This window comes from Macaca fascicularis, chromosome 10, assembly GCF_037993035.2.
Source record: "Macaca fascicularis isolate 582-1 chromosome 10, T2T-MFA8v1.1".
In the NCBI taxonomy this organism is placed as follows: Eukaryota; Metazoa; Chordata; class Mammalia; order Primates; family Cercopithecidae; genus Macaca; species Macaca fascicularis.
The window spans coordinates 41,696,583-41,765,404 of NC_088384.1; the positions used below are offsets into that span (position 1 = coordinate 41,696,583).

A 68,822-nucleotide genomic window follows, 5' to 3' on the forward strand; every position below is an offset into this window, starting at 1 on the left:
GGTGTTTCTTCCATCTAAATTTTTTTTTCTATTTCTGTGAGTAATGTCTTTTTTGTGTGTGTGTGTGTGTGAGATGGAGTCTCACTCTGTCACCTAGACTGGAGTACAGTGATGCGATCTTGGCTCACTGCAACATCCACCTCCTGGGTTCAAGCAATTCTCTGCCTCAGCCTTCTGAGTAGCTGGGATTACAGGCACCCGCCACAAAGCCTAGCTAACTTTTTTTGTATTTTTAGTAGAGATGGGGTTTCACCAGGTTGGCCAGGCTGGTCTTGAACTCTTGACCTCATGATCCACCGACCTCGGCCTCCCAAAGTTTTAGGATTACAGGCATAAGCCACCGCCCCTGGCCTGTTATTTTGATAGAGATGGCATGAAATGTACAGATTGCTTTGGATTGTATGAACATTTTTAAAAATACTGATTCTTCCAATCTGTGAACATAAAAACATCTTTCCAATTTTGGGGTCCTCTTTCATTTCTTTTATCAGTGTTTTACAGTTTTAATTATTGAGAACTTTTATTTCTTTGGTAAATTTCCACATATTTTGTTTTATTTGTGGCTACTGCAAATAGTATTACATTTTTTAATTCTTTTTCAATTTGTTGACTGTTGGCATATAGAAATCCTACTGATTTATGTGTGTTGATTTTGTATTCTGCAAATTTACTCAAGTTATTACTTATGATAGTTTTTTGGTGAATATATTAGGCCATCCTCACATTGCTATAAAAATAATTGGTGACTGGTTAATTTATAAAGGAAATTGGTTTAACTGGCTCATGGTTGTACAGGCTGTACAGAAAACATAGCACTGGTGATTGCTTCTGGTGAAGCCTCTGACAACTGACAATCAAGGTGGAAAATAAATCCAGTGCTTGCACATCCCATGGTAAGTGTGAGGGCAGGGGCGCAGTGCTACACACTTGTCAATAACCAGCTCTCATGAAAACTTACTATTGTGAGAATGGCAACAAAGGAAATGATGTCAAACTGTTCATGGAAATCCTGCCCTTATGATTCAATCACCTCCCCACTAGGCCCACTTCCAACATTGAGGATTACATTTCAATATAAGATTTTGGTGGGAACACACACCCAAACCATATCATTTTGCCCCTGGTCATTCCAAATCTTATATCCTTCTCATATTTCAAAATAAAATCATGACTTCCCAATAATCCCCAAAATCTTAACTCATTTCAGCCTTAACTCAAAAGTCAAAAGTCTCATCTAAAACAAAGCTAGTTTCTTCCTCCTATAAGCCTGTAAAATAAAAGACAAGTTAGGTACTTCCAAGATACAAATGGGGCAGAGACATTGGGTAAATACTCCTATTCTCAAAGGAAGAAATCAGCAAAAAGAAAGGGGCCACAGGACCCATGAAAATCTGAAACCCAGAAGGGCAGTTATTGAATTGTAAGGCTCTAAAATAATTATTTTTGACTCTGTGTCCCATTTCCAGGGCACACTAATGCCTTGGGAAGTTCAACCTTGTGACTTTGCATGGTTCAGTCCCCACAGCTGCTCTCATGGGCTGATATTGTGTGCTTCTGGCTGGTATTGTGTGCCTCTGGCTTTTCCAGGTGCAAGGTGCAAGCTGTAGCTATATCTACCATTCTGGGCTCTGGAGGACAGTGATCCTCTCCTCACAGATCTACTAGGCCATACCCCAGTGGGGAGCCTGCATGGGGACTGTCACCCCACATTTCTTTTCTCCATTGTTTTAGTAGAGGTTCTCCATGAGGGCTCCACCCCTACAGCATGCTTCTGCCTGCACACCATGGCTTTTTCATACGTCCTTTGAAATAAAGGTGGAGGCTCCCAAGTCTCAACTGTTGCATTTTGTATTCTCCCAGGCCTAAGACCTCATGGAAGCTACCAAGGCTTATGGCTTGCACCCTCTGAAGTAGTGACTGGAGTTGCCCTGGGTCAATTTGACCTATACCTGAAGCTGAAGCAGTGGCCAGGATGCAGGGAGCCATGTTCCAAGGTTACCCAAGACAGCAGGTCCTGGGTCTGATCACAGAAACTATTCTCTTCTTTTAGGCCTCAGGGCCTGTGATGGAGGGCTGCCTTTTAAATTTCTAAAATGCCTTCAATTCCTCTTTCCCATTGTCTTGGCTATCAACACTTGCTTTTTTTAGGTTATACAAATATCTCTAACAAGTGGTTGCTCCACAGCCTTCTTGAGTTCCTCTTTTATATAAACTTTTTATTTTTCAGCCACATGACTAGGCTGCAAAGTTTTCAAGCTTTTACACTATGCTTCCCCTGTAAGTATAAGTTACAACTTTTTTTTTTTTTTTTTGCTAGAACATGTGAGCATAGGTTTTTAGAAGCAGCCAGGCCACATCTCAAATGATTTGCTGCTTAGACATTTTTCCAACAGAAACCCTAAATCATCAATTTCAAATTCAAACTTTTATATATCCCTAGGGCATGACAGAAATTCAGCCAACTGCTTTGCTAAGATGACATGCATGACCTTTGCTTCATTCCTAATAAGTTTCTAATTTTCATCTGAGATCTCCTCAGCTCAACCTTCTCTGTCCAGATCAATATCAGCATTTTGGTCACAGCCATTCAACCAGTCTCTAAGAAAATCTCAACTTTCCCTCATTTTTCTGTCTTCTTCTGAGTCCTACAAACTCTTCCAACCTCTGCCTGTTTACTCAATTACAAAGCTGATGCCACATTTTCAGGTATTCTTATAACAATTTTCTACTCCTTGGTGCCAATTTTCTGTATTAAGCTATTTTTGCATAACTGTAAATAACTGAGACTGGGTAAGTTATTTTTTTAAAAGGAGGTTTAAGTGGTTTATGATTCTACAGGCTGTAGAGAAGACATAGCACTTGCATGCACTTCTGTGGAGGCCTCTGCAAGTGTACAGTCATGGCAGAAGTCGAAGCAGAATCTTGCACATCACAGGGCAAAAAACAGGAGCAAAAAACAGAGGGGCAAGTTGTTACACACTTTTAAGTAACCAGATCTTATAGGAACTCACTCACTCTCATGAGGATAGTACCAAATGGGATGGCGCTAAGCCATTTATGAGTAATCCAGCCTGATAGTTAAATCACCTTTCACCAGACCCACCTCCAACATTGAGAATTACATTTAAATATGAAATTTGGGAGGGAACACACATTCAAACCCTATCAGAGGAGTCTTTATGCTTTTTCAAATGTAAGATTATATATTGGGAAAAAAAGATAATTTCACTACTTTTCCAATTGAGATGCCTTTTATTGCTTTCTCTTGTCTGATTGCTCCAGATAGGATTTTCAGAATTATTTTGAATAACAGTGGTAAAAGTGGACATTCTCGTCATCTTCCAGATTTTAGAGGAAAGGCTTTTAGTTTTTCCCCACTTAGTCTGATACTAGCTGTGGGTCTGTCGTATATGACCTTTATTATGTTGAGGTATATTCATTCCATACCCAGTTTTCAAAGGGTTTTTGCTATTAAAGATATAAAATTTTATCAAATAATTTTTTAGCATAATTGAAATGATTATATGGATTTTATCCCTTTTTTTTTTTTTTTTTTTTTTTTTTTTTTTTTTTTTTTTGAGATGAAGTCTCCCTCTGTCACCCAGGCTGGAGTGCAATGGCATGATCTCAACTCATTGCAACCTCTGCCTCCCAGGTTTGAGTGATTCTACTGCTTCAGCCTCCTGAGTAGCTGGGATTACAGGCACCCACCACCATGCCTGGTTAATTTTTGTATTTTTAGTAGAGACAGGGTTTCGCCATGTTGGCCAGACTGGTTTCAAACTCCTGACCTCAGGTGATACAACCACCTCGGCTTCCCAAAGTGCTGGGATTACAGGCATGAGCCACTGTGCCTGGCCCCTTCATTCTGTTTATGTGATGTGTCACATTGATTGATTTGTATATTGAACCATCCTTGCATTCTTGGGATAAATCACACTTGGTCATTATGAATTACCTATTTATGTATTGTTTAATTAAGTTTGCTAGTTTTTTTGCAAATTTTTGAACCAATGTTCTCAGATATGGGCCTGTAGTTTGCTTTTTTAATGTGTCTTTGTCTGATTTTGATATCAGGGTAATACTAGCCTCAAAGAATGAGTTTGGAAATGTCCTTTCCTTCTCTATTTTTCAGTCTGGTCCTACAGACTTTTTAAATTAAGGCTTTAATTTTGTTAATTGTTATTCATCTGTTCAGGTTTTAGATTTTTTCCTAGTTCAAATTTGGTAAGTTGTGTGTGTCTAAGAATTAATTTCTTCTAGGTTTTCTATTTTGTTGGCATACAATTGCTGATAGTAGCCACTAATGATCCTTTGATTTTCTGAAGCATTACTTGTAATGTCTCCTTTTTCACCTCTGATTTTACTAATTTGTATCTTCTCTGTTTTTCAGTTAGCCTGTTTAAATATTTGTCAATTGTTTTGATTTTCAAAAAAATCAACTTTTTGTTTCATTAATCTTTTGCATTGTTGTCGTCATTTTAACTTTATTTACTTCATCTCTAATCTTTATTATTTCTTTTTTTCTAATTTTGGGTTTGGTTTGGGCTTTTTATTCTAATTAATTAAGATGTATTGTTAGGTTATTTATTTGAAGCTTTTCTGTTTTTTATGTAGGCACTTACAGTTATAAATTTTCCTTTTATAATAGTACCTCTTTTACTATATTCCATAGGTTTTGCTATGCTATGTTTCCATTATTATTTGTTTCAAGAAATTTTTCTATTTTCTTCTTTTTTATCCACCTACTAATCATTCAGGAGCATATTGTTTAATGTCCATGTGTTTGTATAGTTTCTGAAATTCCTTTTTTAATTAATTGATTTCTAGTTTTATTCCCTGTAGTCAGAGAAAATGCTTGATATTACTTCAATTTTTTGGAATGTTTTTAGACTTGTTACTTAACATTTGGTCTATCCTTGAGAATAACTTGCGTGCTGAGGAGAAGAATATGTATTCTTCAGCTGCTACATGAAATTTTCTGTAAATATCTATTAGGTTCATTTGTTATATACTGCAGATTAAGTCTGATGTTTCTTTATTGATTTTCTGTCTGGAAGGTCTATCCAATGACTAAAGTAGGGTGTTGAGGTGTCCAGCCATTATTGTATTGAGGTCTCTTTCTTTAGCTCTTACAATATTTGCTTCATTTATCTAGGTGCTTTAGTATTGGGTTTATATATATTTTTAATTATTATATCGTCTTGATGAATTGATCTCTTTACTATTACATAATGACCTTTTTAATCTCTTCCTACAGTCTTTTGTTGAAATCTATTTTTGTCTGGTATAAATATAGTTATTTCTGCTCTTTTTTGGTTTCTATTGGCATGGAATAACTTTTTCCATCCTTTTATTTTCAGTCTAAATGTATCTTTATAGTTAAAGTATTTTTTTTTTGTAGGTCAGAGATTATTGTCCTGCTTCTCTATCCATTCATCCACTATTTTTCTTTTGACTGGAGTATTTAGTTCATTTACATTCAAAGTTATTATTGATAAGCTCTTTTTTTTATACTTTAAGTTCTAGGGTACGTGTGTACAATGTGCATATGTATGTATATATGTGTATACCTGTGCCATGTTGTTACATATGTATACGTGTGCCATGTTGGTGTGCTGCACCCATTAACTCGTCATTTACATTAAGTATATCTCCTAATGCTATCCCTCCCTCCTCCCCCCTCCCCACAATAGGCCCTGGTGTGTGATGTTCCCCTTCCTGTGTCCAAGTCTCATACTCCTGCCATTTTGTTATTTGTTTTCTGATTGATTTTTGTCGTCCCTTCCTTCTTTCCTTTCTTTCTATCTTCCTTTTAGTGAAGGTGATTTCTCTTGTATTATAATCTAATTTCTTGCTTTTTACTTTTTATACATCTGTGGTACACTTTTTGATTTCAAATTACCATGAGGCTTGAAAATAATTTAATACATTATTTTAGACTGTGGACAATTTAACACTGATTGCATAAACAAAGAAACAAGCAAATCAACTAATAAAAACTCTATACTTTATGGCCATTCTTTTAAACTTTTTGTCATTTCTCTTCATTCCCTATTTTACTGTCTATGTCTTGGAAATATGTTGTAGTTATTATTTTTTATTGGTTTATTGTTTACTCTTTCTATGTGAGATTTTTGCACCCCATAACTACCAAGTTATAATATTCTGTGTTTTTCCATGTGCTATTGCTAGTGAGTTCTGTACCTTCAGATGATTTCTTATTGCTCAGTAACTTTTCTTCTTTTAGGTTAAGAAATGCCTTTAGCATTTCTTGTAGGACAGGTCTGGTGTTAATGAAATCCCTCAGTTTTTGTTTGTTGGGAAAAGTTCTTATTTCTCCGTCAAGTTTAAAGGACGTTTTTGCCAGATACATTATTCTGAAGTAAAAGTCTTTTTTTTTTTTCCTTCGGCTTTTGTAGTATGTCAACCTGTAAATTTTCCCTGAAAAGTCTGCTGTCAGATGTATTGGAGTTCCATTGAATGTTATTTGTGTCTCTTCTCTCGCTGCTTTTAGAACCATTTCTTTATCCTTAACCTTTGAGAGTTCAGTTAAGTGCCTTGAGGTGGTCTTCTTTGGGTTAAATCTGCTTGATGTTCTGTAACTTTCTTTTACTTGAATGTTGATATCAAATGTTGAGGAATTATTTAATAAATATTATTTATTTAAATATATGTTCAACTCTTATCTCTTTTTCTACCTCCTCGTTAAGGCCAATAACTCTTAGATTTGCTACTTTAAGGCTGTTTTTTAGATTCCATAGGCATGCTTTATTTTTTATTCTTTTTTTGTCTCCTCTGACTTTGTATTTTTAAATAGTCTGGCTTCAAGTTCACTAAATCTATCTTCTCTTTGATCAATTCTTTTAAGTAATTCTGATCCATTCTTCACTATGACAATAGCATTTTAACTTCAGAATTTCAGCTTTATTCTTTTTATTTCAATCTCATTGTTAAATTTATCTGATAGAATTTTGAATTCCTTCTCTGTGTTATATTGCATTTCTTTGAATTATCTCAACCAGCTATTTTGGATTTCCTGTATGAAAGGTCACATATCTTTGTTTTTCTAGGATTGGTCCCTGGTGCCTTATTCAGCTTGTTTGGTGAGGTCATGTTTTCCTGGTTGGTCTTGATGCTTGTAGATATTCATCTATGTCTGGGCATTGAAGAGTTCAGTCTTTATTGTAGTCTTCACAGCTTGGGCTTATGTGTGCCCATTATTTTTGGGAACACTTTCCAGGTATTCAAAGAGACTTGGGTCCCAAGCCCAATAACACAGCAGTTTATGCAAACACATAGAGGTACTGCCTTGGTGGCCTTGGATTAGCATCAAGAAAAATTCTCTTGGCCAGGTGTGGTGGCCCATGCCTGTAATCCCAGCACTTTGGGAGGCCAAGGCGGGTGGATCATCTGGGGCCGGCAGTTTGAGACCAGCCTGACCAACATGGAGAATCCCCATCTCTACCAAAGATACAAAATTCGTCAGGCGTTGTGGTGCATACCTGTAATCCCAGCTACTAGGGAGGCTGAGGCAGGAGAGTTGCTTGAACCTGGGAGGTGGAGGTTGCGGTGAGCCTAGATCGCACCATTGCACTCCAGCCTGGGCAACAAAAGTGAAATTCCATTTCAAACAAAAACAAAAACAAACAAGAAAACAAGAAAAATTCTCTTGATTCACCAAGTAGAGACTCTTGTTGTCTTCCCTTACTTACTCTCAAACCAGCAGAGTCTCTCTTTCAGTGCTGAGTCATGGGGAGCTGGGGTTGGGGTAACATAAGCACCCCTGTGGCCACTACCACTGAGACTGTGCTGGTTCACACCTGAAGTAGGCACAGAACTTGGTCTCGCCCAAGGCCCACTGTAACGACTACTTGGCTACCATATCAGTTTACTCAAAGCCCTAGGACTCTGTGATAAGTAGATGGCAAAACCAGCCAGGTTTGTGTCTCTGCCTATAGGGCGGCAAGTTTCCCTAGCCATGAGTGGGTCCGTAGATGCTATCTGGGGGCCAGAGATTAAAGCATAGAATCTTCACAATTTACCTGCTCTTCTATTTTACTGTAGCTAACCTGGCACTTAGGGCATAAGACAAAGTACTTTCTACTCTTCCTTCCCCTGTCTGCAGGTAGAGGAGCCTCCTCCATGACTGCCAACATCACTGGCTCATGGTGGGGGTTCTGCCAAATCATCATCAGTTTCTCACTTAAAGTCCAAGGACTCTTTGGTTAGCTTGGGATAAATTCTGCAATGCCTGGGACTCAACCTTTGGCCCATGGTGAGTGCAGAAATGCTGACCAAGCCCCTAGGCCTGGACTCAGGGACTCTAAGAATCTGCTTGGTGCTCTACCCCAATGTAGCTGAGCTGGTATATCAGGTGCAGCACAGAGTTCCCTTTACTTTTCTCGCTGCTTTTCTCAAACAGAAGAAGTCTTTCACTGTAGCTACCACAGCTGGAAATGTGCTGGGTCACACCTGAAGTTGGCAGTTCTCAGAGCCCAGTGCCCACAGTGTATTGCCTAGGTATCACTGTTTTTATTCTGGGTACAGGAGTTCTTTAATTAGCAGGTGAGGAATTCTGCCAAGTCTTTAGTGACATGGTAGCACTGACTTTAATGTTAAGTCCCCCAGTCGCTGTGCTCTCCCTCTCCCAAATTCACAGGTTTCTCTGTGTTGTGTGGTTGCTGCTGGGTGGGGGGTGGGGGAGTGGTGTTGTGAGCACTCCCTTAGCTGCTCTGGCTGTTGTCTCAGGAGGCCACATTCTCCCCACCCTCCACATTCCACTGGCTCCGAGCCCAGCTTGGAGTATGACTTGCCTAATAATTGAAGTCTTTGTGGCCTAGACTGCCCCTTCATTTCTCTTAAGGTCTAATAGCACATCAAGTCATGACGGCAAGGCTTGTAAAGACTCAAGCTCCCAACACTGAGATGGAAGATTATCCTCCTGCTAGGGCCAGTCCAAGTGCTCCCTCTTTTGGCACATGTCAGCTGAGTACAGTCTGGTTCTGCTTTTTACTGTGACAGGGTAGTACTGAGTTTATTGCAAAGCCTCACAACCTGTGCTCTCCCTCTCCCAATCACCCAGTCTCTCACCATGTGGCCACTACTGGTGGTTGAAAAAGAGGTGGCATCCATGCTTCTAGACTGTCATTTGTTTGTCTTCTCCAATGTCTCTTTCAGTGACATGAAGTTAATGCCAGGTACTGGGATTGTTCGCCCAATTTTTGGTCCCTTTGACCACTGCTTCTTGAATGTAGTGAGTTGTGAGAATTTGGTGTTTTTGTGTGGGGGACGAGGGTGTAGGCTTCTATTCTGGCCCTTACTCTGTCTCTACCTTAAATTTTTTAGATTCAAGGAGTACGTTTTTAGGTTTTTTACATGGATATATTGCATGATGCTGAGTTATGTGGAATATTGTTGATCCCATCACCAAGGAAGTGAGCATATATTTTGGGATATAAATGATCCCATCACCAAGGAAGTGAGCATAGCACCCACAGTTTCTCAACCCCTGCCCTCCTCCTTCTTTCCTTCATCTAGTAGTTCTCAGTGTCTATTGCTGACAACTTTATATTCATGAGTACCCCATGTTCAGATCCCACTTACAGGCAAGAACACGTAGTATTTGGTTTTCTGTTCCTGTATTAATTTCCTTAGGATAATGGCCTACAGACGTATCCATGGTGCTGCACAGGACATGATTGTATTCTTTTTAATGTGTGCATAGTATCTTATGGTGTATGTGTGGCACATATTTCAATCCAGTTTATTGATTCACACACAAGTTAATTCCATGTCTTCCCTATTGTGAATAGCAATATAATGAATATACAAGTGCGTGTGGGGTTTCTTTTTGTAGAATTTTTAATTTTCGTTTGGATATATACTCAGTAGTGGAATTGCTGGTTGAATGGTACTTCTGTTTTAAATTCTTTGAAAAATCTCCAAACTGCTTTCCACAGTGGCTGAACTAATTTACATTCTCACCAACAGTGTGTAAGCATTGCATTTTCTCTGAAGTCTAACCAGAATTTACTTTTTTACTTTTTAATAGTAGCTATTCTGACTAATATGAGATGGCATCTCACATTGATTTGCATTTCTCTGATGATTAGTGTTGTTGAACATGAGGAAAACAACCCCATGAAAACTTTGACAAGGGGCATAAGCAGACACTTCTCAAAAGAAGATGGGTCAGGCGCGGTGGCTCACGCCTGTAATCCCAGCACTTTGGGAGGCCAAGACAGGCGGATCACAAGGTCTGGAGATCAAGCGTATCCTGGCCAACACGGTGAAACCCTGTCTCTACTAAAAATACAAAAAATTAGCCGGGCGATGTGGCAAGCGCCTGTAGTCCCAGCTACTCAGGAGGCTGAGGCAGGAGAATGGCGTGAACCCGGGAGGCGGAGCTTGCAGTGAGCCGAGATCGCGCCACTGCACTCCAGCCTGGACAACAGAGCTAGACTCGTCTCAAAAATATAAAAATAAAAGACATACAAGTGGGATTCTCATTCTATCACAATAAGCTGCCTTTCCTTTGAAAAATACAAAATCAAACCATTTTTCAAATTGGTTTGATTTGAAATATACAATTCTTTAATTGTAGGGATTGACAGTATTTTTCTCCCTCTCTATCTCCTTTCCTCCTTTGTGATTTTTTTTCTGATCATCATGAATCCACTCAGCAGGGTAACCTCCATTCTTAATCTGTGTGAATTGTGCTGATGAGTTAGCCAGCTCTCTTAAAATCACCGACAAAAGAGTTTTAAATTTCCTAGTTAGTATTACATTTTTAACGTGCCACAGGATACTCAGAACAAGGACTTCTGTTCCAGGCATTATAAATTATGATGATTAGATATCTGGATTTCTATAAGCTTTGAAATTAAGAGGTAAAAATCTAAAATAAATTGGACTTCATACTCTTTACACATTTATTGGGTTTGTTAATTATTCCATAGGAAAAGAGACACAAGACTTTTGTAGAATTCAATTCTGTTTTACCATATTTAGGGTTACAGGAAGGGAATTATATTGATGTAATTGACACACTAAATTAATCTGAGTCATCACATGTGATATTTCTAGGTTTTCAATGGTAATGACTTTCTCTTCAATATGTCCATGCCTAGCTTGGGTTTCTGGGGGAGACATGAGTAGCTAGTACTACCCATCTAAAACTTAATGTCCATTAGCTGGAATAACGGTGTAATAGGATAGTCTTCAAGATAATGCCCTCAATTTCTTTCCTGCCTGCATGTACATGCTGCTCTTTACATTGACAGGTGGAGTCTAGTCTCCCATTCCTTGAATCGGTGCTGCTCACAATGACTTGCATTACCAATAGGATGGAGCAGAAGTCATATTCTAGGACCTCCAAGGTGAGGTCATAAGAAGCTGTGTAGTATTTGCCTGTGTGTCTTGGGACCAACTACCATGTCGTGAAGACTCCAGGTAACATGGAGAGGCCAGACAAGCATCAAACACAGCAGCCAATATGCACTGCCAGCCAGGCGAGTAACCCATCCAGGCTCTTTAGCCTAGCTGAGCTTTCAGGGGACTCCAGGTAACATGGAGAGGTCAGATAGGCACCACACACAGCAGCCAATATGCACTGCCAGCCAGGTGAATAAACCGTCTAGGCTCCTTAGCCTAGCTGAGCTTTCAGGGGACTTCAGCAGCAGCCAACCAACTGCTGTAGAACTTTTGTAGCACCTGTCAACCCACAAAACCATGAGAAATAATGTTATTTAAAATTACTAACAATTACTAAACAAATAATAACAATAAACAATATTAAACAATAAATAATTCCTTAAGTTTTAGAATGGCTTACTATTCAGCAAGAGATAGCTAGAACAAGCACTAAATATTGTACAATACTGAATAAGGGTAAGTTTAGTTGTATGATATACTGTTATATTTTAAAGCCATTGACATTTCTGGACAGAGTGCTAACCGAGCAGTGATTAAATGGTTCCCAAGAGAAGTTGTCTGTCGAATCTCAACAACACCATTTACCAATGGAAGTTATATTTTGTTTTTGGAAAATATACTTTTTAATGTTCATTTAAAAAATATACTAACAATTGTTTAGAAAGGTATATGCTATTTTGAAAAAAATTTGAGAGAACCAGAAAAGTGTAAACTGTAAGCCTCTAATCACATTTATATACTGTTTGACCCATAAATCCAAAGTCTGATGGTAAATATGTTTATGTAACACTGATATCTGGATAAATAAACAAACAGTTTTATTTTTAAATGATAGGCCTTATAATTGGTGTGATGTTGAGAAGGCTACAATGAATGGGCTCATCACCATAATAATAATTTCTCTTTGATACTTGTTTAGAACACTGACAACCAGAGAGTCTAAAAGCGGGTTACTTAGCAGGAATAAAATCAGAGTGACACTTATGTTGCAGCAGCAGGATTGGAATTCTTGCTGTTGGGGTTGGTGGTAGCAAACTCAGTTATGGGTGACTTCTGCTTCATGCTTAGATGGTGTTTTGGAACATTTCCTGTTTAGAACTTTCTAACACTTCCTGACTAGAGCTGTTTACAATAGAAACAAACCCCTCCGATTTTGAATTTAGCCAATTTATTGTTATAAGTTTGTATATATATAGAAACATAGTTTGTTCATATGTTTCTACTTTTTAGAGTGTGGCTTTCATATAGACAGAAATTATATCTTATACCTCTTTTTCTTCAGCAGCTGTGTGCCTGGCACCTAGGTGAATTGTCAGTCTTGTTGAATAAGTAAAGTAAAATTATACCAGAAGTAAATTGTTAAATTTATCAGTTTTACTCAGAAAACATAAAGCTAAGTAAGATGTATGAATCAGTTCACTCACTTATTCAACAAACATTTATTAAGTGACTACAGTATGCTTTGAGCTAGGAATATGACAGTAAACAAATCTCATCTTGTCTCAAACTTCAGTGGATCCAGAAGTCTCTAGAAGCTTAATTCTTGCTCAATCAACAATTTCTTTTTGCTGAAGACTTGACAAGAAGGTTTGAGAAGGCAAGAGTGTGTGAACTCAGCAGATGTTTGTGATGCACCTACTGAGTGTCAGGAGCTGTAGTGTCACAGGGTCTACCTGTGTCTCCTAGGAAAGGTGAAAACTAAGGACAATATTTTAAACAACAAATAATGCCATGTATGCCACGTGATGGAGAGGGAAAGTGCTGGGTCCCAAGAGTATAACAGGCACTGAGCCTAGCGTGGGGTCCAGGAGTCTCTGGCATGGTGCCCTCCTAGGTCTTGGTTGTCCCTTGTTATTACTCCTGCTGTCTTCTTCAGCTACATCTGTTTCTCTGCATTTCCTCATTTTTCAGTGTGTGGAATGCAGTTATCTCTGAACAGGAATAGGCAACCATACACCTGTTACACTGTGCTTGATGCTCTACATTGATGTACACTGGGCCCAGATTTCCCTGGTGGACTGCTTGGGCCATTCTTTCTTATCATCTGGTTCTGAAGACTTTGTTCACAGAGGTGCATTTGCCAGACAGGGACGTCTGGGGATCTGGGTTCCTCTGATGAGGCCACTCTCACCTGCTTATCTTCCCTGACATACCTAACAGATGAAGCTCAGGTGGGCGATGCACTTCAGGCCACAGTGTGGACCATGTACAATTCTTCAAGCTCCAGCTTCAACTCTCCTTCTTATTGTTCTCTTAGGACAGTATATTTAGATGAAAGTAAATGAAAATAATGTTATTAGGGTATAAGATTAAAATTAATCCCATCTGTAAAAAAGGAAGTAGATAATTTGTGAACTGTAATACTTTATTTTTAGTGAGAAATCACCTTAAAACTTGGAACCTGGATACAAGATAATTACTTCATTCCGAAAATGTTTAGTAGCAAACTATATGCCAGGACTGTGCTAGGTACTAGAGATACATGATTGAATACATAGTATAAGATGCCTTGGAGTGTCAGGTAGTTTCATATAAATGGCTCACACGGTATATAGACAATGTGGTAAAAAGAGACTTCTGAGATGCACAGAGGACAAACAATAAAGGGTCTTGGAATGGTGGATAAATGTGTTTGGACATTTAACTCAGGGCTGTTGAAGGTTTTGAAGGTCAGTGGCCTCAGAGTTTTGGCATTTTCAGGCCCTGCTAAGTACTTTGCTTCTAGCTGGTTGTTGGCCACAATTACTGATCATCAGTCGGCTCTGTCTGATTCAGCAATCCCACCACTGGCTATCTACACAAAGGAAAAGAAATCAATGTATCACAAAGATACTTGTACTTGTTGTTTGTTGCAACACTCTTCACAGTAGCATGGATATAAAATCAACCTAAATGTCCATCAACAGGTGATTGGAGGACAAAATGTAGAAAATATACACAATGAAATACTATTTGGGCATAAAAAAGAATAAAATCATAACCTTTGCAGACACATGGATGGAACTGGAGGCCATTATTGTAAGTGAAGCAAGCCAGACACGGAGTAAATATCACATTTTATCACTCATAAGTGGGTGCTAAAAGATGTGTAGGTATTGATGTAGAGAGTGGAATAATAATGGAGACTCAGCAGAGTAAGGGGATGGACGGGGTGAATAGTGAGAGGTTACTTAATGGGTACAATGTGCATTATTCCGGTGATGGATCCCTAAAAGCCCTGACTTCACTATACCATCCATGCTTACAGCAAAATGACACTTGTAACCCATACATTTATACAAAAAATCTTAGACCTCTCTCTCTTCTCTCATAAGCCTCAGAGCTCAGAGATCCCCTTGGATCTCCTCAGCCTGCTGAGTTTTGACTTTCCTACCTAAGGTGATTTGGGGCAGAGACAAGGGGGTGTTTCAGGAAGATGCTCTCAGGCAGGCTGCTTCTGAAGAAACCTTGGAAGCTCTTCTGGTGGCCTTTATCTATTCACTGCTTAAAACAAGGAATAAAACATCTGTGGCTAAAATTTAAAAAACTATGTTTCCCGCCCACCCTTCAGACCTGACAGAAGAGATTTTTAGAGTTTTAAGGGAACAACTTTTTCTGGACCCAAAAGGGCACAGTCGTGCAAAGGCCAATGTCACGTAAGTACCTGTTCCCCATCTGTAACATAACTTTCAGATACTGTTCCCACAGCTGGAATCAGTGCAACGTTTTGACTAAGGTATTGGAAAAGCCTATGAGCTCCTTATCATTTGAACATATGAGTAATGCAAAATTTAGACAGAATTTTATTTGAAAGAATTATTTACACAATTTTTAGTTAACTGATTTATATTGTGGTTATTTCAAACAATAAAAATCAGGTTGTTGTGTTTTAAGCTAGAAATATTTACAATAGCACATGATCTTGATTATTTCACATGATGAATTGAAGATTAAAGCAAAATAATTCATCTTAGGGAACTTTGTGACAGTTTCTGTTTCACTTTGCCTGATAATGACTTCAAACTGTTGTGCATATAGAGAGAACTCCTGATTAAAAAGACTTATTTTGCCTATTGCACTATGTTGCTTATTGTAACTTTTTAAGATCTAGAGGAACATACATTTAGTATCAGTTGGCCAAGTAAATGTTATGGAATCAGCTTCTGTGTTATGTGCTGAGCGTTGAAGGAACAGTGAAGACAAGGCTGCTGCCCTCACAGAGTCTGGGGGAGAAAATCTGATGGAGTGTGTCAGGGAACACACTGGGAACATCCCAGGGCACCAAAAGCACACACAGATGGAACACCTGCTTCAGACCGGGGGAGAGTCAGACAAGGAGAGGATGGAACACCTGCCTGAGACCGGGGGAGGGCCAGACAAGAAGAGGTATCAGGAGAAACGAGGAAAGTGGGAGAAAACCTGATGGAGTGTGGCAGGGAATATGCTGGGAGCATCCCAGGACGCCAAAGGCGCACACAGATGGAACACCTGCCTCAGACTGGGGCAGGGTCAGATAGGGAGAGGTGTCAGGAAAAACAAGGAAAGTTTGATCTGCAGGAATAGAAACACATTTGAGAAATCCACGGGGAATGAAAAGAGAATGGCTGAGCAGCAGTAGATTGTCAAGAAGGAAACCAAGAAGGAGCAGTCAAAGAGGTTGATGGAGAACCAGGAGAAAGAAGATGTCACTGAAGCCGAGGGAAGGAAAGTATTTCAACACTTCTGGAAAATAAAAATGACATGCTCTGTCTTAATCTTGCTGTTTTATGAGTCATATAGCCACATTCCAGGTTCTGAGAAGTCTAACACTAAATATGTTTCTTTTAGTTTGCTTAACCCAGCATTTGCCAGAATAATCTGGGCTCAGTGTGAGTGTGTGTGTGTGTGTGCCTGTGTGTTCCACTAATATCTCACTGGGGCTAGTGCTCTATACAATATAATTTTTAAAACACTGGTTTTATCCATCTTATGTTCAGCTGCAGCAATACTTACAAAGGTCAACTTTGATCATGTGTTTAAGTTACTAAAGAAAACAAAACAAACTAATGAATAAAACTCACCCTGCAGTGACTCCTCATACCCTTACGATGGAGCCCACCTGGCTTGGCCTGGGTGCCTGTGCTGACCTGGCCTTGCTGTCTTCTGACTTCTGCTTTACCTCCTCTTTCCTCCTGGAGAAGGTAAAGGTGCTCTGAGTTTTGGCCTGTCTGGAACATGTGTCCTTCTCCTAAAAGGGACCATGTTTTCCTGAGTCCACTTTAATCTCTTTTAAGGGTATAGAACTTTCCTTAAAGCTTTTGGTCAGGTCTCACTCTCTCTGCCGTCTTCCTGCCACTTCTACAATGTACATACTTTACTGATACATTAATTATGTTCTACCAACCCAGGGTTTTTATTTATATGTCATTTTATATCATCATCTTTTTTTTCTTAGAGTTTAGTTCACTTATTTATTCAGTATTTCCACAATATAATTGTATGTTATATAATTTTATATTTATTTTCATCGGTGTTTATATATCTTTTCTGTAAAAATGGAGGCTTTCTAAATAGATCTTCATTAATGTTGAAAGAACAAGGTTTTAAGTCTTGGTGTCAGCCAAAAGGAGTTCCTTGCGTGCCCAGGAGGGATGAAACAATTTCATTGTTGAGTTAGATATTTTTAGAGAGAAAGAGAACCATGTGAAATGGAAAATTGCTAACTTTGCCTCAGGGAGACCAGGTTGATTCACTGAGAAAGTTTGAATTGGTTTAGAAAGCATGGTTCTGAATTTTCTAGGAGAAGGAAAAAAATTAGGGTAGGGCATAAGAAGTAATGCCCACATCAAAAAGTTAGAAAGATCTGAAACTAACAACCTAACATCACAACTGAAAGAATTAGAGAAGCAAGAGGAACTCAACCACAAAGCTTCTAGAAGACAAGAATTAACTAAAATCAGAGCTGAATTGAAAGAAATTGAGACATGAAAAACTGTTCAAGAAATCACTTAATCAAGATTTTTTGAAAAAATTAAAAATATAACACACTAGCTAGACTAATAAAGAAGAAAAGAGAGAAGATTCAAATAAACAAAATTAGAAATGATGAAGGGAATGTTACCACTGACCTCAGGTAAATAAAAATAACGACTAGCAACTACTATGAACACATCTACACACACAAACTAGAAACCCTAGAAGAGATGGATAAATTCCTGGCCACATATACCCTCTAAAGACTGAACCAGGAAGAAATTGGGTCCCTAAACACACCAAAAATGAGCTCCAAAAATTGAATCAGTAGTAAATAGCCTACCAAAAACAAAAACAAACAAACAAAAAAGCCAAGGACCTGATAGATAAACAGTCAAATTTTAACAAATGTACAAAGAAGAGCCAGTACCATTCCTACTAAAACTATTTCAAGAAATAGAGAAGGAGACCCTCCCCCCCAACTTATTCTATGAGGCCAGCATCATCCTGATACCAAAGCCTGGCAGTGACACAACAGAAAAAGAAAGCTTCAGGCCAGTATCCTTGATGAACATCCATTCAATAATCTACAACAAAATCCTTGCAAACTGAATCCAGCAACACATCAAAAGGCTAATTCACCACAGTCAAGTAGGCTTCTTCCCTGGAATGGAAGGTTGGTCCCTCATGGGCAAATCAATAAAATGTGATTCATAACATAAATAAAACTAAAGACAAGAACCACATGATTGTCTCAATAGATGCAGAAAAGGCTTCCAGTAAAATTCAACAATGCTTCATATTAAAAACTCTCAATAAATGTGATATTGAAGGAACATACCTCAAAATAATAAAAGACACCTATGACAAACTCACAGCCAACATTATACTAAATGGGAAAAATCTGGAAGCATTCTCCTTGAAACCCGCACAAGACAAGGATGCCCTCTCTCACCACTCCTATTCAACATAGTATTAGAAGTCCTTGCTGGAGCAATCAGACAAGATAAAGAAATAAAGAGTATTTAAATAGAAAGATAAATTCAACTACCTCTGTTTGCAGACAATATAATTCTCTATCTAAACCCTATAGTTTTGACCCAAAAGCTCCTTAAGCTGATAAACAACTTCCACAAAGTTTCAGGATACAAAATCAATGTACAAAATTTGCTAGCATTCCTATACACCAAGAAGAGCCAAACTAAGAGCCAAATAAGAGAGGCAATTTCATTCACAATTTCCACAAAATGAATAAAATACATAGGAATACAGCTAACCAGGGAGGTGAAAAATCTCTACAATGAAAATTACAAACCACTGCTCAAAGAAGTCGAGAAGAAACAAATGAAAAATCATTCCATGTTAATGGAGAGAAAGAATTAATATCATTTAAATGGTCGTACTGCCCAGAGCTATTTCTATTAAACTACCAATGACATGCTTCACGGAAGTAGAAAAAGCTATTTGAAAATTCATATAGAACCAAGAAAGAGCCTAAGTAGCCAAGCAATCCTAAGCAAACAAAACAAAACAAAAAAACAAAAAAACAAAGCTTGAGGCATCACATTACCTGACTTCAAACTATACTACAGCACTACAGTAACCAAAACAGCATGGTACTGATGATACTTAGACACATACATGGAACAGAGCAAGAGCAGAGAGCCCAGAAATAAGACCACATACCTACAGCTATCTCATCTTTGACAAAGCTGGCAAAAACAAACAATGGGGAAAATATTCCCTAGTCAATAAATGGTGCTGGGATAACTGGCTAGCCATATGCAGAAGATTGAAGTTGGACTTCTTCCTTATACCATACACAGAAATCAACTCAAGATGGATTAAATACTTAAATGTAAAACCCAAAACTATAAAAGCCCTGGGAGACAACGTAGGCAATACCATCCTGGACATAGAAACAGGAAAAGATTTCATGATAAAGACACCAAAACCAATTACAACAAATGCAACTATGGACAAGTTGGATCTAACTAAACTTAAAACCTTCTGCTCAGCAAAATAAATTATGGATAGAGTGAACAGACAGCCTATAGAATGAGAAAAAGTATGTACAAACTATGTGTCTGACAAAGATCTAATATTCAATATAAGGAATTTAAATTTACAAGAGAAAAACAACCCTATTGAAAAGTGGCTAAAGAATTGTCTATTCATGTCCTTAGTCTACTTTTTGATAGGATTGTTTGTTTTTTGTCTTGCTAATTTATTTGAGCTCATTGTATATTCTGAATATTAGGTCTTTGTCAGATATACAGATTGTGAAGATTTTCTTCCATTCTGTGGATTATCTGTTTACTCTGCTGACTGTTCCTTTTGCAGTGAAAAAGCTCTTTAGTTTAATTAAATCCTACCTATTTATCTTTGTTTTTCTTGCTGTTAGGTTCTTGGTCATGAAATCCTTGCCTAAGCCAATGTCTAGAAGGGTTTCTTTGATGTCGTCATCTAGAATTTTTTATAGTTTCAGGTCTTAGATTTAAGTCTTTGATCCATCTTGAGTTGATTTTTGTACACAGTGAGAGATGAAGATCCGGTTTCATTCTCCTACATGTGGCTTGCCAATTATCCCAGCACCATTTGTTGAGTAGGATGTTCTTTCCCCACTTTGTTTTTGCTTGCTTTGTTAAAGATCAGTTAGTTGTAAATATTTGGGTTAATTTCTGGGTTCTCCATCATGTTCCCTTTGTCTACGTGCCTGTTTTTATGCCAGAACCATGCTGTTTTGGTGACTATGGTCTTAGGATATAGTCTGAAATCAGGTAATGTGATGCCTTCTGATTTGTTCTTTTTGTTTAGTGTTGCTTTGGCTATGTGGGCTCTTTTTTGGTTCCATATGAATTTTAGGATTCTTTTTTCTAGTTCTGTGAAGAATGATGATGGTATTTTGATGGCAATTGCATTGAATTTGTAGATTGCTTTTGGCAGTATGGTCATAGACAATTCTCAGAAGATATACAAATGGCCAACAAACATATGAAAAAATGCTCAACATCACTGATGATCAGGGAAATGCAAATTTCAACCACAATGCAATATCACCTTACTCCTGCAAGAATGGTCATTAAAAAAAAAAAAAAAAAAAGAGATGTTGGTGTGAATGTGGTGAAAAGGGAACATTTCTCCAGTGCTGGTGGGAACGTAAACTAGTACAATCACTATAGACAACAGTGTGAAGATTCCTTAAAGAACTAAAAGTAGAAGTACCATTTGATCCACCAATCCCACTACTGTTTATGTACCCAGAGGGAAAAAAAAGTCATTATACAAAAAAGATACTTGCACACACATATTTATAGCAGCACAATTTGTAATTGTAAAAATGTAGAACCAATCCAAATGCCCATCAATCAACGAGTGGATGAAGAAACTGTGGTATATATGTGTGATGGAATACTACTCCGCCATAAAAAGAAATGAATTAATGGCAGTTGCAGCAACCTGATGGGATTGAAGACTGTTATTCTAAGTGAAGTAATTCAGGAATGGAAAACCAAACATCATATATTCTCACTTACAATTGGGAGCTAAGCTATAAGGATGCAAAAGCATAATAATGACACAACTGACTTTGAGGACTCAGGGAGAAAGGGGAGAAGGTGCTGAGGGATAAAAGGCTAGAAATTGGGTTCAGGGTATACTGATGAGGTGATGGATGCATCAAAATCTTACAAATCACCAATAAATAACTTACTAATGTAACCAAATATCACCTGTTGCCCCAAAACCTATGGAAATTAAAAAAAAAATGTCTTAAGTGCACAAAGAACATGAATGCTTTTCAAAAGAATACACACAGGTGACCCTAGAATACAAAGCTCAATATCACTGACCATCAGAGAAATGCAAATCCAAGGCACAGTGAGACACCATCTCACACCAGTCAGAATGGCTATTATTAAAAAGTCAAAAAATAACAGATGCTGGCAAGGTTGTGGAGAAACAGAACATACACTGTTGGTGGGAGTGTACATCGGTCCCACCGTTGTGGAAAACACAACAGTGCTTTCCTCAAAAGAGATAAAAGTAGAACTAACACTCGACCCAGCAATCTCATTACTGGGTATACACCCGGAGGTATATAAATTATTCTATCATAAAGACACAAGCACGTAAATGTTTATTGCAGCACTATTCTCAACAGTAAAGACATGGAATCAACCTAAATGCCCAACGATGACAGATTGGATACAGATAATCTGGCACATTGTGGAGGAAAAGTTAAATATTAAATTTGAATTCAATTGAACAGGGACACCAATAATGGTCACTAAGTCCTGGAACAAGTTGTGTGAGCCCCTTGAGGTATTCATTCAGCAATGTTTCAGAGAAATGGTTATTGAAAAACAACAGACAATCACAAAAACAAGTAGACTTTTTGTGTTCCTTGAGCCCAGTTGCGAAGGGCCCTCATGACTGGGTCTCATGACAAACAACTTGTTACAAAAAGAGCTAGTTTCCTAGGCCGCGCTGAAGCTTCTCCTCATCTGTGCACGGACTAGTGGCCAACTCTGGAGCAACCAACTCTGTTGCTTCCCAGCCTGGTGATGAATCCTCCATAGTCTGGTGAGTGTAAATATATATATACACAGCTTTTCCCTTCTCCCCTTCCCATTAAAATTTGTTCATTATATCATTGACTTATTAGATGATTTGCTTATTATATCTATATTGCCATATACTTGGGATAAAGTCTGTTTACCTTTAAAAGTATTGTGTGTTTCTTTTCTTCTTTCCTCACACATAACACACATATGCACCATGGAATACTACGCAGCTATGTGTTCACACTTATAAGTGGGAGCTAAATAATGAGAACTTATGAACACAAAGAAGGAAACAACAGACAACAGAAACTGAGGTCTACTTGAGGGGGGAAGGTGGGAGGAGGGAGAGGAACAGAAAAGATAACTATGAGGTGCTGAGCTTAATACCTGGGTTATGAAATAATCTGTATAACAAGCCCCTGTGATATGAGTGTATCTATGTAACAAACCTTCATGTGTACTCCCGAATCTAAAATTTAAAAAAATTAAATCCTTTATGAAAGCTATAAGATCTGCTTCTGTGTATTTGTATGTCTATATGTGTTACATGTATGTGATTATATTTTGTAAATAGAGCTCATTCTTAAATCGTTAGTAAAACAGAAATGGCTTTACAATTATCAATTAAATATAATTAGATACTTGCTTGATTTAACTATGATCTTATGTCTTTTGTTGAGAATTTCTGGATTCAGGGGGTCTTGAAAGGTGACCATGATGAAGACTGGAGACATGTTCTCAGTGCCTAGACCAGCAGCTACAAGCCAGAATCAAGCCCAATCGGCCCCTTCTTTCTATGCTTTTCCTGTTCTTCCTTCTGGCCATTTTAGGAGGGGTTGGATCCTCCAGTTACAGTCTTCACAGCTCTGTCTTTAGTCTTAATGGACTCAGGCAGGCCCTGATCTTCATAGTTTTCCTGGGTGCCATGTGGCTGCTTGGGACCTAGAATTACTGAGGGCAGGCATTAGGGATGCTGCCTGTGTCACAGTTTCAAAATTCAGTTCAGTAATTTAAAATCTTAAAGTCATGTTAAATTAAGTAATAAATAACCATAAAATATCTGGAGTCATTTGTAAGCTAAAATACTGAAATGTTAACCATTAAAAATTAGTTTAGGTCTATATACCATGACATGTTACTTGTATATGGTATAGAAAACCTAAATATCTTTAGTTCTGTTAATAAACAGTAATTTGAAGAACTATATTTCTTAAAAGTTATAAAAGGGATTTTATCTAAAAATACTGAGATAAGACAGTTAAAAATCACTTTTTAGCGTTTTCACTGAAAATTGGGGCTCCTAAGACTTAATTACTAGATATGAGAGAAATGATTCTGCACACAGTGTATAAAAAGCAAGATATGCTTTTTTTTTTTTTTTTTTTTTTTTTTTTTTTTTTTTGAGAACGTGTCTTGTTCTGTTGCCCAGGCTGGCATGCAGAGGCATGATCTCAGCTCACTGCAACCTCTGCCTCCCTGGTTCGAGTGATTCACCTGCCTCAGCCTCCCAAGTAGTTGGGATTACAGGTGTTTGCCACCACAGCTGGCTAATTTTTTTATTTTTAGTAGAGATGGAGTTTCACCATGTGGGCCAGGCTGGTCTTGAACCTCTGCCCTCAAGTGATACACCTGTCTTGGTCTCCCAAAGTGCTGGGATTACAGGCTTGTGAACATATGCTTTTGATGATAAAACTTATACAGACATAAAAATGCGTTTTAATTTTTTAAAAGTTTCAAATTGAAGAAGTAAAGAAAAAAACTAGATAAAACAGGATAAATATAGAAAGTTGGGGGAAAATGCAAAGCAGACGTTCACAAAAATCTGGGATTAAAAGATGACAACATTTGATACATTTATTTTATCTTTTAAATATCTTTTAAATGTCTTTTAAATCTACTTTATTTTAACTTTAGAGGCTGGGTGCTATGGCTCATGTCTGAAAATAATAAAATGTTCTGGTCAATTTTGTCTAACTATAACAACTTAAAGTCATTTCCACTGTAAATTGCTTAATTCTGAGGCAGTTTCTGAAAACTTCACAAGCTTGCAAAATCCTAGAATATTGTGTCTTTAAGGAGGTTCATGAAAGGATGGAGAAGGCCCGAGAAGCACTCTTGAAAACAGGTGTTTGAGAACTTTAGAATTATATTATTTGAACTGGGTAAGAATTCCCAGAACTTTAGTGAAGAGACTGACTGGATTATAAAACTGCTAACTAACGCAAGCAGAATAAAAATCAATTGAATACCAAGAAAACACTTTGCCAGATTTTCATGCCAAATCAGCCAGTATTTAAATTGTCCGGTTAAAGAATCTGAATGAACTGCAGAGTCCAAGTCAAATGATTTATGACAATCCCTGGTTAGTCTGTGCCATGCACCGAAGTTGAAGAAACAGTCCAATGTTAAGTGTGGAGAACCAGGATGTCTTCCTTGTCCTTCCCGAGTTCTGAAAGCTTTTCTTATTAAAAGTTCCAATGTTAAGCATGGAGAACCAGGATGTCTTCCTTGTCCTTCCTGAGTTCTGAAAGCTTTTCTTATTAAAAGTTCTGCATTCTGATTCTTGGGTGTGAGTGGAAAGCAAGATGGTAGAAAGAAGGCTCCACTGATTGTCCCTCCTGCAAGGACACCAGATGAACAACTATTAATATCCACATAGAACCAAAAACATTCATAAGAACCAAAAATCAGGTGAGTACTCAAAGTACCTGATTTCCTTATCACTCCCCAAACACCAGGCTGCACAGCTCCTGGCTCCAAAAGGGACACGATCCTTCTGCTTGAGAAGAGGAGGGAGAAGAGTAGGAAGGAATTTTTCTTTCATCCTGGATACCAGCTCAGCCACAGTAAGATAGTGCACTGATCAGGATCCTGAGGCCTCCTTTCCAGGTTCTGGCTCCTAGACATTCCTAGACACATGCTGGGCCAGAAGGAAACCTTCTGCCTTGAAGGAAAGGACCAAGTGCTGGCAGCATTTATCACCTGCAGACTTAAAAACCTTTGGGCTCTGAACGCCCAGCAGCCATACCCAGGTACTATGTCAAGGGCCTTGGATGACCCTCATCGAGTTGTTAGATTTACCTGACACTCAGCACATTACCAGCTGTGGTGGCTAAAAGGCAAAATTCCTTCTTGGGAAAAGTAGAGAGAAAATTAAAGAGGACTTTGTTTGCCCCTTAGGTACTAGCAAGGCCAGAGGTGGCTAGAGCACCAAGCGAGCTTTCCGAATCCCTGATTCTAGGACTTGATTCTTGGTTGGCATGTATGAAGCTGCCCAGGGCCAGTAGGGAGCCCATTGCCCTAACAGCAAGTCTCAAGCCAAGCAGCATTTATCACAAGCTGACAAGAGGCTTTGGGCCTTGAGAGAACATTCGTGGTAGCCTGGCAGTACTCATTGTGGCCTGGGGTGGTGGTGGCTACTCTGCCTTTAGAAAAGGAAGGGAGGAATAGGAAGGACTAGGTCTTGTGGTTTGAGTGCCAGATCAGTTGCAATGCAATAGAATGTCAAGTGGATTTCTAAAATTTTTGACTCTACTCCCTGACCTGAATGGAACTTCTGGACCCAGCCAAGGACTGAGGAACCTCACTGTCTTAAAGGAAAGGACACAGGCCTGGCTGGCTTTGCCACCTGCTAATTGTAGAGACCAAAGGCCTTGAGTGAACATAGGCAGTCGTCAGAAAGCGCATGCAGCAGGACTTGAGCAAGACCTGGTGCTGTGCTAGCTTCAGGTCTGATCCAGGGCAGTCATAGTGGTGGTGGCCAGGGGTGCTTGTGTCTTTCTTATCCCAGCTTTAGGTGGCTTAGAACAGAAAGACTCTGCATCTTTGAGAGAAAATAAGGGTAGGGAACAAGAGTCTTTAGTAATCCAGAAAATTCTCCTGGATCTTGTTGAATGCTGTCAAGGTGGTACTTCTATGAGTCTGGAAGAATTACAGCATTATTGGGTATAAGGTGCCCCATAAAGCAGATGTGGCTTAGATCACAACACCCAAGTCTTTTCAAATATGTGAAAAGCCTTCCCAAGAAAGACAGTTACAAATAAACCCAGACAGTGAAGACTAGAGTAAATGCTCACCTTTTCTCTTTTTTAATTTTATTTTTTTAAACCTCTCATATGGTGCTGCATGCCCAAAATTTTAATGTACAGACACTGAAGAACATCTACTAGCATCAACACTATCCAGGAAAACATGACCTCACCAAGGGAACTAAATAAGGCACCAGGGACAAATCCTGGAGAAAAAGAGATATGTGACTTTTCAGACAGAGAATTCAAAATAGCTGTATTTAAAAAAAAAAAAAAAAAGAAAGAAATTTAAGATAACAAAGTAAAGAAATTCCTAATTTTATCAACTAAACTCAACAAAGAGATTGAAATAGTTACAACAAATTAAGCAGAAATTCTGGAGCTGAAAAATGCAACTGGCATGCTGAATTATGCAGTAGAGCCATTTAATAGCAGAGCGGATCAAGCAGAAGAAATAGTGAGCTTGAAGACAGGCTATTTGAAAATACACAGAAGAGACAAAAGAAAAAAAATAAAAACAATGAATCGTGTCTACAGGATCTAGAAAATAGCCTGACAAAGACAGATCTAAGAGTTACTGGTTTTAAAGAAGATGTAGAGAAAGAGGCAGGGGTAGAAAAATTTATTCAAACGGATAATAACAGAGAACTTTCCAAACCTAGAGAAAGATATCCATATCCAACTACAAAAATGTTATAGAACATTAAGCAGACTTAACCCCAAAAAAGACTACTTCAAAGCATTCAATAATTGATCTTCCAAAAGTCAAAGAAAAAGAAAAGTTCTAAAGGAAGAAAGAGAAAAGAAACAAATAACATACAGGGGAGCTCCAACACGTCTGGCAGCAGACTTTGTAGTGGAAACCCTACCGGCCAGGAGAGAGAAGCAATAAATATTTAAAGTACTAAAGGAAACAAACTTTTACCTTAGAATAGCATATACTGCGAAAATGTTCTTCAAATAAAAAGAATACTGACTTTTCCAGACAAACAAAAGCTGAAATATTTTATGAATACCATACCTGTCCTACAAGGAACGCTAGGGAGTACTTCAATCAGGAAGAAAAGGACATTCATGAGTCATAAATGATCACCTAAAGGTAAAAAAAATCCTCATTGATAATAGTATACAAAACAAAACAGAATATTTTAACACTATAGCTGCGTGGTGTGTAAACTACTCTTATTCAAAGTAGGAATACTAAATAATATCCAACAAAAATAAATAACTACAACATTTCAAGACATAGCACAATAAATATAAATAGAAACAACCAAAAGTTAAAAAGTGAAGGGATGACCCCACCCTTCCTGAGCTGGCCCCGATGTGGTGGAAGTTCCGGAGCTCCGGAGCCAGGGGAAGGTCCGGAGTGTGGGCGGAAGGGAGGCCGCCCGGAGAGCTGAGAGCAGGAAGCCTGAGCAGGGTACAGAGGCCTAAGGCGCCCTACAGCAACAGCAGGGCGGCGCCACATTGGTTCTGCGCGTGGCCTGGCCGCGGGCGACGCGGGACGCTCTAGGAGGCCGGGGGAAGACGCAGAGCGGCTGCCGGCGGTACTGGGGCGTGGAGGTAGACAGCTGCCCGGTGGCAAGGGCGAGCGGCTGGGGGGTCCGAGCCCCGCGGCACCAGGGTGGCGGTGACGCCTGGAGTCCTGCGGGCATGGCTGGGCCGGGCGCTTGGGGCAGCCGGGCGCCGCTGCTGGCGTCCACGCCGCACCACCCTGCAGGCGCCCGGTCTCCTCTGATCTCGTGAAGTTCAGCAGGGTCGGGCCTGGTTAGTACTTGGATGGGATTCCGCCTGGGAATAGCGGGTACCATAGGCTTTTAGCTTCCCGCTCCCTCCCTCTTTCCCCCTTTTGTCTCCGTGCTTCCCAACCGCCCCCGACTCTGCTCCCCCTTGTGCGTCCCTGCGCCCCAGCCGCAGCCCAGGACCTCCTCCTGAAGGTCGCCACTGCAGCACCGCCAGGCAGCAGCATCCCACCTCGTCCGACCCCGCGCAGCCCCACCAGGAGCCCGGCTCCAACCCGGACGGGAGGGGATGGACCCCGAAGGGCGCAGGGGTGGGGTCCCTGAGGTCCCGGGTGTCTTCCCGCTCCCTGGACACCCAGGCAATTCAATTCATTCATCCAGCGCGGCCGCAACCGTCCAAGCCGGGGGAAGGGGCAGCGGGTCCCACAGACGCCAGCCAAGACCTGCGCTCCAGAACCCGTGGGCTGCTTTCCCGGGGGAAGGACATTGCCTTCGCCCGCCACGAGGAAATCCGTCCCGGTGCACCCGGTTTCCCGTTGCCACCGACTTCGTGTAAACTGCAGTCCCGAGGACACCAGAGAGACCCAGGCCTCGGTCTGTGGACACGGTCTGCGCCAAGGCTCCCGCCAGACGGACGGGCGCACTCTGCAAATCTTGGGGTCCACCGCAGCAAGACTACAGGGAGAAGAAAACAAAGGAAGGACCCTGTGAAACGCACCCCCAAAGCAACCAACGAATCCAAGAAAAAACACGTCTCAGGGCTCCGTTGATTTTCCCGCATGGGGGGCCCTGCCCAAGCACCCTCCACCCTACCCCAGCCTGCTGAAAGGGACAGTGTCTACCTGAGCAGAGCCTCCTTCTCCAAGTCTCTGTCGCTGTTGCTCTCCAGCTTCCTCACCCTCTCCCTTTCTCTACTTCCCTCTCCACCTCTTGCTCTTCTGTCGCGCCCTCTCTTTCTCTCTCTCTCTCCATCACTGTCTCTCTGTCTCTCTATCACTGTCTCTCTCTCCCTGTGGTTCTGTCCATCCCTCTCTCCCTTTATCTCCTTCTGTAGCAGGAGGAGCTGCAGACAAGCATCCGCAGACTCAGGTCTCCAAAAACCGAGCTCCCCAAGTGAGCAATTCCTGTCCCTCTTAAGGGCTTACAACTCTAAGGGGGGGGGGGGGGTCTGTGTGAGAGGGTCCTGATCCATTGAGGAAGCAGGGGTAACGTGACTGGGGGCTGCATGCACCAGTAATTAGATCGGAACAAAACAGGACAGGGATTTTCACAATGCTTTTCTATACAATGTCTGTAATCTATAGATAACATAACCGGTTAGGTCAGGGGTCCATCTTTAACTACCAGGCCCAGGGTGTGGCGCCCAGCTATCTGCCTGTGGATTTCGTTTCTGCGTTTTAGTTATCACTTCTTCTTTCTTTGGAGGCAGAAATTGGGCATAAGACAATATGAAGGGTGGCCTCTTCCCTTACTTCAAGCTATCTGTGTCTGTGTCTTTGTGTGTCTGTGTGTGTTCTTGTATGCCCGTGTGTGCGTGCCCACGCGCGTGCGCCTGTGTGTATCTGTGTGTGTCGGGGTGGGTTTGCTCCTGGTGGTGGGGTGTGTCTGGGTGTCCGTCAGCCCCTCTCTCCCAGAATCAGGCTGCCGGGGCTCTAGTGCCAGCGGGGGGCAAAGCAGAGCCTTCCCGCTGTGTTGACCACTGGCAGGTCCTCATCAGGACAAGCTGCAATGGTGTGGGCTTTGGGAGAAAAAGGGCCTGCGGACTGGGCCGGCTGTTCGCCCCTGGGCAGCCGTGGAGGCTCTGGGTGGGTGGGGCAAGAGAGGGCCTTGCAGGAGGGTCGGCGAGGGAACCAAAACAATTTTTCCGCGGCAAGTCGGAGGACCGGAGGGGATCCCAGGACCGTGAGCTCTGGGCCTTGAGGTCTCGGAGCACACCCGGTCCTGAGCCGGCCCATGTGTTGGAAGCTCAGGGGCTCCAGAGCCAGGAAAGGCGTGGAGCGTCTGCGAAAAGGGAGGCCACCTGGTGTGCCTGGAGCCTGGGCAGCGGATTGAGGCCTCTGGCTCTCCCACGCAGCAGCGCGTGGTCTGGCTGCAGGCGAGGGGGGTGGGGTGGCTCTGGGAGGCTGGCCGAAGACGCTGTGCAGCGCTGCTGCCGGAGGTGCTGGGGCCCAGGATCTGAGCCCTGAGGCCCCGAGGTGGCGGTGATGTCTGGAGTGGAGCAGGCTTTACTGGGCCGGGCTCTTGTGACAGCCAGGCGCCACTGCCAGTCTTTATAGCCATACCACCCTGAACGCAGGGGATCTCGACTGATCTTGGAAGCTAAGCAGGGTCGGGCCTAGTTAGTACTTGACCCCCTGGGAATACTGGGTGCTATAGGCTTTGGCTCCCCGCCCCTTCCCTCTTTCCCCCTTTTGTCACCATGCTTCCCAACCGCCCCCGACTCTACTCCCACTTTTAGGCAGGCCTGCGCTGCAGAAGCACGGGCTGCTTTCCATGAAGGAATGACAGTGCCTTCGTCAGCCACCAGGAAAACAGTTCCTCTGCACTTGGATTTTCGTTGCCACGGACTTCGTGTACAATCCAATGTCGAGGACACGAGAGAGACCGAGGTCTAGTGCCCTGTGAGCACGCTCTGCGTCATGGCTCCCGCCAGACCCACAGGCGCACTCTACAAATCTCAGAGCCTACTGCATCAAGAAGCCAGAAAGGAGCAAACAAAGGAAGGACCCTATGAAACGCACCCCCAAAGTAACCAACCCATCCCAGAAAAAAGAGGTCTCAGGGCTCCGTTGGTTTTCCCGCGTGGGTGGCCCTGCCCCCCTGTTCTAGCCTGGCCCAAGCACCCTCCACCCTACCCTGGCCTGCTCAAAGGGGCGCTGTCTAACTGAGCAGAGCCTTCCTCTCCAAGGCTCTGTGGCTCTCGCGGTCCAGCTCCCTCAACCTCTCTCTTTCTCTTCTTCCCCTTCCACCTCTGGCTCTTCTGTCACCTTCTCTCCCTCTCTCCCCGCCCTCTCTGTCTCTATCTCTGTCTCTCTCCCTTTGTTTCTATCTCTCCATCCCTCTCTCCCTTGCTCTCCTTAAAGCTGTCTCTTTGTGTGTGTGTGCCCGCGCGCGTGTGCCCGTGTATATCTGTGTGTCGGGGTGGGTTTGCTCGTGGTGGGGGTGAGGTGCGTCTGGGAAAGAGGTGATCCCCTCTTTCCCAGGATCAGGCTGCGGGGGCTCTAGTGCCACCGCGGGACAAAGCAGAGTCTTCCCACCCAGTTGACCAGGGGCCGGGTCTTCATCGGGACAAGCGACAATGGTGTGGAGGTTGTGAGAAAAAGGGCCCACGGGGCTGGGCCGACTGTTTGCCCCTGAGCAGCCCTGGAGGCTCTGGGTGGGTGGGGCAAGAGGGGGCCTTTCAGGAGGGACGACAAGGGAACCAAAACAATTTTTCCGCGGCAAGTCGGAGGACCGGAGGGGATCCCAGGACCGTGGGCCCTGAACCCTGACTCCTCGGAGCACACGCGGTCCTGAGCCGGCCCGATGTGTTGGAAGATCGGGAGCTGTAGATCCGGGGAAGGCCTGGGGCGTCTGAGAAAGGGAGGCCGCCTGGAGAGTCCAGAGCCCTGTCAGGGGATGGAGGCCTCTGGCGGTCCCGCGCGTGGTCTGGTCTGGGCGACGGCGGGACATTCTGGAAGGTGGGTGGAAAGCACAGCGCGGCGACAGGTGGTGCTTGGGCGGAAAGGGGGAGAGCTGCCTGGCCTCGGGCGAGCGGTTCCGGGGTGCCTGAGCCTCGCGGCCCAGGGTTGGTGAGGACGCCTGGAATCAGGCGGGCATAGCTGGACCAGGCTCTTGGACCAGCCAAGGCGCCACTGCCATGGTCTACGGCCATACCACCCTGAACACCAGAGAGACCCCGACCTCGGCCCACGCCACTCCTCCCGCCACAGGGATGGGGGCACTCTACAAATCTCAGGGCCCACAGAACCAAGAGGCCAGGGAGGAGCCAACAAAGGAATGATGCTACGAAACACACGCCAAAGCCACCAACCAACCCAAGTAAAAACAGGCCTCAGGGCTCCCTTGGTCCTCCCGCGTGGGCGGCCCTGCCCTCTGTTCTAGCCCGGCCCAAGAACCCTCCACCGTACCCTGCTCAAAGGGGCCTTGTCTACCAGAGCAGAGCCTCCCTCTCCAAGTCTCTGTTGCTCTCGCTCTCCAGCTCCCTCACCTCTCTCTCTCCTTCCCTCTCCACCTTTCCCTCTCTCTCTCTCTCTCTCTCTCTCTCTCTCTCTCTCTCTCTCTCGCTGGCTCTCTCTCTCTCTCAATCTCCCCAACCTCCGTCCCTCTCTCTCTCTATCGCTGTTTCTCTCTCTCCTTCCATTTATATCTCTCCACCCCTCTGTCCCTTGCTCTCCTTCAAGCTGTCTGTGTCTTTGTGTGTCTGTGTGTGTGCTTGTGTTACCGTGCGTGCGCCCCCTGTGTGTCTGTGTGTTTGGAATGGGTTTGCTCGTGATTGTGGTGGGGTGTGTCTGGATGTCCGTCAGTACCTTTGTCCCGGGTTTAAGCTGCCGACTCTATTGCCAGCGCGTAGGTGTCACAGTTGCCGTGATAGTCTCACACACGCAGATGTGTGGATCTCGTTCATTTTCATGTAGAAAACGAGAGCAAAATCACAGAGAAAAGAAACGTCCCGTGCATCACTGCCGTACGATGGATTCCTGTTTCCTGCAACATAGGGAGTCTCCACTGTGGCAGGTTTGGAAACTGGAAAGGAGCGCGAAGACACGGTGCTGCTTTTCTACCCTTCCCTGGAGGTTTCTGGGTCCCCACAGAGGTCGGGAAACAAACAGTCAACATGATCACGATTTTGAGGACCGGAGACATGTGAGCAACAGGCCCTCTTGCGGAGGGCAAAGAAACCTGGAACCCGAAACCAGGCTTCTGTCGGCCTGAGTGCGACTCCTGTGCGGATGGGACTATCCGCCTCGCCCTCTGTTGCAAGCTCAACGTGGGGCTATGTCATCTGTGAACCATGTGGATGAAAAACGGACAACCACCTAGTCTCGGCTCATTGCTCTCTGGGCGATTCACTCATTCCTTCGGAAATGGAATTCATCTGAATTGTTGCAGGATGAAGTAACCCAGGCTGGCGATCTGGAGGGCGGGTGAGTGCCTCCCCGGCCAACGGGGCTGTGGGCCGAGCACTTAGCCCACACTGGGCACCCAACATTTTCCCGGAGTGCTGGGTCCTGTTGGTCCTGGAGGCAGAAGACAGTTTTCCTCTCTGCCTTCCTTTGTCTGTTTCTTGCTCCTTTTGTCCCTCGGTCCATCCTTCCCTCTGTTCTTCCCTCCCTACCTCGGTTTTTTTCCTCCCTTTCTCCCTCTTTCTCTCCCTTCCGGAGTCCTTCCGTCCATCCATCCTTTCCTAGCTCCATCCTTGCGTCCCACTCTGTCTCCGCTCCTGTCCTCCTCTCTGCCTGCCTTCCCTCTTGCCTGGAAAGGGCAGCAGGCCGTTTGCGCCCGGTCTCGGATCTACATTTAGTTGCAAGGAGCTCCGTGGTGATGTTGAAGAGGCTGGCAGGACGCGGGTTGTCAAGGGATGGTGGAGCTAAGAGGCAGAGGAGTTGAGCCGCGAAAAGGAGAACTGTCCTGGCTTCTGCCCGGGCCCAGTGTTTCGCGGACTGAGGTCTCTGCCAACCCGACTGAAGAACGCGGGGGAAAAAGGGATGAGAGCTTCTCTTGGTCTGGTTGGAAAATCTAGGCGGCTGTCTACGGACCCGCGCTTGCACAGTAGACAGTCCACCTCCCGGTACCTGGGCGGCCTCTGGGATCCCCGAGATGCTCAGGAAAGAGTGACAGCCCTCTTCTGTGTGGAGTCTCTCACCGGACCTGGAACTCGGGGATCCTAGACAGGTCAGCTGGAAGGGAAGAGACGCCTCTCCATACCCAGTCAGAGATTCATCACGAAGGAGAGGCCGCCTCCCTGCCCCACCCCCCCCGCCCCAACCCCGTGTCCTAAAGCTCCTCAAGCAGAGCCCGGTGTTCCTCCTGGTTGAGGAGTGGTTCCAGCGGAGCCGGCTGTTCCACGTCCTTCAGCTCCCCCAGTGGCGCCGGATCTAAGAAAGGTTGTGCCTTTTGCTGAAACTCTAGGGTCGACAGGAGCTCAGGCTGGAGGGGAGTGCAGACTAGTGCCGAGGCTTCTGGAGCCTTTGCGAGGGCGCCTGATGGCTTGCATCTGTGCTTGACGCGCGGAGGCCTCTGGGGTCGCGGGCTCCGGAGGTGGAGCTGCCCCATCTTCGGGTTCCCACGCCGCCCTGGCGACCTGGGGCTCCAGCCCCACCAGCGACTCCGCTGGGACGTGGGTGGCGCAAGCACATCTTGGTCCTGTGACTCAGCTAGAACGGACCCAGGCTGTCCTAGCGAGCACGTGCCCAGCAGGCCGCCGCGCTGTGGGTCCTGGTCTTTCTGGCATTTGTTGGGGTGCAGAGGCCACCTAGAAGTCTGAGGGTGGGACAGTCCCACTTCCGGAGGAGCCAGGGCACCCAACACAAAGCCCCGAGTGCAGGGGCAGGTGCGGAGATTCCCGCTGCCTGCACAGCCTGGCTGGGCTGGAGCAGGGCGACGGCCCTTGACCCCTGGCTCGTGAAAGCCCCCTGTGGGAGAGCCCCAGGCACACAGGGCATGTGGGGTGCGGGAAGCCCCTTTCCCCACGCCCCTATGTGGGTGAAGGCGACCGACGAGGGAGCGGGGGTGGGGGACACCCGCCGGGGGCCACGTTGCACAGGCCGCCTGTGTGCGCCGGTGCCCTGCCACCCTGGCCTGGATGCCTGACCCTCCGGTTCTGAAACCAAATCTGAATCCAGGACTCCTGGAGGCCCGTCTCTCTGGCCAGTTCTTCCCTGATGGCGATGCCTGGAAAGCGATCCTGCTCGAAGGCTTGCAGGAGCAGGGCGATCTGGGGCCGGGTGACGGCGGTCCGCTTTCGCTTGCTTTCTTGTGGGCAGCGTTTCCCGGGCCAGGGCCGAGATTCCAGCCGGTGCTGCCTCAGCTGGCGTGATCTCTCATTCTGAAACCAAATCTGGACCCTGGGCTCCAGAATGTCAATGGCCTGGGTCAGCTCTTCCCTGGTGGCGATGCCCGGGTACGGGTTCCGCTCAAAGCAGGCTCGCAGGACCTCCCTTTGGCTCGGGGCGCAAAGGAGTCTCCTTCGCCATCCTCGTCCTTGGGCTTCCCTCGGGAGGGCGCTGTCGGAAGGTGTCAGGAGAGCCATGGCGGGGAGACCTGGCCGGAATTTCGCGGACAGACACTGGCAGAGAGAGGCCGGCGGGCTCCCGTGCCCCTCAGTCGGCCTGTGCACAGCACGCAGGTCCAGCCAGGAGGCGGGCCCAGCCAGAAGCCCTTAGAAAGACCTGCCACCTCCACCCTTCATGAATATGCATGAGCTCCGGGCCCAAAGTCCGGGGTAGCCGAAAGGTCTCCGAAGCTGAGAACTGCAGAGACCAGGGCCTTGTGGGGTGGGTGGGTGTAGGGCCAGATTGGAGGGGAAGAGGGGCTTTGGGGCTGGCTCTCTGGGGTTCTCCAGTAATTCTATGGAAACTGGGAGCCGCTGTCGACTCGCACACGTTTTCATGGAGAAACCAGCCTGGAAATGTGGAGCGTGGAACTGAACCTTCATGACAGTCCTGAGTTTTCCAGGCCCTCTCCGTGAAGGCAACAATGCCTATGGGTGTCGCAGTTGCTGTGATAGTCTCACACACGCAGTTGTGTGGATCGCGTTCATTTTCATGTAGAAAACGAGAGCGAAGCCACAGAGAAAAGAAACGTCCGGAGCATAACGGCCTGACGATGGATTCCTGTTTCCTGCAATATGGGGAGTCTGAAAAGTGGCCTATTTGGAAACTGGAAAGGAGAGCATCGACCCAGTGCTGCTTTTCCACGCTTCCCTGGAGGTTTCTGGGTCCCCACAGAGGTCAGGAAACAAACAGTCAACACGATCACTCTTTCGGGGGGCTGGAGACACGCGAGCAACAGGCCCCCTTGCAGAGGGCAAAGGAAGGTGGAACCCGAAACCACGCTTCAGTGGGCCTGAGTGTGACTCCTGTGTGGCTGGAACTATCCGCCTCACGCTCTGTTGCAGACTCAACGTGGGGCTGTATCGTCTGTGAACCATGTGGACGAAAAACGGACAACCACTCGAGTCTCAGCTCATTGCTCTCTGGGCAATTCGCTCATTCCTTGGGAGACGGAATTCGTCTGAACTGCTCCTCAAGGAATTGACCCGGGCTGGCGATCCGGAGGCCCGGTGAGTGCCCCGCAGGCCGACGCGGCTGTGGGCCGAGCACTTAGCCTGCACTGGGCGCCCATTTTCCCGGAGTGCGAGGTCCTGCTGGTCCTGGAGGCAGAAGACCGCTTTTCTCTCTGCCTTCCTCTCTCTGTCTCTTGCTCCCTTTCTCCCTCTTTCCCTCCCTTCCTCCCTCCCCGCTCCCTACCTCTCTACCTCCCTTCCTCCCCCTCTCCCCACTGTTTCCTTTCCGATGTCCCTCTGTCCATCTGTCTTTTTCTCACTCCATTCCTCCCTTTCTCTCTGTCTCTGTTCCTCTCTCCATCTCTGTTTTTCAACATTATATGATCCCATTGTGTGTATCTGTGTGTTAACATTTTTTTTTATCCATAAAGTTCATTTTCATTAAGGTACGTACATTGCTATTTCTACACGTTATTTATGTATGTGCATTTGTTTAATAGACATAAATTTATTTCAGTTATTCTACAGCATAGTGTAAGCATAACTCGTAAGCAGCGTCAACCTGAAAACTGTGTGATTCACGTGACTGTGGTTCTTTTCTATCGCAGTGGTCGAGAATAAAGTCTCTGTATCTCCAGTTTCTATCTGTGTATTCCCGTTGAACTGGCCCCATTTCCTGTAGTGATAGAACACTGTCCCCAGTTACGACAAAAGCTGTGGGCTGCAGGGAGGTCAGGGTTAGGATGACGCAGAAGTGAAGATAAGACATTCTCTTTTTCACGTCTTTATTAAATACAAATTCCACATGAAAGAAATTTAAAATTCCAAACAACATTAATGTCTATTTCAATATTACATAAAATGAAAATTATAAAGCAACCAAACAAGTAATTAATACTCTTAGATAATGAAAGATTGTATGATCTCAGTACAAAATACAAATAGAATATACATCAAATATAACAAAATGCACTGTATTGTAGTATGTGATGAAATCTCCATATCCTGCAATATAGTACAATCATTTGAAATGTATAAAATACAATAAAATTTAAATTTAGGATGTTTAAAATGAAATAAAACATGAGTCAGGTGAATAAATAAGTACAATCATTTACCATTTAATGTATCTTGACTTAAATTTTATGTAGAAATATTAAAAATAACACCTTGCATAGTAATTTTATTGTATCAAACTATAAAAAGGTATAGACATTTTCCCACAGGGAGTACTAATAATGGTTTATGAATATTAGTACTCCATGGGTGCAGGCTGGAAGAGTGAGAGCCTATAACCTTTTCCAAATTAAAAGAGAAGCAATTTCTTGGTAAGGTGGCTCATGTCTGTAATCCCAGCATGTTGGGAGGCAGAGGCTGGCCAGTCACTTGAGTTCAAGACCAACCTGGCCAACGTGACAAAACTCTCTCTCTACTAACAATACAAGAAGCAAAAATTAGCCAGGCGTGGTGGTACCTGCCTGTAGTCCCAGCTACTTGGGGGGCTGAGGCATGAGAATTGTTTGAACCCAGGAAGAGGAACTTGCATTGAGCTAAGATTGTGCCACTGCACTCCAGCCTGGATAACATAGCAAGATTGTCTCAAAAAAAAAAAAAAAAAAAAAAAAGGAGTATGTAACTTCATATTTACTTTTATACAATCTATGCAAATTCACATGATTATGTTCTCATATTTTTCTGATTATATAGAAATGCACGACTGTCATCAGATATCCAAAAGGCATCAAATGGCTAACATGAAATATAAAATTTGTCTATAGTCTTAGCGCTCTGCAAAATGCAGGGCTCACCATGCTGACTATATTGCTCAAGTTTCTTTCCTATGACTTCTTCGGATTCTGTCATTTGTTAACACAGTGCATCTAAAATTGTCACTGCTGGTCATCTGGAAGAATCTGAGCAGTAGCAGATCCTTGTTCTCATTCCCAGAGCTGCATCCCCTGTTGAACAGGATCAGGGTGCTCCCAGCTCAGCCTCATCTGATCCACTGACAGACTCAGTTATCTCCTGCCCAGGGAAGGGATGGGCTTCTCTATCCAGGGCTGAATCCCCAGGACCAGGCAGTGTGGCTGGGACAAGCCAGCCCTCAGCATGGAAGACAAGCTGCCTGGGTGGCCATGGCATAGAATGTCTGCACCTGGGCACACAGAGGCCCCGGAACCGAGTGAGCAGTGTCAGCTGCTCCCAGGTTAGTGGAGAATGGATCTGCTGGTCCTGCACCTGGGCTAGGTCTTGATAAATAGCCTCCGACATAGCTCACACAGAGGTTATGAAGCTTTTTCGATGTGATGGTGTTTGGACTCATAGGGCCTAAGACCTGTGCCTCTTGCTGTGCAAGCCCTGGAATGTCCCCTATGGTGAGCATCATATGTCTCCTGGATTTCACTGTTGTGCACAGCAGCGGAGGATCTTGATTTTTTTTTTTTTCCAACGTCAGGCTGCACTCCTCTTCTGGACAGTTCCCTGCAGAGAAAGCATGTGAGAGACTTGCCAGAACAGTCTCCACAGACCCTCATTTTCAGAACCTCCTGTGCACCCAGGTGAACCCCATTTGTCTCTCTCACTCCTTCCAGGCCATCTCAGCACTGGAATGAAGTAAGACTGAACCCCTGTGAGTCCCCAAATATTCTCAGAGTGCTAAGATCTCAAAAATTTACTTGTCAGTAACTGCCTTTCCGCTCAAGTCTGGTATGAAAGTTTCCTGATAATTTGCTTTTTGGGGCAAATCAAAAACAAAAAAACCCACCACTACCACCACCAACAAAAAACACCAAGATTCTACCTGCCCTGTCTTGGCAGCTGTCCATGGAGCCAATTTCTCTTTTCCTGCAGTTTTCCCGATATGAACTGGACTCTGGTTCTGTGAATACAATGAGAGTTTGAGAAAGTGCCTCCAACTGAACACCCTGAAATCCCTAGTCCATCCTGGACACACAGGAGCTCACGTTGCCACCAAACCCCAGCTCTCTTCTGTTCTCCAGTGTCCAGGATCTGTACGGCCCTGGCTGCCAAGGAGCTCCCGGTTTCCTGGCCAGGGGAGCCTGTGTTGCTGCTCTGTCCCTTCTTGCCTGGAAAGAGTCAAATCTTACTGGATCTGGCAGTGTTGTTGCCGGCCTTGAGCTTGGTTTCCTCAGAATTCTCCTCCTTGTTTGGATTGGGCTCCGATCCTGCTGCAAAAGGGTCTATCTCTGATGCTTTTTTGCGGATCACTCTTTCATGTGAAACTCTTCTGCCAGCGTCACGAGTGAACACATTTCTCAAAGTCCCCTGAGGGCACTAAGCCATTTCCCACCCTCAAATCTCAAAATAAATCCCTACTAAGACACATGGCTCAGTATCCCTGATTCCAACCCTCCTTCCAGCCTCCATGGGAGAAGCCCAAGGCCTTACTTTCCTTTGTATGTGCTTCTCTCTGGAATGGGAGGAGGCGATCTTGTCTTTTCCTTTGAGTGTTTTCTTCTCATCTGAGCTCTTTTCTCTAAAGATCTGTGGGAAAGGGGGCTGGTGAGTGGGGCCTTGGATGGAGGAGAAGTGGAGATCCCGGTCTTCATTTTCCTTTCCCATGTTGAGGCTCAAGTGAAAAGAGCCCACTCTTACTCGTCCAAAGGCGGACTGTGGGTTATTCTGCTGGACCTCCCTTTTATACATGTCTCGGCTGGGCGTGGATGACTCTTATTGGTTGAAAGGGTACCTCCTTCCTGCCACTTCTTAGAGGCTCAACAAGAAGTTTCTTGCTGTAGTTCTACTGGGGACCAAGACACAGTTAAGGAGAGACTTTTTCAGGATCCTGTCATGGTGACAAGAAAACAAAGAGCCAGGAGCACAGGGATCAGAAGATTGGGGAATCATTTCTTTCGATTTCTGTCTCAGTTACATTTTGCACAGAAAGAGAATTTATTATACGTAGTGTTAACATTGTATACATAGATATAATTTCTTAAATGTTTGGAAACAACAAATGTCAAATTGTGGTTGATTGTATTAGATCCACACATACATGATGAAATAAAAATGCAGAGAAAAAATAAATACCAAATGAAATGGCCCTTTCCTATCTTAAAAATGGGGAAGATAATTAGATCAAATGCAAAAAAATTGAATTGATTAGATTAGAGCCAGTGCTAACCTGATCAGCCCCTATTTCCTGAGGTAGCAAAAAGTCTAGGTGGAAAAGCTTTCCTCCTTTCTCACCCTGCCTCAGTCATCCTGGGAGCACCTCTGTGTTCTGTGGAATTTATCCAGCCTCCCTAGTAAAAATGGACTTGATCCCAAACAGGTAACCCAACTGATCACAAGAAAAACAGCCTAGATTCTGAGCATTCTGCTCCTGTCCTCACACAGCAGATACCACCCAAATCCCATCAAAGCCCACATTGTTTCTCAACATTCACCATCAAGACATATTCCAGGGCAGCCTCTCAAAATTGCCTCAGTGAGACGGGACAAGGTGTGGGGGAGCTCCAGGTTCAGAACAGTGGCCTCATCCCTTCCTACTGCGGCCGAGTCTGTCTCTGCTGGTCAGAGCCCTCAGATTATAGAAGGATAAGTTCATGTCCCAGCAAGTGTTTCCTGAAAGGACCTTCTTCTCTCCCCATATGCTGAGGAAAGCATGCAGGAATGAGACCTTCTGTGTTAGGGAGTACTCAGCCTCCAGTCCCAGATGACTTGATTGACTAATGAGCTGAATCCTTGAGGAGGAGAGGGACACGGGGAAGAGACTGTTGGGCGAGTCTGTGTTTTCGCAGCTGTGCTTTCTGTGCAAAGAATGAAACCAAAAAAGATAATAGTGGTCGACAGACACTGCCTAGTGAAATTATCTGAATGTAAATGGAACTTATCATAATATTGTTATGTATTATAATATTATGATACATAAAATTTATTTGACATCTAAATAAATTTTGATATATTATGCTATAACATCATGTAAAACTTGGTCAAGTAATTTTATAAGAAAATTGAGTTAAATTCTGTAACAACATTAACATATAAACTCAATAGAAAGCTAGGAAAATTGTCTGCTCTTGTGTAAATTACTGCTTTTTGGATAACTCTGTAAAGGTGTGAAGACAGGTCTGCTACTTATTTTATAAGTAAGTACTTGATAAGACATCAACTTGCAAATCTTTGCTGTTTTTAACTAGTGCCCTCTCAAGATATGAGAATATTTTACTCTAAGAAAGTATTTTCATAGATACCATAATAGGAATTTTGTTCATTTTAGTTAATACATTATTATAACATGTATTGGTTATTAATAATTTATGTCATTGTTAAAATATACTTCTACAGGCAACATATTACACACGTGTTTTGATTTGTCCTTTAATCTCAGGTAAATTTTTTAAATTTTTATTTCTTAAATTCTATTTATTTTAGATAAAAGAAGCCTTATAACTGCCATATGCTGTACTTTCTTAGAAAGAGAAATTCTCAGGCAAAACTCAGGCCTGGCCAGGCACAGTGGCTCATGCCTGTAATCCCAGCACTTTGCGAGGCCAAGGTGGGTGGATCACCTTAGGTCAGGCATTCGAGGCCAGCCTACCCAACATATGGAAACCCCATCTATACTAAAAATACAAAAAAAAAAAAAAAATTAGTTGAATGTGGTGGCTCATGCCTGTAATCCCAACTACTCAGGAGGCAGGAGGATCGCTTGAACTCAGGAGGCAGAGGTTTTGGTGAGCCGAGATCACGCCACCGTACTCCAGCTGGGTGACAGAGCAAAACTCCATCTCAAAGAAAGAAAAAGCTCAGCCTTATTTTTATCAAAATCTAGATTTTAAATAACATTTCTAGGTGTCTCCTTTCAATCAAAATCCAAAACAAAGCAAACAAAAAATATCTAGGTACTTCCCATGAATATTAATAACTGTTAAATTGGGTACTTTTATTTTTAAGAGAGGGATTGTTTATACGGATGTGTTGATGTGTCAAACATGTACAGTTAAGATTGTACCTTTTTTTTTTTTTTTTTTTTTTGAGACGGAGTCTCGCTCTGCCGCCCAGGCTGGAGTGCAGTGGCCGGATCTCAGCTCACTGCAAGCTCCGCCTCCCGGGTTCACGCCATTCTCCTGCCTCAGCCTCCCGAGTAGTTGGGACTACAGGCGCCCGCCACCGCGCCCGGCTAGTTTTTTTTGTATTTTTTTAGTAGAGACGGGGTTTCACCGTGTTAGCCAGGATGGTCTCGATCTCCTGACCTCGTGATCCGCCCGTCTCGGCCTCCCAAAGTGCTGGGATTACAGGCTTGAGCCACCGCGCCCGGCCGATTGTACCTTTTTTTGACAGAGTCTCACTCATCCCTCTGGATGGAGTGCAGCAGTGCAATCACAGCTCACTGCAGCCTTGACCTCCCAGACTCCAGTGATCTTCCCAAGTCAGCCTCCCAAATAGCTGTGATGACAAGTGGACACCACTGTGCCTAACTAACTTTTAAAAAATTGTTGTAGAGATGAGATCTCACTATCTTGCCCCAGTGAGTTCTTGTTATGTTGCCTAGGCTGGTCTCAAAGTGAGACCTCTGAGCTCTGGCTCCCAAAGTGATGAGGTTACAAACGTGAGCCACCATGTCCAGCCAAGATTAGACTTTTCAGTGAGTGCACATCTTACCTCAAAAAAACAAAACCAAAAAAACAAAAACTTATTAAAAGATAAAGTCTGAGTTAAAAATGGGTTCACATTAATGATTTTTAATTTGGTACTTCTATTGTTAAAAGAGGGATTGTTTATATCAATGCAAACCCTTATTTATTTATTTATTTATTTATTTATTTATTTATTTATTTTGAGACAGAGTCTCACTCTGTCACCCAGGCTGATGTGCAGTGGCATAATCACAACTCACTGTAGCCTCAAACTCCCAGAATCAAGGGATCCTGCTGTGTCAACATCCCAAGTAGCTGGAACTACAGGTGTGTACCACTGCACCTGATTAATTTTTTAAAAAATTTTAAAATAAAGTTGCGGTCTCACTATGCTGCCCAGGCTGCTCTCAAACTCCTGACCTCAAATGCTCCTCCTGCCTCATCATTCAAAAGTGATAGGATTAGACAGGTGGAAGCCATTGTGCTCAGCCAAGATTTTACCTTCAATGAGCATGCATTTTGTATCAGAAACAAATCATAAATGATAAAGCCTGTGTGAGAAATGAGTTGAAGTATAGATAATACAAAATTGGCATGTTATTAGGTGTTGTTAAGCCTGGGTAACAGGCCTATTGTACTGTTTCTTTTATTTTGTATATACTTTAAATTTTCTGTGATAAAACATGTGTAAGAAAACAAAGTTGATCTACAATGTTAGCCCTTAAGATCTTAGTGACTTTGGGGGAGCAAAAAGAGAGAAAGTGGTTGCCAGGGCATCAGTGAAGCTGGTTCTATTTCTAGGTTACACACGTGTGCTCACTTTGTAATAACTCATTGAACTTTACGTGATTTCTTTGTATACGTCTTTCTCCATGAATGTTATACATATATAAAAATTTAAATATTACCTATTTGCACGAAATTTTAACTTCATATCTCAGAATAATTGCACTGTTTTGTATTGTTTTAAAGTGGGACGTGTTTATTCAGGTCATCATCAGGTGGATATTAATATTCCAAGGTATTCACTTATGTCCTAACACTTTGGTGACCTTCTAGGTCTTCCCATGTTTACATTCAATTTAGTAGGTAGGATAGTTTTAATTTTTTAGGGTATAGGCCAAGCACGGTGGGTCATGCCTACAGTCTCAGCTCTTTGGGAGGCAAAGGTGGGATAATCATTCAAGTACAGTATTTTGAGTTTTTTTTAGGATGCAGTTATTCTTCAGCAAAGTCCTCTCCCCACAGTGAGGTTCAGCAATGCAATGGTGTCTAGCACATACTGTGCATTTGGTATGAGTAGAACTGGGTTGAATCAGGAATAAAATGTGTAGCAGAGGGAAGTTCTGCAAAGAAAAGTAGGTAATGCAGGTAAGATCAGAAGACTACAACCCAGCAGCAAATCTTGCCATTCATTTCAGGAAACCATTTGCCATTAGGTCACCAGAAGAGGTTGATTTAAAGCAGCAGTTTGAGGGCTTGGTTGTACCCCATAGTCACCCAGAGAGCTTTAAACAGCACTGTGGCCCAGGTCCCACTACAGGGATTCTGAATGCATTTATCTATTGCTTTTTGAGTTTAGGTAATTTTAAAAGCCTCTCTGGTGATTCTCATGTGCACCCAGGGGGAACAACACCCGGTTCGGTGTGAGAAATGCATTTGCTGTGCATGCTTTCCGTGTGTGCAGCGGTGATTTGCCCCGTGGCCACTCCTGAGTTTGGGGTCTTAGAAAATACAGTTGTCCTGTTAAAAATCAAAAAACAACGTCAAGACACACTCAGCTGTTTGGCTAAAATGCAGCAGGAGAAAATATATTCTCAACAGATATATCTGGATGGCACCTGCTTTCAGAGTAAAAGGTGGTTTCAAGCACAATATAGCACTTTTTTCCTACAGGCTTTCAAGGTCTTTTACTATCATATCCTTATGAATCACAGGAATAAAAACATCATAGTTATAGGACTGTCCAATATGGTATTGGGAAAAAAATTAAGGGCATGTCTTCCATGCTCAGGTACCCTGATTAAAATCAGTTAAGACCCATCTGCCTGGTGTGGTGGCTCACACCTGTAATTCCAGCACTTTGAAAGGCAGAGGCTGGAGGATTACTTGAGCTCAGGAATTCAAGACCAGCCTGCTCAACATAGAAAAACTTCATCTCTACCAAAAATACAAATATTAGCCGGTTGTGGTAGTGTGCACCTGTGGTCCCAGCTACTTGGGAGGCTGAGGTGGGAGCCCAAAATGTCAAAGCTGCAGTGAGCCACTGCACCCCAGCCAGAGTGACAAGGAAAGAGACCCTGTCTCAGAAATAAAAATGAGTAAAGAGACCCATTCTCTTAGACACCCTCCTTCTTCTACATAAGACACGGGGCTTTTGACCTGAAATGTTTTAAGATAAACTGAAAATTCTCCCATGATCAGGAGCAGTAGATTGGGGTTGCTCACTTCCTGCTCTTTGAGTTGAAGCTTGGCAGAGGTCTGGAGACTCAAACTGATGAATGTATTAATTGCTTTCTTTTCATATGTTGTATTAAGCTATGCTTGCACTGCTATTTAGAAAACCTGAGACTGGGTAATTTATAAGAAGAGTTTGATTGGCTCATCGACCTGAGACTGGGTGATTTATAAGAAAAGATTCAGATTGGCTTATGGTTCTGCAGGCTGTACAGGAAGCACAGCACCGGCGTCTGCTTCTGGGAAGGCCTGGGGAGCTTACAATCACATGAGAGTAGCAGGCGTCTCACGTGGTAGAAGCAGGAACAAGAAAGATGGAGAGGGACGGGCGACACTTCTAAACAGCCATATCTCGTGAGTACTCACTATTCCAAGGACAGCGCAGAGCCACGAGGGACTCACCCTGTGATTCAACCACCTCCTCCCCAGGCCCCACCTGCCACATTGGGGATGAAAATTCAACATGAGATTTGGAGCGGATGTCTAAACTACATCACATGACCATCAGAAAAACAGACGAAGAATTCATGGTTTCTGCTGTCCGAAAACTTTTCGTCTAGAGCAAACGGATTAATGGCTGAATTCAGCATCCTGTGGTCGGAAGGGAGAAGGGAGCTGCACAGGGGGCCTTGGCTGCATTTGCTCCACTTCCCTTATGCTGTTCTTCTGAGTTCCGATGTCACCACCTGAAGGGCTATTCGTGGACAGAAGAATTATTGTTATTGCTGTGATTATTTCTATATCTTTCATCTTGGTAAAAAAAAAAAAATGGTTTTTAGCTTCCCATATAATTGTTCTAAAAAACCCCGAGAGTTTTACTTAAGTTTCTTGTTATCATGCGTAATAAAAATTGACAGGGAAGTGGCTAAACAGATAAAATTACACAAGCTCTAAGAGTCGAGTTTCTGTTGGGCAGGCTTAGGAAAGACAAAACTGGAGATACTCCACCAGCATGGACATCAGAAATATGGGATCTACTTTCTGGTCCAGCCCTGCCCAGATCCACCTTCTTCTAAGGCCTCATCCAGGTCTGGCCTCACCCTAGAATCTTCTCTCCCAGAACTGATTAAAGGAGATCGGAGATTCAGGTGTGGACTCCTGCTGTCTCCTGAGCTGGTGCCAACAATTTCCTAAAATGGAAAAGCAGATAAATGGAAGTAAATAATTCTATATTTGGGGACCATAATTTCTTTTTCACTGAAGCCAGTGCTTCTAGAGACATCCCACCTAGCAACTTGTTTTCCATTCCTGCAAATCCAGTGGCTGCTCCACAAGGCACAATAAAGTAAATATAAATATAAAACATCTCTCTGAACAGTTCACCCTGTTTTCTCTATCCCTGTCATCTGTCAATATAGCTTTTATTCTGCACATTTTACTTTTCAGGTAAATAATTTTTAAAATGGAAGAAAAAATAGAAATGCTAGGCCCTTCATTTAAATCCTAAAAATTACAAAAAACTTAGCACCCAAATCCCAGGGTGCTGAGGATTAATTCAAATCATGCAGTGTTTCCTGAACAGTGCTTTGTGACAGACTTCTGAACTCACATCATAATGTTTGCTGAACAGTGCTCTGTGACAGACTTCTGAACATATGGTACGTGCTCAATAAACATTGTATTAACTCATGTGTATGTGTTTTCCAAATGCAGACTTACTCAAACATTGATGCCTTCTCTAGGTTTTCTAAACTGTAAAGAGTCAGCAGAAAATGACATTTGGAAATGGTGATTGGTGGTTTCCACTTTAGGCCAAAAGTATTTGTGTTGTGGTAAGAGTGTTGGGTGTCAGGAGCTCTGTGCTGTGCCTACTTTCTCTAGCTGAGTGCTAGTATATTGGACGTAGTGGAAGAAACATCATCATTAAGAGGAGACATTTTAAAGAAGCCAATTTATGGACCCCTTCCAAACCTGAAGAATCATGTTACTAAAAGAGAGGCCTGGAATGGGAAATAATTCATATGCACATTGAAACTTGAGAGGCAGCTGGGCAGAATCACATTACTAAGAGATAGACCTGGAATCGGAAATAATTCATAGGCACATTGAAACTTGAGAGGCAGCTGAGCGTGGTGTCTCACGCCTGTAATCCCAACACTTTGGGAGGCTGAAGTGGGCAGATCACCTGAGGTCAGGAGTTCAAGACCAACCTGGGCAACGTGGTCAAACCATGTCTCTACTAAAACACACAAAAATTAGCCAGGTGTGGTGACTGGTGTCTGTAATCCTAGCTACTCAGGTGGCTGAGACTGGAGAATCGCTCGAACCTGGGAGACGGAGGTTGCAGTGAGCCAAGATGGCGCCATGGCACTCCTGCCTGGACATAAGTGGAAACTCTGTCGAAAGAAAGAAAGAGAAAAGAAAGCAAGAAAGAAAGAAAGAAAGAGAGAGAGAGAGAAGGACAGAAAGAAAGAAAGAAAGAGAGAGAGAAAGAAAGGAAAGAAGAAAAAGAAAGAAAGAAAAAGAAAGGAAGGAAGAAAGAAAGAAAAAGAAAGAAAGAAAGAAAGAAAGAAAGAAAGAAAGAAAGAAAGAAAGAAAGAAAGAAAAAGGCAGCAAGGCAGGAAGGGAGAAACTTAGAAACTTGAGAGGCAATACTTAGCTAAGTGGCTGTCAGCCCAGGCTTCTAGCCATAATCACATGTCCAGCTTAAAGAAATACCATCACCTGTGCCCTCCCCAGAGACTCTGTGTATTGGTCTTGGTGGGAGTATCTATGTGGTTGTAATTAGAAAGTCAAATTGTCCCTCTTTGATGATCACATAATGCCATATACACAAAAAATCTAAAGACCACCAAAAAAACTCTTAATTTGATAAACTTAATAATGTTTCAGGATGCAAAAATCAATGTACAAAAATTAGTAGCATTTTTATACACTAATGATGATCAAGCTGAGAACTGAATGAAAAAGTCACTTGCTTTTACAATAGCTACAAAAAAGGTAAAATGCTTAGAAATACAATTAGTCAAAGAGAGGAAAGATCCCTACAAGGAAAACTACAAAACACTGATGAAAGAAATTGCACCTGACACAAATGAGGAAAACATTCCATGCTCATGGATTGAAAGAATTATGATCATTAAAAGGACTCTATTGCCCAAAGCAATCTACATATTAAATGCAATTCCTACCAAAATGCCAATGTTATTTTTTATAAAATTAGAGAAAAAATTCTAAAATTCACAAGGAACCACAAAAAGAGCCTGAATAGCCAAAGCAAATATAAGCAAAGAGAATAAAGCTGGAGATATTACATTATCTGACTTAAAATTTTACTAGAAGGCTTTCGTAACCAAAACAGCATGGTACTGATATAAATTGACAATGGTACAGAATTGAGAACCTAGAAATAAAGCCACATACCTACAGACTACTGATCTTTTACAAAGTCAACAAAAACATTCACTGGAGAAATGACATCCTATTCAACAAATTGTGCTGGAAAAATTATATTGCCATATGCAGAACTATGGAATGGCATCCCTATGTCCCACTATATACAAAAATCAACTCAATATGGATTAAAAGACTAAAATGTAAGACCCGAAACTATTAAAATGCTAGAAGAAACTCTCCGATAAACTCTTCTGAACATTGACTTGGACAAAGAATTTATGACTAAGAGCTCAAAAGCAGATGTAACGATAACAAAAATAGACAAAAGGAACTCAATGAAACTAAAAAGCTCCTGAAAATGAGATTTCTAATTAACACAGTGAACAGAAAACCTATGGAATGAGATAAATGTTTACAAGTTTTGCATGTGACAAAGATCTAATCTCCAGAATATACGAGGAACTCAAACAGCTCAACAAAAATAAAACAAGTAACCATTAAAGAGCAAGTAAAGAATATGAACATTAAAAAAAAAAAAAAAGACAATGATGGTCAACAAGCATGTAAAAGATGCTCAGCGCTGTCAATGATCAGAGAAATGCCAATTAAAAATCACAATGAGATACCAACTTACACCATGCAGAATGGCTATTACTAAAAAGCAGAAAAATGAGCTATCAGCAAGGATACAGATAAAAGAGAACACTTATACATTGTTTGTGGAAATGTAACTTTCTACAACCTCTATGGAAAACAGTATGGAGATTTCAAAAAAGACCAAAAATAGAGCTTCCGTTTGATTCAGCACTCCCACTACTTGGTATCTACCCAAAGGAAAATAATTTATTGCATAAAGAAAATACCCACACTCACATGTTTATCGCAGCACTATTCACAATAGCCTATATATGAAATCAATTTAAATTTATCAATCAATAATAGAATAAAGAAAATGTGCTATACATTTATATCATGGAATGCTAAGCAGTCATGAAGAAGAATAAAATCATGTATTTTGCAACAACATGAATAAAACCGGAGGCCATTATCGTAAGTGAAAAAAACTCAGAAACGGAAAATGAAATTCTGCGTTTTCTCACTTGTAAGTGGGAACTCAATTATGCATACACTTGGTATAGAGACTGGAATAATAGATACTGGAGACTCAGAAAGATGGGAGATTGGCAGAGGGTTTAGGAATGAGAAAATAACTAACTGGGACAATAAACAGCATTCAGATGATTGTCACACCAGAAGCCCATACTTCATCACTATGCAACATGCTTCTGTGAGGGAACTGCATTTGTACTCTCTAATGTATTAATAAAGAGATAAAAAAGGCCTGGGTCAGTGACTCAAGCCTATAATCCCAGCACTTGGGAAGGCTGAGGTGGGCAGATCACGTGGTTAGGAGTTCAAGACCAGCCTGGCCAATATAGTGAAACCCCGTCTCTACTAAAAATACAAAAATTAGCCGGGCATGGTGAAGCAGGCCTGTAGTCCCGCCTGTAGTCCCAGCTACTCGGGAGGCTGAGGCAGGAGAATCACTTGAACCCGGGAAGCGGAGGTCGTGGTGAGCCAAGATTGTGTCACTGCACTCCAGCCTGGGAAACAGAGGGAGACTCCATCTCAAAAAAAAAAAAAAAAAAAAAAAAAAAAGAAAAGAAACTTTGGCTTTTATCAAGAGGGCAAACTGAATAGACCTCATAATTTTCATAGATAATTAGATTAGTCAAAAAAAATTTTAATAAAAATAAAAAATAGTATTGTATTTAAGAATGGGATAGAAAGATAATTTGTTGAATTAGAGTAGTTAGTACTTAGCACATACCATATGTTAGGCTAGATTCTAAACCACTTAGACATTTATGGACAGAATATCTAACAGAGTAAAATAAATAACACAAAGACTCATTGGCAACGACGAATTGACATATTTTCAATCTTATTAGATGATATTAAAACCATTAACAAATTTACTGTTTTGTTTCATAATAAAAAAGAATGTTAAATAACTTCATTAAAAAGTTTAATTACGCATACAGATAAATGGGCAGCATTTTGACCAGTAGACAGAGGATACACATTTTCAAAAACAAGACAAAATTATTTATTTTTTGGGGGGAGTGAACAGTTTGATTATCTGGGGATATACCGGGATCCTCTCCCTGAGAAGTGGAGGTCTTCCACTGGTTACCCCGCCAGTGCTCCAGGGGGCGCCATGCGATTCCGTGCTGCGCTCGCCTGGGGGCCAGGCCTTGGAGGAGGCGAACTACGCCGGAAGCAGCTGCCGTGGGGTCCTCAGCGCCCTCTCAGACCGGCTGCAGCGGGCCTCCTGGTGCTTCTCAGGCTCCCACCGAGTCTGCGTCTCTGCGGGGCAGTGAACCTTGCCCAGAACCTTTTCCTCACAGCGCAGTTTGACGCAGGTCAGGCATTTCTGCTTCCTCGCCTCGGGCTGGACTTTGCACTTGGGTTTCTTCCAGTCCTGCCTCCGGCCGCTTTTCTGTCTGCCGGAGTTTAAATTCCAGCTTCACATGTCCCAGCTGGAAGGGCATGCCCAGGGCGTGTCCACACTGGTCTCCCGGAAGGCCCGCTGCCCGGGCGGGTGCTTGCAGATTCCTCCAGGGTCCCCTGCAGGCCCCGCCGGCGCCCCACGTGCCCACCCACGCGGCCAGCGAGATCCGCAGCCGTCTCAGGCTACCGTGTGACCCTGGCCCTACGAAGCGCGTGTGCGCCCCTTAGTTCTCCCAGCCGCTGAGAGCCACCTCCTCCCCTGCCCCTGAGGGGGGGCATGCCCGCAGAACGCTGGGCAGAGGCGAAGGAACCGGGAAATGTCCCTTTCTCCACACTGACCTTGGGGTCTGCCGGGTCCTCTCCACTCCCTCCCGCCCTTCCCGCGCTGTTCCCTGGGGCCCGCAGTTTCAGCAAAGTTCCCTGCCGCGCCAGGAAGCCGTCCTGGTGCCCATTCTCACCCTTTCTCCTTTTCTGGCCCGTTCTGTCTCCCTACTGTGTCTCCAACAGGAGACCCTCTCTGACCGCTTCTCCCTCCCACCCCCCGCCGAATCTCCGGCTCCCACGGGGTATCCCCAATCCCCGGGTCAGCCACACGAGATTACTTTAAATGGGAAGATTTGAATACCACTGAATTCAGGAAAGCAGGAATCCATCTGGTCATATTTTAAATAATTTTGAAACCATAATAGCAGCTATCAGTTTAAAGTTTAACCAAAGTTCAGAATACCCACCATTTTACCAGAAAGAAAGAAAAAAAAAACGAAACAAAAAACCTGTTATAACTAACCTACGAATTCAGTAATTTTGAAATTTTGAAATTTGAAAAGCTGCACATTTTATTCTTTTTAATCAATTGTTTTTATTCAAAAAGGTTTTTTATTCTTTTTGATCAGGGACAATTTCCTTTTTGACAGGATACAATATTAACATATGTCCCGTGGACACGTAGATTGGGTAAACTCAGGGGGTGTTCTGGAACCCATGTCCCTGTGTATACAGAGGGACAACTGCAGCTTTTTAAAAGTTTGTGTCCTGCCTTGTCCTAAAAAGGCTCCAAGGTGGATGCAAAATCATTTCATTTTTAGTTTTGTTGGTGGGATATTGCTGTTCATTCTTCATTGTCTAAAATCCTGAGTGAAAAGAGTTAGTGCTTCAGGAACGAAGCCACAGTCTGGAAGCATATTGGGATATCCACCTTTTCTTCATGGTTTCACAAAAGGTCGTGATCATATTTCATTCGGTTGAACCGTAGGAAACTGCCAGTATTTGCTGTTTTTGGCCTACAAAATGGCAAGTTCATATGATATTAAAAACAAAGTCTTCCTGGATGGGGAAAATAAGGAATCAATAAGAACCTGAAGTTTTCTGTCATGGCCTGTGGGTCACAGGTAAATAAACCTGCGTTGAGGGGACGTTGGCTGTTCAGTATTTTCCTTCTGTTTTGAGACTGTCGGAAAAAGGTCAGTTTGATTCTGCTGGGTCCCTGCACCTCGCCTTTGCAGCAGAGGGGACTTGCCATTTTACCTCTTGTCCCCAGAGTGCCCAGGAGGCTGATGCCATGTAGAAGACCTGCGGGTCGGTGAATGTGAACGGGCATCGGACACGCTGTGCACGTTGGGACACATGTGAGAAGCGTGTGCTTGCAGCAGGTCTGGGGTGAAGGCATGTTCCATCTCCTCTCCCTTCTCTGGCTTTGCAGGCCTTTGAAGTTGGTCCTGGAAAGTCAAATTAGTTAATGCTGATTAGCTCGAGGCCAAAGCCAGGATCAGGCTCATCCTTTCCTGCAGTGTCCACAGCAGCAGGTCTTAAACTCGACATAACCGGAACCCGGAGAGTCGAGGTTCCGCCCTGCTTTGTGACTCGGTTGTGTGTGGTCTTGAGAAAGGGAACATGGGCTTTCTTGACTCTGAGGGGGCCGAAGAGACCTGCCCTTCACTAGGGGTGTGAAGCATTGGGCCTTCCCATCAGGAGGCAGCAGGGACTCGAGAAAGCCCCGCATGCCTTCCAGTTCCCTTATGTTGAAAAGGTTTGTACTTGGCCGTGCGGGATCATTTTGGGAGGTAAGTGGGGGGTTCATGTGGGGGTGTGCAGTATTCTTAGGTGTCAGGTTCGAGAGTTGAATTTGTAGAAGCTGTGCAGATAGGAAAGGGCCTGGCGGGGAGTGCTGTTTACACGGAGCCGATGTAACGCGAGGTCTGCGCTCTCCCTGGGTCCGTGTCTGACCGGTGCCTCCCAGTCTGCAATGGGACGTTCATGTGACTCGGCGCCATCGTCCCACTCTGGGTAGACATCTGAGGATCTGTGCCCGGGTGCTCTGTTAGAGTGAGTGGTGATACTGAACTGAGAAACCGTGAACAAACCCTGAATTGGTTAGCACTGGTTCCACGGCCAGTTCTGCTGTGGTTGGAGTCATTCATAATAAAGTGTGCTGGACTCCTACGCAGAGCTCTGAATTTCAGAGACCCTTTAACTCGGCAGCTAACCAACTGCTTCCTTCAGAAGACATTTGAGTCCTCTTTACCTGCCAGGGTGACCCTGGGAGTTTGAAGATGAGTGAGACAAGCCCTCCCTGTCTTGTGGATTTTACTGTCCAGAGGGGAGACAGATGTGGATGGTGAAAGAGGCCCTATCAGAGGTCAGTGCACGTCGGTTTTATTTCTTCAGCACTTGTTGTGTTCAGGTGGTGCCCTGTGCCATGTGCAGAGCATCTGGGGACCCTGCCCATGGCATCCCAGGCACAGCTAGCATCTTTGCCACCTTCATGCTTGGTCTGAGTTTCGGGGAAAGTACCGAGGACGGCTTCTGCCTTTGCTGGAGAGGGTTGGAAGTCAGGGCATCTTTTCACAAGGAGATGATCGCCAGCTGATTCCTCAAGAAAGAGGTGGTCCCCACATGGGCAGAGCAGGGCAGCATGCACAGACTTGGGTGTGGGGTCCAGGACAGATGCATCTGCGTGGGGTCTGCTGGGAGACAGTGGGGGTGAGGTGTGAAGGCAGTTGGAATTTACAGGGTAAATTATCATGAGGGTGATGCTGGGAAAACAGATAAAATCGGGACTCTCTGGGGTAAACGTGGACTTAGGGTTACCCTGGGCGTGGGTATTTTCAGGCTCTGAAGGCAGAGATTTAGGAAACTGGGGCAGAGCTGAGCCCCAGAAGAGGATGAGACCACCTTGGGGGGATGTTGAATGATACAGGGGTGGAAACCCAGTGAATGTCCTGGGGTCGGTCCAGCAGGAAGGCAGCAGAGGAGACCGGTGCCCTCAAAGGCCCTGTGGGGCCTGCCTCTCAAAGTGCTGGGATTACAGGCATGAGCCACTGTTCCCTGCCATTACTGGTAAAATTTCTAAGCTGCTCTCTCTCATACCCACTCCCGTATTTTTTTTTTTTTTTTTTTTTTTTTTTTTTTTTTTTTGAGACGGAGTCTCGCTCTGTCGCCCAGGCTGGAGTGCAGTGGCCGGATCTCGGCTCACTGCAAGCTCCGCCTCCCGGGTTCACGCCATTCTCCTGCCTCAGCCTCCCTAGTAGCTGGGACTACAGGCGCCCGCCACCTCGCCCGGCTAGTTTTTTGTATTTTTTAGTAGAGATGGGGTTTCACCATGTTAGCCAGGATGGTCTCGATCTCCTGACCTCGTGATCCACCCATCTCGGCCTCCCAAAGTGCTGTGATTACAGGCTTGAGCCACCGCGCCCGGCCCCGTATTTTTTTTTAAACCAGGTTTATGGCTGTATTTTTTCCAAGGGAAACAAACAGTTACCTGTTTGAAGTACAAATGACACCGTGTTTAAAAGCCAAAAATGCCAATTTGCACAGAAGTTTCCAAATACCCAGTTGGTTTGAGCCTTGCATTGCAGTGTCACTACCTGCTCTTAGATTTCTACACGACGTGTAGATAGCGAGGCAGGGACGGCTCGGACATCTTCAGGTTTCAATTCTACTAACTTGAGCTATATTTTCATTTATTTTGGCACACCTGTGGGTGTGGTGAGCAATGCTAGGGCATTTTGAAGTTTGTCAAAGGAACACTTGGGAAAATGTTCATATTTTTAGAATTTTCATAGTAATAGTTATAATTTACAAATTTAACTATTTAAATTTAAAATTGTGTAGTCATTATTTTGCTTTTTTCTAGATGTGTCCCTAAACAGGTTGCTAACTAGAATTCTACATCACAGTAGATGTAGAATTCAGAACAGTACCCCTTTTGGAATCGAAGCCTGTAATGGAGGAATTCTGCCTAGTCAGTTCACTTTAAGCGTGTTTAAAAGGTTTTCTTTATCCTTGTTGGCACCTGTGGCTATAGTTTGTTTTCACTGCTGAGGAATATTCCATGATGGAAACCGTAATTCATCTGTTTTCATATTGATGGACATTTGGATTATTTTAGGGTGTGTATGTTTATTCAGCCTTCATTTTTTCAGGATTTTTTGTAGAAGATAATGTAACAGTGTAACATCCTCTGCTACGGAGCCAACATGAACCCTGATTACAGCCACACAGACTCGCACACAGACTCTCAGGCCTTGTTACCAATACACAGAACCATTTTCTCAAGTTGAAACACAGTAGCAGAACCTGAAGGCATGTGAATGGGTCCTCCGATCTTACACTTGGAATTCACTTTTTGTTACTATGTCTGCTAATTAGGAAGCATATGAATTATACAGAAATCTGAGAATCTATAATTATATGGTTATAACAGAAAAAACCTTATTTAATACCCCAGAACACGTGGCTATGTTTTTCCCTCATGCCCCACCACTGTTTTCTTTGCTTGAAATGTGAAATGACACTTGAATACGGTTTTCTAGTGACTGTTTGTCTCACATAATTCTTCAGAGACAGAGGATGTAAAGCACATGGAGAATTTGTTTGTGGAATGTGGTTTCCTGGTCGCTTCATTCAGGCCGCCGCCGCCTTCCCCTCTGGCCGCCTGCACCGTGGGAAGTCTGAGGAGGTCCCTGTTTCATCCTCTGGAAGTTCTGAAAAGGAAGAAGAGGAGGGCGTGCAGGGTGTGGTACTTTTGTGTTGGTCCCTCAAGCTTTTATTTGGAGTCTTGGCTGCCTTGGTGGTTCCTGCCTTTATGTCTCTAGCTCGTGGCTTCATCCTTGTGTCTAACTCATAGGCAGACAGATGGATAGGGAAGTTGTATTCGGCCAACAGCTTGATCTTATTCTCAAGGCTCAAATCGACTGGGTATTTGGAAACTTCTGTGCAAATTGCATTTTTGGCTTTTTAAACATGGTGTCTTATTTGTACTTCAAATGGGTAACTGGTTCTCTTGGAAAAAATATAGCCATAAAGCTGTGTTTTTTTTAAAAAAATGGGAGTGGGTGTGAGAGAGTGGCTTAGAAATTACACCAGTAATGGCAAGGTGCAGTGGCTCACACCTGTAATCCCAGAACTTTGAGAGGATGAGGCAGGTGGATCACCTGAGGTTAGGAGTTCAAGACCAGCCTGGCCAACATGGTGAAACCCCGTCTGTACTGAAAATTTGAAAATTATGCAGGCATGGTGATGGGCACCTGTAATCCCAGCTACTTGGGAGGCTGAGGCAGGAGAATCACTTGTACCCGGGTGGCAGAGGTTGCAGTGAGCCGAGACCGTGCCACTGCACTCCACCCTGGGTGACAGAGCAGAAAATCCATCTCAAAACAAAAACAAAAACAAAAACAAAAACAAAAAACCTGGTAATGGAAACCTGACTGTATCATCTGTGATGGAAATGGCAGATTATTTCATTTTTAGTGACAGAATGAATTGGATGTGTATATGTGTGTTTGCAGTATTGATCTTGACAAGAGAAATGGTCAGAACCAAATGTGCCACCCAGCTTGGGCCTCGCCATTGGCAGAAGACCCTGGTGGGCAACAGACTGGAGGCTTGGAGACTGAGGGGATAATTCTTACGCTGTGACGCTGGTGCAGTCACTGCTTCTGGACTCCTGCTAGAGGGAGCGGCCCCTTCATCTTGAAGGCTTTGTTGCAGTGGAGACCTTAGGACTTACCCCTCCTGGCACACCTGTGGGTGTGGCAAGCAGTGCCAGGGCTGAGACACAGGTGCTGAGCCCAGAATGTGGGACGGGAGAGGCTGCACACCCAAGGCAGCAGGCGTCTGCTCCAGCAGCTGAGGGTTTCCACAAGGGGGCGGGGTGTTGGTTTTCCTCCTTGAATTTGGGTGGGGAGGGTGTCCTGGGGTGCTGTGTCTGCACTTGTGTTGCTCTGAGGTCAAGGTGTGGCCCCGAGTCCCCGTCCCTCTGCTAAAGTGAGGGTTTGCCCATTTTCAGGTCAGATTTCCCTTGGGTCCGGGCCTCCAGGAGTGGGGGGCATTCGAAGGGTGTGAGCACGGTCGACACGTGTCGGCCTCTTCCTCTTCCCCCCAGCTCCTGGGCTTTGTGTGAAGAGCTGCCCAGCGGAATCACCCCCCTGCCTGGTGGTTCATTCACCAGAAATCGTTCTCATTGTGAACTCTTGACTGAAATTTAATCCAGGAATGGAACGTGCTGTTGCTGGATGCCACACACAGCATCAGGAGCCTAGTTGGGGATTATCTGATCTTACGCCAAGTGATCACTTAAAGGTGAAGACTATATTTAAGGAGATACTCCTTAACTATAAAAACAAGCTCCAAGAGCTTTTTCAGTTTGTGTCGGACCGTTTTAGGCAGAAGGAAAAGCTCACTTAGAGAATCTTACAGAAATGTTTGGTCCAGCACCATTAACTGGTGGAATAAATGTGTAACTTTCCGTGGCGGCCCTCTGGAAAGAGATGCACTTTGAGTACACGCTGGCCTGCTCTCTACAATAATAGGCCATGTCACCCCGCTTTCCATGGGTCTCCAGGTGTGCGTGGTCCATCGCCCTGCACTGTGGCCATGGAAGGGAAGATGATCTGGAATGCTGGCGACAGTTATCGATGCGTGTTGATGTGTGCTGCTTTCTACAGGTGAGAACATTTCTGTTTAATAAACATCTCATCACGGTGATGACTGCAAGATATTTGAGTCTCATTCAATAGTGTTTCTGGGTTCCTTCTGTTTTTAATCTGCTTTCTAGCACTAGGCAAGTGAAGACATGGAAAAGTAAAAACCCATCGAACTTGTAGAGACGTAGTGTCTTGTAGGAGCAGACTGTAGCCTCTGGCTCTGTTTCAAGATTGTAGTAAACTCTTACCTGGCATGCTCAGGGTGTAAATTATCTTGTTTAATCGAAATGTGAATGAGTCAAAGCTGGCGCCTGCACTGTTGATGAAATACTAGATTTTAAAGGAACATGTCGATATGCCATAAGATACCAGCAAATTTTCTCACTGAGGTTTGGCGAGAGTTCGGAGGAGCTGGGTCTTGCATCACCAGGGTCGTCTCTGGGAGCAGATGCTCAATGTGGGCATTAGTCGCTTAGCCTTTCTAGAGCTGAGGAACAGCTCACTGTGGTGGTTTTAGAACCTGTATTTTGAGTCAGTTTGTCCCACTTGACTCGAAGATGCTGCACAGTTTCAGACGTTTGCCTTGCATCGTGTGCTCGTTTTCTTGTCCCCTGATAACTGCCTCGGTTGCCCCGGCAACCTGGGCTCCGTGGTGGGGCCCAGTCCTCGACTCCAGCTTGCACAGTTCCTTGCCTCTCACCATGGTTTATCACATCACTCCCGGGATCTCCCATTTAGAGGAAGAGTGTCCGTTTCCTGCAGGCCCTGTGTGGTGTGGAAACCACCCCTACCTACCTTTCTCCTGTTTGAACTGTACCGTGAAGCTATTTCTGTCCTAGTCAACCGTCAGAATTTAAGGTACAGTGATTTATGTGACTTATCACACGCTTCTCAGCAGTTCTTTATGCATTTCATTCTGTTGTGAAATTATTGCAGTTTTCATGACTATGCTGGTCTCAGGTTGTGGCCCTTGGTAACTATCTTGAAATGAATTGCCTTCCCCATTTTGTGTTAAGGTTTGGCCTGGGAGCTGTTGAGCCCTCACCTCTTCTTAGGGCGGTGGCTTTGCTAGCCTGACAAGAGGAAGAATCTTAGAGCATTTTCAGTGTGGTTTTTGCTTCCAGACAGAATTACTTTTTTCACAAAGAGACAGCCACTAAAGTCATAAATTATGCTCAGGACGGACACATGGGTCAGCTGACAGAGTGGAGTCCATAACAGACCCAAAGACGCAAAAGCAGTTCAATGGAATTTGAGTCTTTTCAACAAATGGTGCTGAAATTATGGGACAGCCATATGCAAAAGAGTGAAAACAAGGAGAAATTCCTGTATGAAAATTAAGGTGGACCATAGCCCTGAATGTAAAATGCCAAACTACAAAACCTGTAGAAGAAATAGAAATTGTTGAGACTTAGGGTCTAGGGTTAGAGTTCTTAGCCATGATACCATGATCCATAAGGAAGAAAACAAGTAGGTAAGACTCACCGAAATTAAACTTTTAATGTAAAAGACACGCCTAGGGAATTGAAGAGACACATTTTCGGTAGATGGGGAGAAGATGTCTACGAACCATGCGGCCGGCAAAGGCCTCGTATCCAGAATGCATAGGAATGCAGGGGAATGGGCGGGTATGCTTATGAGGCCTCATGAGTGGGTTTGGGACTGTGGGACTGTTCTGCTTGTGTGATGATGGTGATTATGGGAATATTTGTGCCAAAATTCACAGAACTGAACACTGTCCACTTTACAGTAATTTTTAAAAAGTGGTAATACGCTCATTTTCAGTGCTCTTTTTAATGGAAGATGGAGTTTGCAGACGATTCGTTAGGGCAAGCCTGTCTCAGCGTACCCGGATTGGGTTGGATTAAGCTCATTTTCAATACTGTTTTTATGGAAGGTGGAATTTGCAGACAATTCATTAGGTGCCTGTCTCAGGGTCTCTGGGTTGGGTTTTAAAAGCCTCCCCTGTTGCAGGCAGTAGCATGGGGCATGGAAAGGATATCGCCATGGAAACACATAGAATCCTTTGAGGAAACGTGTGTATTTCTAACTTGCTATAAGATAGAATTGGAATTTGTAATGGTTTTGTTTTCTAGAGTCTTGGTAGAATAAGGAGACAGTGTAATAAAAGTTAATTTTAAAATGAAGAATTTTAAAGATGTTCAACAGCAGTAGCTCTAGGAAGTCACCCTGGAAATGATTTTAAAGATGTTCAGTAGCAATAGCTCTAGGAAGAGTCACCCTGTGTTGCTTCTTGAGCATTGGTTTCCTGGCTGTATCTTCCGACTTTCATTTTTAAGTTGTGCTGTGAGTTGGGGGTGTGTGGGAATAGCCGTCGGTGTTGGGTAGGAGTGGCCCTGCAGGGGTGTATGTGCCCTGAGGCCTGGGACACTGTTTAAACCTAGCTTGGAACATGGGGACTCTTGTCAGTGGCTGGAGTAAGAGCATCAGAGGCCGAGGACGATTGCCTGGAGGTTTTGCTGTGAAGCAGGACTGGGGAAGGGCTGGTCTGCCTGGAGGGGCCTCTTCCATGACATAGGTTAGTTGAAGGTAGTGAGGGGTGGTGGCGTGAGGTCAGTGGTCCCTGAGGAAGCCCCTAGCAAGGCCGGTTGTGGTGGGATGGAAAACTGCCATTCAGTGGCTGTATTCCTGGCTTTACGTGTCCGACGTACAGTCCTGCACTTGGATACTTGGATCCCAGCCAGGTCAGATGGCCCTGAAAGGACATTCGGACTGTGATGGCTGCTCCCGTTCTCAGCATCTGCAGGGCCTTTTGGGGTGTGTGTCTCCATTTTCTTTCAGAGGCTCAGCACAGTTTAATTCTCTCTCCCAGAGAAGTCGAGAGAAATAGAAGGAAACGTGGAATGAAGACGTGATTGAGGAGAGTGTGGTGTGGTCTTCGACCTAATTTTGCCTTGGTTGGTGCTCAAGAACTCCGCCTGCCCTCAGCTGAGCGTTTCTGCCAGGAAGTCCTGCTTTTATCCTGCCTCTCTTTGAGGCCCGTTGAGACATTCCAAGAAGCTTCGTTAACAAATTGCCTTTTCCTTTTACAGCAGTTGGATATACTTGCAGCAAAACAAAAGAATAACCCCCCAATATGATGATTAAATGTATTTAAGTATAGATAACAATCAGTCTTGAGGGGTCTGGGGTTTTCGTCATCTTTGGGTCATGTAACTAGTGTTGTTTGTGATTAAAATCTCCTGACAGTTTTTTTCTGCCACGTTCCTCAGTTTTGAATGATGATCTTCCTGGTTGTACCTTGGAGCAGCGTTTGTGGCAGTAGAGAGCAGAGTGGTGGTTCCCAGAGGCTGGGAAAGGACAGAGGTGAGGCCCCTGCAGGACGCGGGTTTTCCTGGTTTGGGGGTTTCGGGCTCAGCCACCTTCCTGTGTCCGTGTAAATTATACCCAGGATCATTTTCACTCGCCCCACTTTAGTTGAGCATTGGAGCTTCAGGATGTGTGTGCCCACGTCACCTGGGCCTTGATCCTGGAGCTGGGTGAGACTGATTCCCGGTTTATAGAATTACTCTGGGATTATTAAAAATAAAAGCGCTTGAGGCATTCAAATGCTATTTCCTGAATGTAACTTATGTGCAGTTCTTCAGAAACATTTCTCTGAGGAAGCATCTGTAATTTTTGTTTTCTGCCGCTCAGTGCTAGAAAGAATTGTGCAACACTCGAGTGAAAGCGGCATTATTCCCCTCCCTCCACCATGCAAGCAAGATTAAACGTGCCTCTGGCTCCCCACAGTCTTCTTACCTGCAGGACGCCTGGTGTTGCAGTGTGCTGCCTTCCGTCTATTTTTGGGGAGAATTAGTGGGGTTTGTGTGTCCTGCTCAGCTCAGCGTGGTGCGGTTGTGTGGGTGAGGAGCTTGGTTGCTAGGTGACCCTCCCAGGCCCGCCTCCCGCCTCCCCAGGCCTTGTTCTAAACTGACAGATAACCAGTGTGTTTTGGAAGAAGACAGCTACAGGGCAGGGGGAGCGTTTGTTCAGACTTTCTCCTTGCACTGACGTTTGAGTCCTCGTCCAGCCTGGACCCTTCTACAGAGCTGCGTTTGTGTGTTGCAAACCACTCCCTCCCAGTAACCGTGCTTTCAGAGGTTTGGAAATGTGACTTACTCATCTTCAATTTAAAACGTACTATTAAATTTTAATGTTGGAACTGATGTATTTTATGGCCTTTATTTGATTTCACTCTTGATTGATTTTTTTTCCCCCATATGAGACATGGCATCTTAAGGGAGACAGCCTGGTGTTGGCCCCCTTTCCTAAGGATGGAAGTGAATTCTGAAAGCCCTTTATGTAGGCAGTGAAATAATCAGGAAACTGTTATTATAGCTATGCCTGTCCATGTGAAGCGAGCACATCTCATAAGCAGAAAAAAAATGCAGTCCGGGGGCAAGGTGAGCACTAATGCTGCCTGTGCCTCGCCTCCCTGCCCTGAGGAACGGAAGTGCAAGCGGAGGCGACTGAGTCAGTCTCCAAGCCTGGCTTGCATCCCCCTCACATCCCTCTGCATCTGCAGGGACACAGGCCATGCTGCCACCCCGTGCTCGGTGCCAGGGCTGATGTGTCAGGAACAGGCGGTGCTGCCACCACTTGTTCGGTGCCAGGGCTGATCTGTCAGGATCCGTCATGCTCATCTGGTCCTCTTGTCTTCATCACCAGCCTCCTGCCAGTACCAGGCTTGTTATTACCTTGGTATGTGTTGTGGGGCAGTGCTCAGCCCTCCGAGGGAAGCGGTCTTTAGCTGATTCAAGTTCAACAGGACCGGGGGATGGGCTCTTGTTCTATGTCCTGGATCCCAGGAAGCCCGTGCCCTGGACCGTGTAATGCCCAGGGTCTTCCTGAGAAACCCTGGTGCCACTGGAGCACAGCCCAGCCCCCTCCAGGCGTCCCCGTTTCTCCGCTTTGTAACTGCACTTGTGTTTAGCAGGTCTTCCAGCACTTAGACGCTGCTTGGTGTGAGCCAGGTTTTGTGTGGAAAGAGGAGCCTGAGCCCTGGTCCGAGCCAGCAACCAACAAGCCCAGAACCATCTTTTATGCTTCTAGATTCTGTGGCCCAAAACTTACCCATGGACATTGATGGGTGATGCGCTTCTACTCCGAGACTTCTGTGGCCTCAGCTGAAGAGATGGAAAGGATGTGGAGCCTCTTCACTCCTAGCCTAGGCGTGGACCTGCTGGGCAGCCTCTCAGTGGCACCAGGGCCCCCATGTGTCACAGTGGTGTCGGGTTGGTGGCACTGCCCCCAAGATGTCCCCGGCTTCATGATGTCCAGGCTCCCCTGGCATGGCGGCCACAGGTCGGTGGCACTGCTCCAACGGACATCCCAGGTTTCATGATACTAGGGTCTCCTTGTGCCATGGTGGCTTTGGGATGGTGATGGTGGCACTGCCCCAGGTTGTCCCAGGCTTCAAGGCCAGTGTTCTGTCCAGCAAGGGCAAGTTGTACTGTAAGGTCTAGTCTTGGAAGGTGCCTGGGGTAATATCCTTCAGAGCTGTCCCACGCCCACCACAAATCAAGCCAGGAGAGGCCCTGCCAGAATTTGCAGCTGTGATTCAGGTGGTCCCACCAGGCTTCTTTTATTTTGGCCTAGTCAGGTATATAATAATTCTTTTTCTCTTTGGTTTTATTGAGACAGGGTCTCACTTTTGTTGCCCAGGCAGTGATATGAGACGGCTTTACTACAGCCTCGACCTCCCAGGCTTAAGCGATCCTCCTGCCTCAGCCTCCTGAGTAGCTAGGACCACAGGCGGCACATGTCCCCATGCCTGGCTTAGTTTTGTATTTTTTGTAGAGATGAAGTTTTGCAATGTTGCCTAGGCTGGACTCAAACTCCTGGACTTAACCAGTCCAGCTGCCTCAGCCACCCAAATTACTGAGATCACAGGTATGAGTCACCGTGCCTGGCCAAGCATGTTTCTAATTTCAAAATTGAGGACCCAGAGCCAGTTAATTACATCTCTATTGGAACATGCAGTACATTAAGTACATTAAGAAAAATCATTCAGAACTTGGAAAGGGGCTGGACAGACACAGCCCTTCGAGGTTGTCTGATGAGCTCCTGGGGTCTTTAACCATCTGGAGGGATGTACCGTGTCAGACTCACTGTTGTCGATGGGCTGAAGCCCAGGTTTCCCGAGGTCACGTGTCGGCTTGTAGGCCTTTGTCTGGCAGAGATGCGAGTGACTTTCACTGAGAGGCTCATCTCAGGGACTTCATGGCCTGAGGGACAGCAGCCTGTTTGAGTTGATCGAGCAATCTCACGCTACCCTTATTTTCTGAAACGCCTGTGAGTGACTTCTCATACGGTCTTTGAAGCGGCTTCATGCCCACGCTCCTTGTTAATGATCGAATGCTTTTTTTTGACCCCTCGTCCCCTTTTTTGGGGTGTTCCGGTCTCGGTTCTCGTGCGTTCTGCTTCTACAGAAATTTCTAAAGCTGCTGAGTGTAGAAAGCACAGAGGAGACTGTGCACCCATCCCCGTGAGCCTTCCAGGCATTGTTCCCTCCCCTCAGCGAGCCGGTGTCCTTGGCACACTGAGGAAGCTGTGCTCCTGCCCCCACCCCCATGAGCCTTCCAGGCATCGTCCCTTCTCCCCTCGGTGAGGCGGCATCCATGGCACACCGAGGAGGCTGTGTTCCTGTACCCCGTGAGCCTTCCAGGCGTCGTCCTCTCCCCTCCAGGGGGACAGGAGAAACCTTTCAAACCCTTCTTAAACTTGTTTTCATGTCTTTGTTTCAGCAAATTTCTTTGCATCTTCTCCCTTATCGAGAAGTGAGGGTGAACGCTGAGTTATTCACGGGAGTCAAGAAACCACACACAGCCCAAAGTGATATTTTTGTTTCCCTGAAATGATTCGTGTGTTTTCACCATAAAATACATCTCAGTAAAACAGGTGTGTTTTGAGGAATGACTTTACCCAAGTAAAAACGTGACAGTGAAATTTCATCCAGTCTTTAGCTGTCCACTATCCCCTTCTGTGGTTGCATGTGAGTGTATGGGACTTGTGGTTATTTTTGAAGAAAGAAAATCTGTTGCTGAGGGCTTCAGAGGGTGTGCTGGGATTGTGTGGGGCGGACATTGGGGCCTTCAGTGTGTGGCTTCCTTGAAGAGGTTCAAATTAAGGCTGAGCGTCGCTACTCTAAAATGCTCCGAAACCTGAAACATTCCGAGCTCTCTCAAGACACTCGAAGGAAATGCTCTTGGGAGCACTTTGGATTTCAGGCTGGGGATGCCCAACCAGAAAGTGAAATATTGCAAGACCTTTCTGGCCCCAGGAGATTGGATAAGGACATGTGGCCTCTGCCGGGCGTCCCTGGAGTGTGAGGCAGCCTGAGCTTGCTGGACTGGTTTTTGTATTAGCCACAGAAGGGAAAGAGGGTCAAAGTGGCCACGCCTGGCTCCTGAGAAAGGCGGATCAGAGGGAGGCAGGTGCGGAGGGCCGCAGTGGAGTCCCCAGCGTCCGGGGCTCCTGTCCCTGGTGGAGCTGAGAGCCTCCTCTAGTTGTGGCCTCTGCCGTGTCAGCAGCCACTGAGGCCTGGAGGGAGCTGGGGGAGAAAGGGGGCTGAGGAGGAGGAAGGATAGGCCTGCTTCTGGAGAGGGCCGGCGTCGGCCTGTGCTAGCCTCGTGTGTTACTCCTGCTTCCAGGGTGCACGGCCGTGCCTCGTGGCGTAGCAGTTCCCAGGGTGCTCAGCGCTCTTGTCTGCGCACCCCAGCCCTGGCTTTGTCTCCAGCCCTTGGAGGCAAATTACCTTTTCTTTTTTCCCCAGTGAAAAGAGGTAGAAAATCTTATAGAAATGCATTTGCTGGAATGTCTATTTTCCGATAAAACATGGTACGCTTAGGCTAAATCTGAAAAAGGGTAACTGATAAGATGCTGTCCTTGCATTGTTTTTCCTTTCCAAATATTTATAGTATTCTGTCCACATCGTCTGTCGTCATCTCGTCACAAAGCGGCAGGTGTCTTCGAGGTTAGTGGTGTTCCTCTGTGTTGCACCTTGGAGAACAGCCAGCATGAAACCTCTTGCCATGATAGTGCGCATTGTAGTCCCAATTAAAATCCTCTCCAGAGACGCCTGTGCTGCTTATTATAGCAGAACTTTGGTTGTACTAAAATGTGCATTCAGCTAATGGTTTTAAGTTCATATGAGATGATGCTGTATAATTCGTTAAGCATATGGGATCAATAATGATTTAAGATAATTCTGGCTGATGTCATTAGAGGATATTTTTCACTTCAAGTTAAAACTTCCTTCGTGATAGTCATTTTGGGATTCATTTAAATATGTGCTTTATTTCATAGCTCAAATTTTCATTAGTCATTTTATAACATAGAATTTTGAAAGCAGATTTGGCAAAATCTTTCTAATAAAATGTTGGCTTATGACATCCCAAGGAACAGCCTTCTCTCCTCTCCACTGGGAGATGAAGCTGCCAGTGTCCACCTCACAGGCCGTCCTGAGAACCTGGGACTAAGGGCTTGTGTTCCTCTTGCAGGTGGCGCAGACATGGGGGTTTGACGATATACACACTTCAGGCTGCCAGTGTTGGAGTAATCCACTTTTAGTCAAAATGTGGGATTTGCTTTTCTCCCCTGTGGACCAGGTGCGGTGCTGCTGTTGCAGCAGGTGTGTGGATCCTCTTGGGTGGTCCTCAGGTGGACAAGGAGTCACCGATTCCGAATCCCAGGGTTAGATGTGAGGGGACCATGGACCTCATGTGTTCAGAAGGGAGGAGTAAAAAGCTTCCCTTTTAATTCCAGGACTATCTATCCCAGGAATGCCAAACCACTGGCTTTCACCTGATGCTGTCATAGGTGGCACTGTATGGAAATGAGGACTCATGTTCCACATACCAGAGCCAGTACTCCTCTTCCCCTCGGCCATGGCCGAGCCCTCCTGATTTCGCTGGGTTGCCAGCCTTGGGGATCTGTAAGCCCAGTGACGTCTCTGGTCTTGGCCCCCGCTCCCCGTGGGTCTCCCCTCTCGGCCCCCACTCCCCGTGGAGACAGGAGGTGGCTTCAGGAGGCTGGTGGTGAATGCCTGAATGAAGCCGACTTCTGACTGCAATTCTGTTTAAGGGCCTCCCTGGGTGTTAGATGTCACTAAATGACACCTGTGTGTGGCTCTCATGTGATAAGAGAAACAATGGGAGACATCAAAGCTTGTGGAGTCTGCAGGTTCTGGACTGGGGGGTGTGTGCACCTGTGTACTTAGTGAGGGGTGTGATGTCTGGAATGAGTGTGCACATGTGTCACGTTTGTGCGTGTGTGGTGAGTGTATTTAGCAGGTGTGTGTGGAGTGAGCATGTTCTTGCGTGTGTCGTGTATATTTGAGGGTGTGTGTGGAGTGTGTGCACGCATCACATTTGGTGAGTGTATTTGAGGGTGTGTATGAGTGCATACATGGTGTTTGCGTGTATAGTATTGGGTGAAGGGGTGGCATGTGTGGAGAAAGCATGCACACATGTGTGCTGTGTGTGTGGTTTCTACCTGGTCCTCCCCGAGCCTGCTCCTGGGCCCTGCTGTCCTGGCAGCTTTACAGTTTGGTATGTCTTTGATTCCGGAAAATTCTGGAACCAGATTCTGAAGCTGTGATCACAAGCTTGGAGCCCTGTAGGACGCTGGCCCATGGAGCTGGCACAAGAGTCTGTGCTGACCTCTCCCTGGGCTCTGTCCACAGCAGAGCGTGTCCGATGACTGAGTTGTGCCAGTCTGTGGCTCCCCCGCCTGGAGTCAGCCCTCGGTTCTGCCCCGCCTCTGTTTTTCTTGCTGAGGGGCTCCGGGAAGTGGTGTCTGGGATGACCGTTTCACCCTGGAGTTGCTTCACCAGCTGCCCAGGTGCTGGCTGCCTGAGCCCTGCTGCTGTCCTGGGTGGACGGGGCTGGCCCAGGGGCATCCCTGAGCACCTGCGGGAAGGCAGGTTTAGGAAGTGTCAGAGGTGAGTGGTTTCCTCTCAGACTTGTGATTTTCTGGAAAGTTCTGGGCCTCATATTTTTCCCTAAGGGACGTTAGAAACTGAGTTTCTCTTTAGGGGAACGTCTTTTGCAGTGTTTTTTGTTTGAATATTCTCCAGGTGTGGAATACTCGGGGCCGGCAGGCTTATCGGGGTCGAGCTTGTTTTGTGTTGAGGGATTTGAGGGAAAGCTACCCTTGTTCCTGTTCCTCACCATTTGAATGGTGTCCAGGGTTCGTTCCCCTGGAGACGTGATGTGCTTGAGTATGGGGTCAGGTCGCACGTTCCGAGGCTACTTGGAATCTGTCAACTGATTTCCTAAAAACACAGGTGCTAGGTAAAGATGTTCCTGATTAGCTAAAACATTTCAACAGGATGTGATATCTGGTGGTTGTTTGAAGACTATCACAATTTTCCTGTTACTTTTAAAATGCCTGTTGAACAGGGGAGGATTCACATTTTTCTATTCCTGTCTGCATACTTGATATTTTGTTTTTTGTTTTTTAGTTATGTGGGTATGGAGTTAACAGGATTTAGAAGCAGTCTCAGCCTGGGGAGACTTCAGGGCAGCCTCAGAGTCAGTCCTGAAGGGAGGCAGGGATTTGGGGGCTACCTCCTCCATAGGATGGACACCAAGGGCCAGAGGTCAGCAAACTCAGTGAAGTCACAAAGATGGGCACACCCAGCACCCTGGCCCCTTTGCCTCTCCTTCTCGTTTGTCTCTGCCCAAAGCTGCTCTCCTGGGTCATCACGAGTGATCTCTGGGCGCGTGCTTGGTTCTTGCAGAAGTGGTGTCTGGCTGTGGTCAGTGTGGGCCCTCAGGACTTCCATGTTTTTGGCTCACATCAATATTGGGCAGTGGTATATGTTTGTTTTGGACTGGTAGATCGGGTGCATTTTGAGTTTGCCAGCTCATTTAAGACCTGTTTCTCCTGCTTCTGTACCAGGTGTTCTCTATTTGGTTAGAAGGGGGATGATGGTGGCGGAACTGCTTCCAGCTGTTGAGCGCCTGCTGAGAGCTGTTTGGCGTGCACAGATCCGTTTTGGCACAATCTCATGAGCATCCCTGGGCGGTGCAGAAATCGAGGCCCAGGTGA

The 68,822-nt window shown here is 44.6% G+C and overlaps 1 protein-coding gene and 1 long non-coding RNA gene across 3 annotated transcripts; both read right to left on the reverse strand.

The window, feature by feature from the left end:
- Window positions 1-23,760: 23,760 nt before the first annotated feature.
- LOC123572488 (uncharacterized) lies at window positions 23,761-27,361 on the reverse strand. 2 transcript variants are annotated; one of them, XR_012418415.1, is made up of 3 exons: window positions 27,266-27,361; window positions 26,982-27,053; window positions 23,761-24,550 (listed from the first exon to the last, which is right to left on the reverse strand). It is a non-coding gene; the product is annotated as an uncharacterized lncRNA (long non-coding RNA). The 2 variants fall into 2 exon arrangements; XR_010578522.1 differs by lacking the exons at window positions 26,982-27,053; window positions 27,266-27,361 and adding an exon at window positions 24,641-26,937.
- Window positions 27,362-37,233: 9,872 nt separating this feature from the next.
- LOC102138569 (protein FRG2-like-2) lies at window positions 37,234-39,598 on the reverse strand. Its single transcript, XM_065521789.1, is given in 8 exon segments — window positions 37,234-38,051; window positions 38,053-38,107; window positions 38,110-38,280; window positions 38,283-38,373; window positions 38,376-38,413; window positions 38,733-38,810; window positions 39,040-39,226; window positions 39,341-39,598. Coding segments are annotated over 8 exon segments (1,026 nt in total). The 3' UTR covers window positions 37,234-37,903.
- Between the last annotated feature and the right edge of the window lie 29,224 nt (window positions 39,599-68,822).